This window comes from Vipera berus (assembly GCF_964194415.1).
Source record: "Vipera berus genome assembly, chromosome: 3".
NCBI classification, from domain to species: Eukaryota; Metazoa; Chordata; class Lepidosauria; order Squamata; family Viperidae; genus Vipera; species Vipera berus.
In genome coordinates, this window is record NC_138204.1 from 146,100,182 (window position 1) to 146,163,834 (window position 63,653).

Here is a 63,653-nt window from a genome sequence, read left to right on the forward strand (position 1 = left end):
ACTGTACATACATGCATGCCTAAGTTACTGCCCCAAGTATGAAAATGCCACCCAGACCTAGATTAAATAATGATCATCTTAGGGTGAATTGACTGATCATATTAATGGAAAACCAAATGAACCACAATTCAGCTTAGTGCGATGTGCATTCAATTAAATTTGAGTGGGATTTTCTAACTCAGTCTTGAAAAATTCTAGACTTGTACCTGTTGTTAATACTCTGGAAAAGTTCTCTACTAATAGATAAATAATTCTACATTTTAGGGTGGTTAATAACTATTTTTAATACAGAAAACTATCTTACAAAATCAGTTTTTTTTCACCAAAAAGAAACTTGAAAATATTTTGTCCTATTCCTTCATGAGTAATTATTTCAGAAATGGACAATGCATAGTTCCCAGTCACTTAAGCTCTCTCATTCTTGTATTTGCTTTACTAGTTATTTGCTGTCTTCTTACTATTAGCCCCAACCTCAGCAATAAAGAGGGATGGACACATCTCTCCACCTCTGTGAAAACGACTAATTGGTCAGAACTGTCATCTTTGTTCAATAATCCTTAGTAGCAGACTGCTCATCTCATTTATTATGCATGAACAGCTTTATTAATAATTATTCTCATAAAAAGAAGCATTTTAAAATATAATTAAAATGCAACTTTTGTGATCATAATCCATTCAGTAAATTTCTCTAAGCTATAGAGAAAATATATTCAAATGGAACACTGAGCAATACAAATTATTAGTTTTAAAACACCTCTTCAGAGAAGAAGGTTAAAATAGGGATACCAGTTTTTCAGCTGTTTCAAGTAAGTAATGAAATAACATACAGTCTTCCAAGACTTGGTTGAGTCCCTCAAGTATCTTCTGAGATAAGGAGGATGATACAAAAAAATTATGTCTCAGTTTCATATCCTGAATTCCTGCTTTATTTAATTATTTGCTCCATGGCCAAGGTTAAAAGAATCAAAGCTTGTAAGCCGCCCTGAGTCTTCGGAGAAGGGCGGGATATAAATGGAATTAAAATAAATAAATAAAAATAAATATAGTGGTACCTTAGTATTCAACTGCTTTGAAACTCATCAAATTCAGTACTCAACTCATTTTGACTTGAAAATTTTGTCCCGGAACTCATTTGTTTGGTACTCAATGCAGAAGCTAGAATTTGTTGGTTAGAAGTAGTAGTAGAAGTAGTAGTAGTAGACTTTATTGTCATTTCAACAATATACAGTACAGTACACAGTGAAACGAAACGATGTTTCCCCAGGACCAAGGTGCTACATCAGACGACACGAATCAAAAAAGAACAGAACACAACTACACATAACTCTAAACTAAAAACTTAAAAAACTACAAATACAAGTATTTATAGTTCGTTTCTTCGTATTGAAAATTCTAATGGCTTGTAGGAAGAAACTGTTACACAATCTGGATGTCCGGCAAAAGAGTAAAAAGTGTGTATGAGGGGTGTGTGCTATCAGCCACAATGTTTCTGGCTTTATGGATGCAACGTGTGATGTAAATATCCATGACAGAGGGAAGAGCAACCCCGATGATCTTTTCTGCCATCCTCACTATTCGCTGTAGGGTTTTACGATCTGAAATGGTGCAGTTTCCAAACCAGGCAGTAATGCAACTGCTCAGGGTGCTCTCAATAGTCCCTCTGTAGAAGATTGTGAGGATGTGTGGTGGAAGCTGTGACTTTCTCAGTTTCCTCAGAAAGTAAAGACGCTGGTGGGCCTTCCTTGTTATGGAACAGGTGTTGAGGGACCAAGTGAGATTCTCCAAGTGAACATCAAGAAATTTGGTGCTCCTTACAATCTCCACGAAGGAGCCATCGATGTTCAGCGGAGAGCGGTCATATTTTGTCCTCCTGAAGTCAACAACCATCTCTTTTGTTTTGTCTACATTCAGAGACCGGTTGTTGGCATTGCACCAGTCTATTAGCTTCTCCACCTCCTCTATATGCTGACTCATCGTTCTTGCTGATGAGACCCACCACGGTCATGTCATCAGCGAACTTAATGATGTGGTTCGAACTGTGCATTGCTACACAGTCGTGTGTCAGCAAGGTGAACAACGGAACTGAGCACACAGCCCTGAGGGGCCCCAGTGTTCAGTATGATGGTGTTAGAAATGTTATTCGCAATTCGGACTGACTGAGGTCTTCCAGTCAAAAAGTCCAGGTTCCAGTTACAGAGGGAGGTGTTCAGGCCCAACAGGGCCAGCTTCCCCATCAGGTGTTGGGGAATAATAGTGTTGAATGCTGAACTAAAGTCTATGAACAGCATACGTACGTATGAGTCCTTGTTTTCTAGATGAATGAGAGCTAGATGGAGTGTAGTAGAGATGGCATCATCGGTGGAACAATTTGAGCGGTATGCAAACTGCAGTGGATCCAATGTTACAGGCAGCAGGGTCTTTATGTGCCTCATGACGAGCCTCTTGAAGCACTTCATGATGATGGGAGTAAGTGCAACGGGACGGTAGTCATTGAGGCAAGACACAGATGGTTTCTTTGGCATGGGAACGATGATCGTTGTCTTGAAGCACTTTGGGACAACAGTGGTGCTCAGAGAAATGTTAAAGATGTCGGTGAAAACATCTGCCAGTTGGTCTGCACATCCTCTGAGCACTCTACCAGAAATATTGTCCGGTCCCGCAGTTTTCCGTGGGTCGACTCTACTTAGGGCTTTCCTCACGTCAGCAGTGGAGAGACAAAATATATGGTCGTTGGAAGGTGTGGTCTTCCTTGCTGTCACGTTGTTCTGTGCTTCAAAACGGGCGTAGAAACTGTTCAACGCATCTGGAAGTGAGCCATCGCTCTCACAGGCAGATGGTAATATTCTGTAATTAGTGATGGCTTGGATGCCCTGCCACATACGCCGTGTGTCGCCGCTGTCTGTGAAGTATTGGTGGATGCTCTGAGCATGTGCACGCTTTGCTCCTCTGATGGCCCGAGACAATTTGGCTCTTGCTATTCTTAGGGCTGCTTTATCGCCTGCCCTGAATGCAGTCTCGAGTTTTCAATAGATTACACACCTCTCCAGTTATCCACGGCTTCTGATTGGGGTGTAAAATAATTTTCCTGGAGACTGTAACATCATCAATGCACTTGTTGATATAGCTGGTCACTGACAATGTATACTCCTCCAAGTCAATAGAGTCGCCGTTGGTTGCAGCCTCCCTAAACATGTCCCAGTCAGTGCATTCAAAGCAGTCCTGAAGAGCAGAGATGACTCCTGCTGGCCAGGTCCTCACCTGCTTCCGTACTAGCCTGATGAGTGGTCTGTATGCTGGAATTAGCATAAGAGATGTGGTCTGAATAACCGAGGTGGGGGTGGGGCTTCGCCCAATATGTACCCGGGATGTTTGTATAAACAACATCCAGCATGTTTTCTCCTCTGGTTGCAAAGTCCACATTTTGATGAAATTTAGGGAGCACAGTTCTGAGATTTGCATGATTGAAATCTCCAGCAACAATAAATAATCCATCAGGGTGTGTTCTGCAGTTCCTTGATAGTCCGGTAAAGTACACAGAGCGCTTCCTTAGCATTAGCGCTAGGTGGAATATACACTCCGAGTATAAAAGCAGTGGTAAATTCCCTGGGTAAATAAAAGGTCTACATCTCACAACCATAAACTCCACAAGCGGTGAGCAGTAGGTGGAAACGAGGACAGAGTTTATACACCATTCTGTGTTGATGTAAACACACAGTCCACCGCCACGGGTCTTACCACACAGAGCTTCGTTCCTATCGGCACAAAATGCGTCTAACCCATCCAACTGAATAGTAGCATCCGGAACTTTGTCACTCAGCCATGTCTCCGTAAAAAAGACACAGCAATGTCTGTACTCACACCGTGTAGCTTGCTGGAGTCTGATGTAATCTAATTTATTGTCCAGGCAACAAACATTTGCTAGCAAGATAGATGGTAAAGCAGGCCGACTAAAGTTAGCCTTTAACCTAGCCTTTACCCGCTTGTTTTCTGCGCTTCTGCTTCCTCTTGCACTGCTTCCGATGCCCCCTCCTCCATCCGTCGGCTTCTGGTGACGCTGGGATCTGAAGGCCTGGGCTTTGGAGCAAGCCGAGGTTACGCAGCTTTCTCTGCAAATCTTCAGTAATAATGTTATTGAAGTTGTTGGGAGTTGTTTCTGAGTTTCCATAATGTCTGATAATGGTACACGTAAACACCAGTTGCTCCAATATCCATATGTTGTGTAAGACAGCTACCACATAAAAAAGATAGCACCACTTTGGATCTGCAGTGGCCGCTGCGAGCTACTGCCACGCCGCCAGATTTAAGGAAAACTGGTGACTGTCTTGCAACTCACTACATTATTCCTTATGCAAAAAAGTTTGGTACTCATCGTTTTTGGTACCAATCATGCCTCCCAGAACCTATTATTATTATTATTATTATTATTATTATTATTATTATTATTATTATTATTATTATTATTATTATTATTATTATTAACAACAACAATAATTAGTTGGAAGGGACCTTGGAGGTCATCTAGTCCAACCCCCTGCTCAGGCAGGAAACCCTATACCATTTCAGGCAAATGGCTGTCCAGTCTCTTCTTAAAAACCTCCACTGTTGGAGCATTCACCACCTCTGGAGGCAGGTTGTTCCACTGGTTAATTGTTCTAACTGTCAGAAAGTTTCTCCTTAGTTCTAGGTTGCTTCTCTCCTTGACTAGTTTCCATCCATTGCTTCTTTATGATGAGTACTGAGGTACCACTGTATTAGGAATTAACACACTGCTTTAATACTGCTTCTAATCTATTCTTCTATAGATAATGAATTTCATTGTATTGGTGTAACAGAATACTATATTTTAGCAATATTCACATTACAGACCAAGGATATCAAAATTAAACAATACAAATTATGGAATTAATGTAGCTTTGGTTCTCAAATACTCATGCTAACTGGAAATTAAGAGTTCAAAATAGAAAAAGCACCACAAAATGCAAAAATAAAATGTAAGTTACATTTTTACTGTCATTTCAAAACTTTTATCATATACGATCAAATATGGGAAACAGAAGAGCACAATTCTGCTGAATGGTTTACAAGTTGTTATCCAAAGAAACTTTCAGATATGTCAAACCTTATATCCAGCTTTATCCATGAAATTTGACAGATTTTGTTATCCATGATTGTGTTCCTGAATGATGGGAGAATCCCTGAATTTATACTGATGAGGCTCAATTTTAAACAATTTGAACTAGCATTCAAAACTCACCTGGTCAAACCACCAGAACACTTGACTGAAGTAAAATTACCAACAGTTACAAATGCAGTTATATTGCAATCAAGAGAAGACAGATGTCAAAAAAGAACACACAATCCAAATTTCAGAATTGCAGCTGCTACAGAGAATATTGGACATATATGCAAGAACATATGGGATCTCAGATTCTGTGCACTTTATAACATCAGCAGCCATTTTAAAAATACTGCTAAGTTACTCCTGCTTGTGCCTTTAGAATACAAAACTCCGATTCAGTGCTTTATGAGAGGTTCGACATGTGTACTAAAAATAGCTACGTACATGTAGCAAAGAGTGAGATCAATGACTCAAGTACTAAATAAGAAAATGCATAAAGACCTTGTGGAACAGGACACAATTAGAACAAGATGGGAAATGACATTTTCATTTGTGACAAAAGAATCAAACAAAAGCATGCAAATGACAAATCAGCATTATGAAGAGGCTCTGAAGGCACATTTCAGAAAGCACAATGATTTGCAATTAAAAGTTTCTTTAAAAGGAACTTGAAGTGCATTTTTAGCAATGTTCTCTGAACACAACTAAATGCTTAGTCCAAATATTTGATAGTATTCTCCTCAGTCAATATGGCTTTCAGCATATTTCAACTCCCAATTCAAGCCAAACAGTAAGGGAGGGTTTTGATGGCTGGGTTAGTAAAGGTTGACTGGGCTAACAAAATTTACTCGTCAGAGCCCACTGATCTTTTCTGTGTCCTCTTGCGTGGCAACCGTCTTGGAGAAGCTTTATCTGCAGTTTAAAAAAAAGAGAGAACATCCCTCACTTAACACTATGTGTTAAAAGAAATTCTTTGGCAGACAAAAGATACATTATTCATTTAAAAGATTATTATGCAAGCACCACACTCAAAAATATGGTATGCACTCGTTAGGAACATGCAACAGTTATCTCTTATGTACCCTAAAATAATGGGAAACCAGATATTCAGTGCTAGCTCTGGTCTGGAAATGGGGCAGCATTGAGTGAATGAAGTCCTTTTGCCCAATTCATTTCCTCTACTTTCAACAGCAGTAATGTATAGTCCATGGTAAGTGGTTATAAGGAAGAAGGATGCCCAATTTTCCTCTGTAGCTCAGGGCAGCCAGTTTGAAAAATAATCTTCACATCCACATGTTTGAGAATATCCTATCTATAAGGTAAAGGTAAAGGTTCCCCCGCACATGCGTGCTAGTCGTTTCCGACTCTAGGGGCCGGTGCTCATCTCCGTTTCAAAGCCGAAGAGCCAGCGCTTGTCAGAGGACGTCTCCGTGGTCATGTGGCCGGCATGACTAGATGCCAAAGGCACACGGAACGCTGTTACCTTCCCACCGTAGTGGTCCCTATTTTTCTACTTGCATTTTTACATGCTTTCGAACTGCTAGGTTGGCAGAAGCTGGGACGAGTAACAGGCGCTCACTCTGCTACGCGGCACTCGGGATTCGACCCGCCAAACTGCCGACCTTCCGATCGACAAGTTCAGCGTCCTAACCCACTGAGCCACCGCGTCCCTTTTATCCTATCTATACTTTGCACTAAAATAGAAAGGATGCTGTAAAATGGCAAAATGATATTACACTAGCCACGTGGAGCAAACATAAAGTTTACGTTAACTTATTACACTTTTTTAAAAAAGCCAAATCAATATTCAAGGAGCCACATATTACAGCATCCTTTGAACAAAAGTCTGAATGCAACCAATCATCTTATAATTTTGTATTTTAGTTTATCTAGCCACAATTATTTTGGGGGCTGGGTTTGCTTCTAAAAGTTGGCAATTCACAGTACCGCAATAACAGCAGAATCTGTAATTAGCAGAATAATCATGTTGACTAAATACAATAGCAGTCTTTTTCTGATAAGCTGGGGAAAGTTGATGCATACTGCATGACTAGCAATCTAATACTATCTGTTAACTCCCAGTAACAAATTGCTCCAAACCTACTTTGACTCTCCTTTTGCATTCTGCCAATTTTTATAACTCTACCATTTCTATTCAGTATTTTGCCTGGCCATATCCTCAACTTCATCACTGCTTGCTTCGGATGCTCTCACAGAATATGTCATGCTAATTAATTTAGCTCCTGGAGCAACCAATTATTTGATATGTTTGCACCAATTAATGCAGCATTAGAGACTTTTCTTGTGTTAATTGCCCACATACTAGCCATAACAAAAACATAAATACCAAGTTTAGTCAACCTAAGTCTTTTCTATAATCTCCTTTCAAAATTCATAATGAATTTCTACACACTAACCTCCTTAATTTCATAATATAGAATTAATATAAGACAATAATGTTAAATATGCCACAGAAATTTCTGAAAATTGTTAGCAATTTTATTTGGTTTTTTTTAAAAGAAAATCTCATATTTTCTTAGGAAATTATATATTAAGCACTGTAGCAAAGTGAACATTACAGAGGGGATTTCTAATTCTGAATTATGGTAGTGTGGTACATTAATGCATTTAAAAGTTAAATAAGGAAATCCTGCCTCTCTTATTTTGCCAGCAAGTCTCACTAAAGCCAGCCTTCCCTAAACTGGTGCCCTCCGACTCCAACATCCTGGCACTTCTGCCAGCACAAGAAATGTAATTAAACACATCTGAATATCATTGCTGATTAAACCTTCACTAAGCTATCATCCATTTAGTTAGCTTATACTTTAAGAAACAGTAAGTCTTGCAGCAATAGATGTTACTTTGTCTGCAGAAATAACAACTGTCATTTAAGTTCTAATACAGTATGTAGAGTTCAGAAATGAAAGACTACATTAAGAGATACTTTTATTACTGCAAACTATTTATAATAGTTTTGCGCTGAATGAAAGCAGATAACAGTCTACATTTCAAATATTTTATATTTTAAAACTATCTATTCAGGGAATACAATGTACGTATGTTTAAGTACCTTTACCTCCTCTAGAAAAGAGACCTGATATAACATTTTGCCTTGTATTTTGCCATTTTCTATTTTCCAATAAAAAATGCCCACTGGATTACCTGATTCAGACTATTACCATGTGATTCACTTAACAACCACAGGGCTTATTTAACAGACACGGTGACTTGTGTAATGACCATCATAAAAACAGTCATAAAATCAAGTCTGGTACATGGTGACTCCACTAATGACCACAATGTCACAACCATGTATTCCAGGCTCAATTGCGATTGTAAATACTTGTAAAGATAAAATTTGGAATGATACAATTTGAGAGTGTTTTTTTAAAATACAAATAAAAAAGGAACATGGCTGTTAGCCAGTGAAGTGTACATTTTTCCTACTGTGTAGTACAATTTCAGAGAAAAGCAAAATAAAATAATGGTTTAGTGACCATGTTGTAGACAACAGATTTCCTGATATCTCACCAGCAACATAAGCAAGGTGCCTCTGAAGATGCCAGTTGCAGTTGCTGATAAAATGTTAGAAATCTGTTATCTAGACTATGGCCACAAAACTCTTGAAATTAAAACTCTGCAGGTTTAATACAGCCCAGGAAAAAATTGTACTGGACTGCAACTTCAGCCTTATATTTTACATTGGGTATTAACTTATAAATTTCTTGGTCCTTTCCATCATATTCATTTTTGATGCAACTCTGGTCTGACAAATGTAACTCCACTTTAAATAAGCCTCTTAACTAATCAGAAATTAGTGAACTGGCAGATATCAAGCATGTAATACATGCTTAAAAATACAGAAGTATATCTCATAGCATTACAAACTGCTAGAATGAACAGAGTGGAAATAATTTTGAAAGAATGGGGTGGGTATTCCAAGCATGCTGAACATACTCCAATTTTAGACTGGAAATGGGCATGATCTCCTTTAAGGACAAAATATTTCAACTTCTAATTGGATAAGATTTATTTAATACTCCTACAAAATATGCAACAGCTATTTGCCAAGTTTGTATTAAAGCTGGTGACATCCTTCAAACTTTGGTATTATTTTATTACTACATGCAGTTATTATAAACCACCATGAATGAATTCTATGTAAAATTTTAAAAGCCTCAACCCAGTAAAGTATATCTCACCTCTTCTACTTTGCACTGAAGGCAGAGAAAAACAAAAACAAAACAAGATGTTAACAAAGATTATAAGCATTTTAAAAATGTAATGCATTTGAATTTATTTTGGAGTTAAATAGAAACAGCAAAATTTAACATCCCACAATGTCTTCCAATCTACAAAGGCTACTTATCATCAATAATCATAAATTACAGAGATAGATACAATGCCACTAATGATGCCTTTCTGACTAAATGGAATTTTAACGTTCTAAATCTGCTCGACAGAAGGGAAATCTCCAGAACACAAAGGAAAGGATACGGGAGGAAAACAGGAAATTCTGTTGCATTTTTTTTCCAACACCGCACATAGCCTAAAGCTCTGCCCAACTACACTTGCCATGAAATAAATCTACTGAAAAATAGCCTAATATATTTAAAAAGTCAATTTGGAAAGCAATTTTTCCACTGAGATATTGTATTCACTGTTTTACAATGCAAATACATTTACTATAGACAAACTGCTTTGACACTTACTGATCTGATTTAAAGTTTCTTGAGGAATCCAACTCATGTCGACATCATTTTGATTAGAAGTTCCCATCTCTACTTTTTGAGCTGGTCTTTTTCTCTGAGAGTATTAGAAACAAAAGTAATAAATAAAATATTATCATCTATAAAGTCAAAAAAGGAGACTTAATTTATTTGAGCATGATACCCAATAAATGAAATAAGCATTATCCAACCCTTAAAACAGCTACATTAATTAGAAATCCACTTTTATAATAGTTATTTCATTGTCTCCCTTTCATCATTTCTTTATCATTTCAAATACATTTCAAATATAAAAAGGCTCCTTTGAAATGCTGCAACTGTTAAATTATTGATGTCAGTGGAAGATATTCAACTTGTAATCTTTTTACAGTTCTAGTCAAAAGTTAATTTTCAGACACAAAGGTGTTGACTTGATTGGAATTTTTCACTATTTTCCGCACTGAGCAGCATTGATACAATTAGCTCTCTATTGGCCTGTCTTAATTTTCCTGTATGTACATTTTTTAAAGATTTAATAAGAAGAGCACTAGCAAGCCAGATGACATCATCTTTCTTCTATGAAATTTAGAGTAAGGCAAAGTTCCCCAAGTTTTCCATCTTTGCCGACTGGGACCGGGGTGTGAGGATGGTCTGCACAAGTGAGTGAGGATGTGCATGTGCTCGCCAGCCGTTTTCATGGCCTAGATGTAAACCCCTCATGGCCCATAGTTTGAGGACCCTGAAGTAAGGCATACAAATTTCACAGTCCTACATCAATCCACATATTCAGATGATGCTACAGACCATCTTCTCAGCTTAGAAGAAACAATGACAGTATTCTAAAGTCAGGGGGAAAAATAATTAAAAATAGCTACTTACCTTCCTAGATTCCAACAATTGATGTAGACCGACAATGACAAGTAGGCCAAGTCCCGCCAGGAAAATATACATAAAGATCCTTATTTAGAAAGATGAGAAAGTCTAGTAAGATTTCGATTCTTTTAAGGCAAAATTTTAAAAAAATCTCTGAACACTCAAAAACTATGCAGGACAGATGATATCCTAATATAAGGTTTTCCTAATAATCCAAGGATTTGTCCCCAAATATATTTATTTTATGTATTTATTAATCATATTTATATAGTTGCTCATCTCACAGAAAGTGATTCTGGCAGCAGATAACAATTCAATAAAACAGTAAATTAAAAGAATTATTACCAAAAATATTATATAATTATTAAAAGACCATTCAAAACTATAAACTCAGAACTAAAACAAGAAAGTAGAAAATTAGCCACGGGATATTAATAACAATGGAGCCTCCTCACAAATTCACCGGTCCTCTGGGTTCAAGCTTGCTGGCATAACCAGGTCTTGAAGAAGCTTTGAAAGCTCAGGGGTGACAAAGTTGACCTAATCATTTTGTAACCAATTCCACAATGCGGGTGCCATAGCAGAAAAGGCCCATCATCTACGGACTGCCAAATGGAGCTCCCTAGATGACAGAACCTGTAACATACCCATTCTGGTGGATTTGGTGGGACATGCAGATGAAATCAGAAAGAGGAAGTCCGTCAAATAACTTGGACCCATACAGCAATATGGGGCTTTAAAGATCCCACTGAGTTGGTTCTGGAAGCAAATTAGTAACCAAGCAGAAGTGTCATGTGTACTCTACCAGAAATACACACAAGTGGTCACTCTGCTGCATTTTACACCAGCTGAAGTTTACAGATACTCTTCAGGGGCAGCCCCATGTAGAGTGCATTGCAATAATCTAATCAGAAGGTGACGAGAGCATGAGTGATAAATAAAGCCCCTCGATCCAGGAATGGATATAACTGGCACACAATATGAACTTATGAATGGCTCTCCTAGCACGACTACCCGCTCTTCAAGCAAGATTCAGGAGGATTCCCATATTGCACACAGGGTTTATCTGGGGTAGTTCAATCCCATCAAGCATTAAAGATACTATAGGCCTAGAACCAGAAGGCCCCAAACCCAAAACTACTCAGTTGAAGCCTCCTGTTCCCCATCCAGACCCTCAGGTACCACACTGGGATAAGACATGTACAGCATCACTTAATGTGCCAAGAGCAAAGATGCACAGTTGGATAGCATCAGCATATTGATGACACCTCACCCCATGGTGATGGATGAACTCACCCAGCTATCTCATGTAGATGCTGAATAGGAGAGAAACAGCACCGACCCCTACGGCATCCCATACGGAAGGGGCTGAGGGCGAGATCCATCCTCCCCAATCAGCACTAACTAGAATCAACTAACCAGGAGAAAGGAGGTGACCAGTGTAACATTGTGCTGCCCAGCCCCAATCTTGAGTCAAACCAGAAGGATACCATGGTCAATGGTATCAAAAGCCGCCAGAGGTCAATTAAATTAAGGAAGGATGCACTATCATCATCCTATCTGTGCCAGAGATAATTCAAAAGTGCAACCATACCCAGGTCCGAAACTTTACTGAAAAGGATCAAGATAATCAATTTCATCCACAGCCCTCCAAAGTCTTTGCACAATCACCTTCCATCAAAAGGGAAAGTTGGATACTGAACAAAAGTTGCCCAGTATCGAAGGCTCCAGCAATGGCTTCTTGAGCAGAGGGCAACCTAAGATCTCCTTAAGAGGTAAACGAGCAACCTACTCACTCAAGAGAAAAATCAGCCATTGTTACGATCCACTCACACAATACCCTCTGGACTGCTTTCACAAAACATGGATTTTGTGCATGGGTTTTAAGAGCAAGTGGTTGAACTCAAAAGTCTTAAGGACCTTGTTCACTTCCTTAGCTCCAACAAGTTCAAATAGTAGTTGGAATGCCCAGATTATTCTATCATAAATTAATATATGATATCACTATCTAAATAACCTTGGTGAGACAGCCAGCTGCTAATCTCAATCAGTGTTCAATGATTTAATATATAAATAATGAAGGATGAACAATATGTTATAGTTCCTTAGTATTCATGATAGCAAACTGCTTTTTCTCTCTCTCTTAAGGTTTGGCGATTAAAAAACAAGTAAAATCTTAACCTTTTCAAAACCTGAAGGAATATGCATGTTCTTTTATAGTAGCATAAAAGTCTGGTTATCACCATCACAAAAATTAATTAGCAGAATAATCTTACGTTTCACCATCTAGTCCATCTTCTTTTTCAATAATTGTAACAGTTTGATTGAAGACAGCATCTTGAAAGAAATTCCCCTAGAATGAGACATATTAACAAAGCTATCAGATTCAGGCCATCAGATGGCACTATTGTTACAGAGGACTCCAGAAAAAAAGGTATATTCCTTGCACTTGCTTCTTCTAGTTTTTCTGCAAAATAAACTTTATATTTATATCTATATTTATTGTTATATTTGGATAGACAGACATAGATACAAAGTATGAATGGTATTTAACTGTTCAAGATTGCCTATCTTTTTGCAGCTGAACTTTTAAACTTATTTTTTCAGCTGCCAAATGTTTCAATAATGAAGGAATTACTCATTTCACTATGGAAGATGAGATTTTTCAGATAATTTTTCTATTTTCCCTAAATATTCAGATGCAAGTTATTTTTGGTGAATGGAATAGGTTTATAACTACATAAACATTAGTAGAAGTTTAGCATTCTTAATTTGGTGGAAGACTGAATGTTATTTAGCAGTTTACTATCTAATTCTAGTGATGTGTTTTTTAGCCTGAAGAGAGTTTGATGCTGAAAGAGGCTTATAGGTTGTACTGAATTGCCTTATAAATTATAATAGCAGCTCTTAATACCTCATTTTGACTTTTTAAAACAGTATTTCTCTTCAAGCCACAGCGGTTACTATGAAATTGTTTTGGATAAGATTAAAGAAACAATACGCTTTCTACTGGAATGCTGATCAGGTGAGCAAAATACTGTAACTAAGAAGTAATAGAATATTTAGTAATACTCTCAATAAAATATGCCTCCATAGTGATCCAAACAGGATATGAAATATGTTGTTGTTGTTGTTGTTAGTTGCGAAGTCGTGTCCGACCCATCGCGACCCTATGGACAATGTTCCTCCAGGCCTTCCTGTCCTCTACCATCTTCTGGAGTCCAGTTAAGCTCACGCCTACTGCTTCAGTGACTCCATCCAGCCACCTCATTCTCTGTCGTCCCCTTCTTCTATTGCCCTCAATCTTTCCCAGCATTAGGCTCTTCTCCAGTGAGTCCTTCCTCCTCATTAGGTGGCCAAAGTATTTGAGTTTTAGCTTCAGGATCTGGCCTTCTAAAGAGCAGTCAGGGTTGATCTCCTCTAGGACTGACCGGTTTGATCGCCTTGCAGTCCAAGGGACTCGCAGGAGTCTTCTCCAGCACCAGAGTTCAAAGGCCTCAATTCTTTTGCGCTCAGCCTTTCTTATGGTCCAACTTTCACTGCCATACATTGCAACTGGGAAGACCATAGCCTTGACTATACGCACTTTTGTTGACAGGGTGATGTCTCTGCTTTTTAGTGTGCTGTCTAGATTTGCCATGGCTTTCCTCCCTAGGAGCAAGCGTCTTTTAATTTCTTGACTACAGTCCCCATCTGCAGTGATCTTGGAGCCCAGGAAAATAAAATCTGTCACTACCTCCATTTCTTCCCCATCTATTTGCCAGGAATTAAGAGGGCCGGATGCCATGATCTTAGTTTTCTTAATGTTTAGTTTCAACCCAACTTTTGCACTCTCCTTCTTCACTCGCAACAAGAGACTCTTCAGTTCCTCTTCACTTTCTGCCATTAGAGTGGTATCATCTGCATATCTTAGGTTGTTGATATTTCTTCCAGCAATCTTAATTCCAACTTTTGATTCATCTAGCCCTGCCTTTCTCATGATGTGCTCTGCATATAAGTTAAATAGGCAAGGCGACAGTATACAGCCTTGCCGGACTCCTTTCCCAATTTTGAACCAATCAGTGGTTCCGTGTCCAGTTCTCACTGTTGCTTCTTGGCCCGCATATAGGTTTCTCAAGAGACAAATAAGATGTTCTGGTACTCCCATCTCTTTAAGAACTTGCCACAGTTTGTTATGATCCACACAATCAAAGGCTTTAGCATAGTCAATGAAGCAGAAGTAGATGTTTTTCTGGAACTCTCTAGCTTTTTCCATGATCCAGCGTATGTTGGCAATTTGATCTCTAGTTCCTCTGCCTCTTCGAAATCCTGCCTGTACTTCTGGTAGTTCTCGATCCACATACTGCTGGAGTCTAGCTTGTAGGATTTTAAGCATAACTTTACTAGCATGAGAAATGAGTGCAATGGTGCGATAGTTTGAACATTCTTTGGCACTGCCTTTCTTTGGAATTGGAATGTAAACTGATCTTTTCCAATCCTGTGGCCACTGTTGAGTTTTCCAAATTTGCTGGCAAATTGAGTGTAGCACTTTTACTGCATCGTCTTTTAAGATTTTGAATAGCTCAGCTGGAATACTGTCACCTCCACTAGCTTTGTTGTTGCTCAGCTTTTCTAAGGCCCACTTCACTTCACATTCTAGGATGTCTGGCTCGAGGTCAGTGACCACCTCATTGTGATTATCAGGGACGTTAAGCTCATTCTTGTATAGTTCTTCTGTGTAATTTTGCCATCTCTTCTTAATCTCTTCTGCCTCTGTTAGGTCCCTGCCATTTTGGTCCTTTATCATGCCCATTTTTGCATTGAACGTTCCCTTCATCTCTCCAATTTTCTTGAAAAGATCTCTGGTCCTCCCTATTCTATTGTTTTCTTCTATTTCTTTGCACTGTTCATTTAAGAAGTCATTCTTATCTCTTCTAGCTATTCTCTGGAATTCTGCATTCAATTGGGCGTATCTTTCTTTTTCTCCCTTGCCTTTTGCTTCCCTCCTTTCCTCAGCTATTTGCAAAGCTTCCTCAGACAGCCATTTTGCTTTCTTGCATTTCTTTTTCTTTGGGATGGTTTTGGTTGCTACCTCTTGTACAATGTTGCGAACCTCTGTCCATAGTTCTTCAGGCACCCTGTCTATCAGATCTAATTCCTTAAATCTATTTGTCACCTCTACTGTATATTCAACAGGGATATGATTTAATTCATACCTGACTGGCCTAGTGCTTTTCCCTACTTTCTTCAGTTTAAGCTTAAACTTTGCAACAAGAAGCTCATGGTCTGAGCCACAGTCAGCTCCTGGTCTTGTTTTTATTGACTGTATAGAGCTTCTCCATCTTTGGCTGCAGAGTACATAGTCAATCTGATTTCTGTGTTGACCGTCTGGTGATGTCCATGTGTAGAGCCGTCTCTTGGGTTGTTGGAAAAGGGTGTTTGCTATGACCATCGTATTCTCTTGACAAAATTCTATCAGCCTGTGCCCTGCTTCATTTTGTACTCCAAGGCCAAACTTGCCTGTTATTCCGGTTATCTTTTGGCTTCCTACTTTAGCATTCCAATCCCCCATGATGATAAGGACATCATTTTTTGGTGTTAGTTCTATAAGGTGCTGTAGGGCTTCATAGAACCGGTCAATTTCATCCTCTTCAGCACCGGTGGTTGGGGCATAGACTTGGACTACTGTGATATTGAATGGTTTGCCTTGGATTCGAACTGAGATCATTCTGTCATTTTGAGGATTGTATCCCAGTATTGCTTTTCCTACTCTTTTATTGACTATTAAGGCTACTCCATTTCTTCTGAGGGATTCTTGCCCGCAGTAGTATACCTGATGGTCATCTGAATTAAATTCACCCATTCCTGTCCATTTTAGTTCGCTGATACCTAAGATGTCAATGTTCAATCTTGTCATCTCTTGTTTGACCACGTCCAGCTTTCCTTGATTCATGGATCTTACATTCCAGGTTCCTATGGAGAAAAAATCTTTACAGCATCGGACTTTCCTTTCACTACCAGACATATCCACAGCTGAGCGTCCTTTCGGCTTTGGCCCAGTCGCTTCATTCTTTCTGGCGCTACTAGTACTAGCCCTCTGCTCTTCCCCAGTAGCATATTGGACGCCTTCCGACCTGAGGGGCTCATCTTCCAGCGTCATATCGTTTTGCCTTTTGGTACTGTCCATAGGGTTTTCATGGCAAAGATACTGGAGTGGGTTGCCATTTCCTTCTCCAGTGGATCACGTTTTGTCAGAACTCTCTGCTATGACCTGTCCGTCTTGGGTGGCCCTGCACGGCATAGCTCATAGCTTCATTGAATTACGCAAGCCCCTTCGCCACGACAAGGCAGTAATCCATGAAGGGGAATGAAATATGCAAGCATATAAACTGATATGGATGTTATTGGGCGAGGCAAACATGGAATTTTGAAATGCATTGTCCTATTAACTTTCTCAAAATGCATGATTTTGCATAGCCAATATCATTAAAAAAAAGTCATAACGTATAATATTCAAAAATCATCCTAATACATGATAGCAGAACTAGCAGCACAAATCTTTATACAAGATAGCAAAACTAGCAGCACTGCTCCCCAAGGATTAAGCGAGACTAACTGGCTAACCAATTTTTGCATTAACATCAAGTAACATTGCCACAAAAACACAAATTCCATATCCTCACTTACATTTTGATCTTTGTAATTCAAATTGATAACCAGTCCAAAGGGACGGCCACCCATCGGCTCTGCAGGAATGAAGGAATATTCAAATGTGGCCTGTCTCTGTGGTGGAACAACTGTGTTTAGAGGCAGAGCAGTGAAATTCTGAATAAAAAACTGATAATCTTGTGGGTACCGGAATGAAGCATCCAGTGATTCTACGATGAAGTCTTCTGTACCCTTATTAGTAAAGCCTACTAAAAATTTCACAATGTTGTTTGCTGGAAAATCTAGGTGGGGGGGAAAGAATGAATTATTTTAGTGTTTCATTTTTAAGTTTTATTTTTTAAAAACAAAATAGGTAAGATAAGCTAGCCTGATGTAGAATTCAAAGTATGACTCACACCTGGCCCATCACAAGACCCTCACTTGACACTCCCACACCTGAAGCCCTTATATAAGTAGAACACTGACAGACATCCACTAAATACCGATGAAGATGTTACCTAACCTGGTAAAACTTTTGGAAACCAACCTTCACCCTCATCCTACACCCGAGCTACAGATATATACCACTATTGCAATTCAAAGTATGTTTTACCTTCTCCTTTCACAAACAAAATTGTTGTATCAGCATTAGGTGATGCTTTAGGTTCTCCTGACAGATCATCTTCCTCTTTCTCCTCTGTCTAATATAAAATAATGTTTTGAAAAGCCTATGAGAAACAGTGAAGCAATGAATAGCCAGAATATATGTTTATTGTATACTCCCACATAAAAGTACTTCAATATACAAATACATTAATTCGCCCCAAACCTAGGATTTTTTAAAGATATAATTACAAAAATAAAGTTTAGGTCAGAGTGTTTCAAACTGTGTTCTGGAGAACACAAAATTTGCACAAGAACATGATGAGATTTGGTGAAACACAAAGGATCCCTCAAAAGAGGTTTACTCCAAAGTAGCCAATTTTCAATGAGGGATTATGAGGGATTCTGAGAAATTTAGTTTTTAATAGGTTCAATGGAAAATTTGAAAACCCTTGGCTTAGATAATGAACTAGGTGCAGATTTTGTAGCGAAACAGCATAGACTATAACAAAACCAAATATATTTACCAAATCGATCAGATAATCCTAAACCAGACGACAAGATTGTTAAAACTGAAAATTTGCTGCAGTCAGCTCAATAACATTGAATATACAGTTGCAAGAAAAAGTATGTGAACCCTTTGGGATTACGTGGAGTTTTGCATGAATTGGCCATAAAATGCGCTCTAAACGTCATGTAAGTCACAATAGAAAAACCCAGTCTGCTTAAAATAATACTACACAAACATTAGCTGTTGTCATGTTTTAATTGAACATAAGATGGAAACATTCACAGTGCAGGGTGGAAAAAGTATGTGAACCCCTAGCCTAATGACTTCTCCAAGAGTTAATTGGAGCCAGGAGTGAGCCAATCTTGACTCCAATCAGTGTGATGATATTGGATGTGTTGCTGACAGCTGTCCTGCCCTTTCAAAACACACACCTGTTTTGGGTTTACTGGTCTCAAGAAGCACTGTCTGATGTGAACCATGCCTTGCAGAAAAGAGCTCTCAGAAGACCTACAATCAAGAATTGTTGACTTGCATGAAGCTGGAAAGGGTTACAAAAGTATCTCCAAAAGCCTTGATGTTCATGTGTCCATGGTAAGACAGACTGTCTACAAATGGAGAAAGTTTAACACTGTTGCTACTCTCCCTAGGTGTGGTCGTCCTGTAAAAATGACTGCAAGAGCACAGCGCATAATGCTTAATGAGGTAAAGAAGAATCCTAGAGTGTCAGCTAAAGACCTACAGAAATCTCTGGCACATGCTAACATTTTTGTTGACACATCTACAATAAGGAAAACATTAAACAAGAATGGAGGACATGGGAGGACACCATGGAGGAAGCCATTGCTGTCCAAAAAAATATTGCAACACGTTTGAAGTCTGCAAAAGAGCACCTGGATGTTCCACAGCACTACTGGCAAAATATACTGTGGATAGATGAAACCAAACTTGAGTTGTTTGGGAAAAACACACAATACTATGTGTGGAGAAAAAAAGGCACAGCACACGAACATCAAAACTTCATCCCCACTGTAAAACATGGCGGAGGGAGCATCATGGTTTGGGGCTGCTTTGCTGCCTCAGGGCCTGGACGGATTGTTGTCATTGATAGGAAAATGAATTCCAGAGTTTATCAAGACATTTTGCAGAAAAACGTACAACCATCTGTCCACCAACTGAAGCTCCGCAGAGGATGGGTGATGCAACAGGACAATGACCCAAAGCATACAAGTAATTCAACAAAACAATGGCTTCAACAGAACAGAATACGCCTTCTGGAGTGGCCCAGTCAGAGTCCTGACCTCAACCCGATTGAAATGCTGTGGCATGACCTTAAGAGAGCGAGTCACACCAGACATCCCAAGAATATTGCTACACTGAAACAGTTTTGTGCAGAGGAGTGGTCCAAAATTACTCCAGATCGTTGTGCAGGTCTGATCTGCAACTACAGGAAACGTTTGGTTGAGGTTATTGCTGCCAAAGGAGGGTCAACCAGTTATTAAGTCCAAAGGTTCACATACTTTTTCCACCCTGCACTGTGAATGTTTCCATCTTATCTTCAATTAAAACATGACAACAGCTAATGTTTGTGTAGTATTATTTTAAGCAGACTGTGTTTTTCTATTGTTGTGACTTACATGACGTTTAGAGCGCATTTTATGGCCAATTCATGCAAAACTCCACGTAATCCCAAAGGGTTCACATACTTTTTCTTGCAACTGTATTAGCATTTAATCAAGTGCTTCCTTAAAGCTCAGTTGTAATCCAAATTGAGTAGCCAATGATCTACAAAATGTATTGATGTCCTAAACCATATGGAATCAAATTAATTATATTTTAACTATATTAAGAGATATTAATTTTATATGAGCACTGCCTACCTCTATCAGAAATCACTGTAAAGTAACTGAACCAAAATAGTTAAACTCGTAAAACATATTTATTTATTTATTATTGGGACTTATATGCCGCCCTATCTCCCGAAGGACTCAGGGCGGCTAACAACAATAACATACAATAAATACAGAAGTTAAGATAAAATTAAAATTAAAGGCCTCTGTACAATAAATTAAAATTAAAATTAAAATAAATTAAAAATTAAGAGTTAAAAATTAAAAACATAATTAAAATCCCTGTCAGTCCAGGTCAGCCAGGTGGAAAAGGAGTGTTTTGAGGCCGTGGCGAAAGGACTGGAGATCTGGGGCCATCCGAAGCTCATGGGGGAGCTGGTTCCACAGGGCTGGCGCTCCCACAGAGAAGGCCCTCCCCCTGGGGGTCGCCAGCTGACATTGTCTAGCCGACGGTACCCTGAGGAGGCCTTCTCTGTGTGAGCGTACTGGGCGATGGGAATTCGTTCCCGGCAGCAGATGGTCCTGCAAGTATCCTGGGCCTAAGCCATGTAGGGCTGCTTTAAAGGTAAGTACCAGCACCTTAAATCTTACCGGGAGGACAACCGGTAACCAATGCAGCTCACGCAGGAGGGGTGTAATATGGGAGTATCGGGTTGCTCCCATCACTACTCTGCACCAGCTGAAGCCTCCGGGTGGTCTTTAAGGGCAGCCCCATGTAGACAGCATTGCAGTAATCTACACGGGAGGTAACGAGTGCGTGGGTGACTGTGCGTAGGGCATTTCGGTCCAGAAAGGGGCACAACTGGCATACCAGGCGAATCTGGGCAAATGCCCCCCTAGCCACGACTCCAATATGATCTTCAAAACTGAGTCGTGAATCCAGGAGGACGCCTAGATTGCGTGCTCTATCAACGGGAGGTAACATCTCTCCTCCTATAATCAAAGATGGAACCTCTTGGACTAAACGAGATGTCGGTACGTAAAGCCACTCAGTCTTGGCCGGGTTGAGCCGGAGCCTGTTCTTTCCCATCCAAATCTGTACCGCTTCCAGGCAACGGGACATCACATCGAGGGCATCACTGGGTTGGTTCGGGGTGGAGATGAAAAGCTGGGTATCATCAGCATATTGATGATACCTCACCCTGAAGCCACGGATGATCTCTCCCAGCGGCTTCATATAGATGTTGAACAGGAGAGGCGAGAGTACCGACCCCTGAGGCACCCCACAACTAAGGGGCCTAGGGGTTGACCTCTGCCCCCATGCCAACACCGTCTGTGAACGGCCCGAGAGGTAGGAGGAGAACCACCGCAGAACGGTGCGTCCCACTCTCAACCCCTCAAGACGACGCAGCAAGATACCGTGGTCGATGGTATCAAAAGCCGCTGAGAGATCTAATAGGACCAGGACAGAGGAATAACCCCTATCTCGGGCCCGCCAGAGATCATTCACCAGCGCGACCAATGTCGTCTCCGTGCTATACCCGGGCCTCAAACCCGATTGGTACGGATCCAGATACTCAGTTTCCTTCAGAACCAAAGGGAGCTGCCGTGCCACCACGCTCTCAACGACCTTCGCAAGAAAGCGAAGGTTAGAGACAGGACGGAGGTTATTTAAAATAGCTGGGTCCAATGCAGGTTTCTTAAGGAGGGGCCTTACCACCGCCTCTTTCAAGGCGGCAGGGAAGTACCCTTCACTTAGTGAGGCATTGATAACTGCTAGGATCCAGCCTCGTGTAACCTCCCGAGAGGCATAGACCAGCCAAGAGGGACACGGGTCCAACAAACACGTGGCGGCACTTAATTTCACCATGATCCTGTCCACTTCATCCGGAGTAACAGGATAAAACTCTTCCCAAATGTTCTCGGCCAAACTCATCGTTTTCCTCTCGTCAGATACTGCCCAGTCAGAGTCCAGACCAGCCCGAATCTGAGCAATTTTGTCCACCAGATATTTACTAAATTCCTCAGCCCGTCCTCGTAAGGGGTCCTCTCCCGTCCCTTGATTTAAAAGGGAGTGGACCACCCTAAACAGGGCGGCCGGGCGGTTATCTGCGGACGCAATGAGGGTGGTGAAGTAAGCGCGCTTTGCCACCTCCATTGCCACAAGATAAGATCTAGAAAAGGATCTTAACTGTGTTCGGTCAGACTGCTATTTCATCAAATCAGACTTTTATTTAGATTTACTACATTATAACATTTGGCATTATATGTATAATTAATTTATCTCACTATACCTGCATAATGCCTCTTAATATTTATTAAGTTACATATTTCAGCTAGCACAACTACTTAGTACAGTGTATTCTATTTCAGCTGGGACCCACAAACATCACAACTGTGACATTGTTAACACTCTTGGTAACATATCTATTGTTCAAATAGTGCTGATAGGACACATCAGCATGAAATTTAAATTTTTTTGTAGCTGTACCAATTCTGTGGGTTCATCTTCTTCAACTTCAGCTTCATCATCTTCATCCTCAACTATTGTATCTTCTATTGCTTCTTCATCTTCAGTAGCATCTTGGGCAGCCACAAGCAAACTGGAACCTAGAGAAATGAAAATGAAAGTTTGCTCTTAGTGGAAAAAAGCACTAGAAAACAAAAAAAAAATCAAACTACTCAAAGGTATACAACAATTAATATATATTAATGTAGTAATTATTCTGCAAGCTACCACACGCGTTATTTCATTTACATTATTGTAGTTATATTGCAGTTTGAAATCACAGTACTCAAAATGACTTCACAGTACAGATATTCCTTGAGTTACGACCATTTGTTCGGTAACCATTCTAAGTTACAACGATGTTGAACAAAGGGGATTTATGACCGCTCCTCAAGAGTTCCTGGCAGCCAGCTCATGATTATACTGTCGCAGTCATCTATGGTCATGTGATCATGATTTCTGACACACTCTGCCAGCTTCCCACAAATGACCGCAACCAGGAATGCCGGAACTGGAACTGAATCCTTAAGCGGAGCATGGAGGTGCCTGAGGGTGTGAGGAAGACCCTGGGAAGCTACAGGCCCCACTGACATGCAGAAACCTGTCACAGCCCTGAGCCTGAGCCCTTACTCCCTGCCCCACCAGACTTGGGTTGATTTGGCCAGTTACAAGGCCCAGCAGTGCACATAAATTGTTCCACTTGCAGAAGCGCCTTCCTACAGAAGAATGGAGAATGATGCTGGTTTGTCAGTAGCAGGAGAAAAACAGTTGAAGATGAACAGAGCAAAACAAGCGCTGTAAAGTGCCGGGTGGTGGGGGCAATTGGGGGCTGGCAGGGCTGGTTGTGAGCCGCAGCAGCACTAGGGCTGAAGTTGAGGCATGAGGCAGTTGAGGCTGGCTGAAACTGCTGAAGGGCTGCGGTAAAGAGTGGTCAAAAGGGTATAGACGGGGAGGAGATAAGTGAGTGGCAGGAGGTGCAATAGCCCTGCTCTCCTAAGTGCTGATGGTGGGTGGCCGAGGTTTCCCAGACCATGGCAGCTTTGTGTCACCCTGCAAGGCCAGGCCCGGGTGGATGAGACTTCCAGGGCCAGCTGCAGCTTTGTGCCACACTGCAGTGCTGCCCCAGCTCATGTCTGGCCTGCCTTGTGATTGTTGAGCAAGGGTTACATGATGTCTTAACAACTGTTTCGCCCAACAACCAAGATTCCAGTCCTAATTGTGGTTGTTAAGTCAAGGACTATATGTATTTAGCTTATTTCCTCTGTAGAAATATTTTACCTAAGTTGGATCTGAATAATTTAGTAGGAGGCACTCGCGTTCAAAATGAATCCAGGCTCCCCTTTCCAACTCTAACATTACAAAAAACAATTTAACAATTCTGTTAAATTTCTTAATATTATTTGCTTTATATTTTGTTTTAAATATTTTCTATTACAAATGATCTTGAGACAGTTTTGTCTACCTACCTCATCACTACCAATTTCTAAAAAAACAAACAAACCCTGAATTACCGGTAAATTACTTTACCTGAATCTTCTTCTAGTTTGGGAGAATTGTTTCATAACCTGTGGCATTAACATTAATTTTAATAATACTTATACTTTTACTTGGAAGCACTGTTATGATTCAGCAAACAACCTAATGTGGGTTGATGTCATTGGTTACCCAATCACAACACACTGCAAAGCCTGGTGGTATAAAGTGTTCTCTAAAATGTTCTTTGGTGTTCTCTGTTATTATTTTTACTACTATTAATGGAAAACTTATATGGGCTACCCATTTTACATACACAAAATTACCCCATAAAAACCTCCAGCAACAAACAAAAAGAATACAGTAATGATACAGTAACTGAGGTACCATATCCAAACGGTATCCATAACACAACCAAACCTATATAGGCCTTCTCTGATATCCAAGCTCAATACTTGGAGGAACAGCCAGGTGTTCAAAGCCTTCTGGAAGGTCTGGATCACAAGAAGGTGGCTTTTCCAGAGAGCAGGCATGTCTCCCAGGTCCCGCCGGATGACATTGTTTAATAGAAGGGAGCTAGAGTATACCTAGCCTGTCAGATCTGGTGAAACAGACTGAAATCACAGAAATAGGCAGTCCCACAAGTCATCTAGTCCTTTGTCAGCTAGGGCTTTAAATGTGACAATCAGGATCTTGAACTCCACCTAGACACATACTGGGATTCAATGCGGTTTGTGCAATAGCCATGCAGCATGGATTAACACTGCCCAGAATGGCTGCATTCTGGACAATTGAAACTTCAGAGTGTTTTTCAAGGTAAGTTCTATGTATTCTCACTGTAATAATCCAATCCAGAAGTGACTAAAGCATGAGGGATAGCAAACAGAGTCTTCTGGCCCAAGAATGGACACAACAAAGCTGATTTGTGCTAAAGCTTCGCCTCCACCAAGACTGCCAGGTGCCCTTTGAGCAGGAGCCATGAATTCAAGAGGACCTAAGTCAGTGATGGCAAACCTTTTACAGACCGAGCCCCCAAGCTGCAGCCCAAAACCCACTTATGTATCGTCGGCTGCTGGGAGCATGGCCCATTGGGTGGGTGTGGCCAATTGGGTGGGCGTGGCTGCGGTGGTAACGGCAGACTGGGTGGGACTAAAAAGTTCAAATAATCAATTCCAATTCTTCCCCCCCCCAAGAAGTTGAAAGTGATTGATTGATTGAACCTTTTTTTTTCTCCACACGGCGGCAGAGGCCTAAAGTGAAGAAGCTTTATAAAACCCAGCTGAAGGCCTAGGCAAAGGCGCCCGTGCCCACAGAGAGGGCTCTGCGTGCCAGCTGTGGCACACATGCCGTAGGTTTGCCACCAGGGACCTAAGTTGTAATTCTAACCAACTATTCAGGGAGGGTGCTATCCATTGAGAGCTAAAGCTGAACAAACCCCAACCAAATCCAGGGGCTGACCTTGCCCAGAAGTTTCATTAAGTATTAAACAGGAGTGGGGAGAAAACAAAGCCTGAGGCACTCATGTAAGAAATCTCTGATTTCAACTCTCTCCAACACTGACTGGAACTGGCCCTGAAGGACACTCACAGCAACACACTATTCTGCATCCCTCTACTCCTAACCTTCTAAGCCAGTCCAGAAGAACATACTAAATGATGGTAATAAAAGCTGCTGAAAGATCCAGGAGAACAAAGATGACTACATCATCAAAGCTCATCCACAAGTGCAACCTAAGCTACCTTGGCATCATAGTCCACTGTGAATCCTGACTAAAAAGGCTCCAAATAATCTCCTTCTCCCTTAAATTGTGCACCTAATACCTTCCCAACAACTTTCCCTAAAAAGGGAAGACTGGAGAAAAAAGTGGTACAGTACTGTACTATTAGATCCAAGGATAATTTTTTTTAGGGGATGGACCATCATCTTGTCGTATCAGCCTCAAGCACAGCTCAAATGACCAATAGTTACTCTAAGCGCCATATAATCCGGAGGTTTTCTTAGAAAATAAAAATTATTTAACATAAAAATTGTAGCTCAATGGTTTTTAAAACTTTCTATTATATACATATTTTGTAATTAGATATTAGCTACCAATGATAACTATCTTATGAGGGTACCCTTTTCATGATCTCAAAATGTATAGAAAAATATGGTTCCTACAAACTTGTTCCTACAAACTAGCATTAAATAAAAAAAATGCAATAAAGGATTTCAGGACATCTTCAAATAAGAGGGGCCAAAGCAAACTTTCTATAGGGAGAAGAAACAATCAAATTTCCCTTAATATTATGACATTAATTAGAAAAAAAAATCTAGTCCAAGCAAGCACTGCTGAAAAATTTTAGTACGTTTCAATTTGACCAATGAAATCTGAAGATCGATAATTTGATTTTCAATGTATTGAGCAGATTTATTTATTTAAATATATATTTGCTGCCCATCTCATTTCAAAGGTACTATGGGTGGCTTACAGCACATAACATATATGAGCAGTAGCTTCAAAATGCTGAAGTTACATAAAACCCACAATAAAGAATTAGTATATCAAAATATGTAAAGTATTTTATTTCCCAGATTAAACTATTTCATTTATTTATTTCTAGCTATTGTTTGAACCAAATATTCTTTAATGTTTTCTCTAAAAAGAAGCACAACAGGCATCTAAAACTTCAGCTCATTTCAGGGGTTTTTTAAAAGCCTCTAGTATGTATTTTAGAAAGAATGATGATGTGGCATCACAGTGGAGGATACTGAACATCTATTAAGGCAGCCAGACAAATTTTAAAAAAATTAGGGTTCTGGTAACTTCCACTCTTCTGGTATAAATATAGTAGTAACTGTCAAGGGGAAAATAGCTTGAATAATGTTTGATAGCTAAAAGAAAATGAAATCCTCTAGCATTCATTTGTGTAATTAAGTTAATTCTCAGTCAGATCTTGCTTGGGGAAATAACTAAAAGACATATAATACAGGCATTCTACTATAACTACAGTCATTCACACATAATTATTAAAAATGAAATTATTGTATACAACCGTTCCAATGAATAATGCATATTCAATAGAATTTACATCATCATTTGATCAGAAGTATTGACTTTATTCTCTCTCAGGTTGTTCAGGTAACTAAAATATTATGGCATGCATAACATGGTGCCAGCATGCTCAGCAACACATAGTAACTTACACTGCAGCCATATGCAAAAAGGGCTTAACTCTCACAACAGGCCAGAAACACATGTTTTTGTCCTCCAACCTTGTTTTCCTTCAGATGTATTATCCTATGGATTCACAGCCATGCTAGCCCAGTACAATGAAAATACAGTCCAAGAGATCTGGAGAACGACTACGTTGCCAAAGAGTGAATATGAGCTAGTACTAGTACCAATTCACATAATTTCAGCAACTTTTTCTGAATTTTTAAACCTTTGTCTAAGATACACCAGAGCATGCCTAGGACATTAGCTACAAACAAGTGCAGCCATACTGATTTTCAGGTGACAGTGAATAGAAATTTTAAGATTTCCATTATTTTGTAATATAGTAATTGGTGCCAGTTATTAAAATTATTTCAATAAAACTTGATTTAATGGGGCAAATGCCACAAAAAGCACAAGTTAACATAAACCTTTTAATTCCATTAAGATTGAAAATAACTTAACTGCAATTACGCTCACCCTAACCCAGGGGTCTTCAAACTTGGCCCTTTTATGAGTTGTGGACTTCAACTCTCAGAATTCCTCAGTCAGCCTGCCTGGCTGAGGAATTCTGGGAGTTGAAGTCCACAAGTCATAAAAGGGCCAAGTTTGAAGACCCCTACCCTAACCTATCCAACGAGAATTGTCAGCTGAGGTCCCGACAACTGGAAGCACATTGCATTACTTCTATTCGCTGTTAGCATTTCAACAACTCTCACAATCTCTACCTTTTCCTCGTCTTTCTAAAATAAAAAGCGACAAGAAAGAAACGATTGGATCGTTGCTCAATGGCTAGAAGGAGTACCTTACTTGTATTACTTAAAAGGTTTTCTGCTGCGGTCCTTAAAGGCCAAAGATGAGCACAATGACTGAAGAGAAAACTGTATGTGGTTTCAGAGAGGGAAGGAAAAAGCAATCACAGCAACATCGGGGCCTTAAGCAACACACTACGCCTGTCAACATTTAAAGCAGTGTGTGAGACTGAGTGTGAGTGTAAGAGTCTGTGTGTGTGAGTGTGTGAGAGAGAGACAGACAGACAGAGACTTCGGTTTTAGCACGTGTCACTTTTGTCAGAAGCTGCACCAGACGTTAAACCAGGGGTAGGCAACCTGGAGGTAGTGACAGATTTTATTTTCCTGGGCTCCAAGATCACTGCAGATGGGGACTGTAGCCAAGAAATTAAAAGACGCTTGCTCCTGGGGAGGAAAGCCATGGCAAATCTAGACAGCACACTAAAAAGCAGAGACATCACCCTGTCAACAAAAGTGCGTATAGTCAAGGCTATGGTTTTCCCAGTTGCAATGTATGGCAGTGAAAGCTGGACCATAAGAAAGGCTGAGCGCCAAAGAATTGAGGCCTTTGAACTATGGTGCTGGAGAAGACTCCTGCGAGTCCCTTGGACTGCAAGGCGATCAAACCGGTCAGTCCTCGAGGAGATCAACCCTGACTGCTCTTTAGAAGGCCAGACCCTGAAGCTGAAACTCAAAATACTTTGGCCACCTAATGAGAAGGAAGGACTCACTGGAGAAGAGCCTAATGCTGGGAAAGATTGAGGGCAAGAGAAGAAGGGGACGACAGAGAATGAGGTGGATGGATGGAGTCACTGAAGCAGTAGGCGTGAGCTTAAATAGACTCCAGAAGATGGTAGAGGACAGGAAGGCCTGGAGGAACATTGTCCATAGGGTCGCGATGGGTCGGACACGACTTCGCAACTAAAAACAACAAGGCAACCTTGGCTCTTTCATGACTCGTGGACTTCAACTCCCAGAATTCCTGAGCCAGCACAGCTGGCTCAGGAATTCTGGGACTTGAAGTCCCCGAGTCATAAAAGAGCCAAGGTTGCCTACTCCTGCGTTAAACTGAGCACCAAGTCATTCATGAAAATCAGGGGTGTCGGCGGAGGGATCTGACACGTCAGCCCCGAGCGGGGTTTGTGTGTGTGTGTGTGTGTGTGTGTGTGTGTGTGTGTGTGTGTGTGTGTGTGTGTGCAATGCAGACCACCACAGCAGTCCCCGGACAGAGAGGTACGCTTTCCGACGACCCACCGACTACTCCAAAGAATCTCCTCACGCGCTGTTCCTATTCCAATACTAACGACCTCCCTCTCCTCTCCTCCCTACCTCCCCCCCCCCCGCGCATCGCCTCGCCTGCCCTCCGGCCCGCGCGTCACGGCAGCCTGCAACGGTCGCCCTCCGACCGACCGTCGTCTTGGTTTTCAGCCCTCGTTCTCTCCCTCTCTCTCTCTCTCTCCTACCTGGGCCAGATCGGGCGCCGCCGAGGAGGAGGACGGCGGGGAAGGCCAGCAGCACGAGCACCAGCAGTTGGGGCAGGGACCGCCTCATGGTCGCGAACCGACTAGCGCCTTCGGTGGCAGCTTCTACTTTTTTTTATTTTTTTTTCCTCCCCTGCCACTAAGCAATGGCGCTAAGCTTCCATCCGGCCGACGCCCCGCCTTCCTGACTCCGCGACGCCCTGACGTCACCCGAGCAGGCACGCAAACCCCGCCTTCTTCTTCCAATGGAACGGTACAGCAGACGTGTCTTCCCCTGGAAGGAGGAGGCAGAGGCACGTCACTCCTCTGTTGGGAGGGCTTGCCTCAAGAACGCGTGGCTGTCCGCAGGCACTCATGCGCAGTGGGGCTCTCGCAAGCTTTCTCCTGAAACACCGCGTTTCACGACCTCCGGGGTGGGGTGGGGGGGGAGGGAAAATCTTGGCACGGCGCAGGCGCGTTACCTTCGCCACGTGCTGTACCGTAAAGGTCGGGGTTGCGTTTAAACTTTTCAGGGCTTTGAAGAAGATGGAGAAAAGGGGGAAAAAAACACCTCGCTGGCCGATTTGTTCCGCGAAAAATATATTTCCGCAAAAATATATATATATTTATTTTTGTATGCGCGTATGGTATTTAAGCTTTTTCTTCCTTTCAACGGCGGCTTAGATGAAATTCAGTGGTATCTGAATTTCAGATACTCAATAGAGCGAATTTGATTGAAACATCGAGCTTCCAACCGCAACCAGTTGGCCTTGGGGGCAGAACAGCCTTTCTGAATACAGGCTACAGTTGTAGGTTTGGGTTTTTTTTTCCCTTAAATCCTATTTTTAATTTTATTTTTAATTTGGTTTATTATGAATCCCTGTGAAGTCTTAACATTTCCATTCCTAACCGTTATTTATCTGAAAATTTAATAATGGTGTGTGTACTTTTTAACTATGCTCTGCGTTGCCCTGGGGCAGGGGTAGGCAACCTTGGCTCTTTTATGACTCGTGGACTTCAACTCCCAGAATTCCTGAGCCAGCATGGCTGCCTCAGGAATTCTGGGAGTTGAAGTCCACGAGTCATAAAAGAGCCAAGGTTGCCTAGCCCTGCCCTGGGGCATGGATATGAAAATACCCCAAGAGTTTACTGAAATTGTTACCCCACGGACACTCTTCCACAGCCTGGTCATTCCCCAGATCCCCCATTGGGCTTATTTTCATTAAACCTCAGTGGCATGGCTGTGAAACTTGATAGACTGATTATGTGCCATCAAGTCATTTTTGAATGCTAGCAACCACATAGATGTTCTTCATGACAATCTATCCCAATCATCAACCATTGCTTCTCTTTGTCTTCTTAAAGGAGAAAGAGTGTCTTCTCTTCTACACTTCTGCATTTCCTGTCCTAACTTTCAATCCATAGTGTTTATTCTATTACAGCAGACATGTCAAACACAAGGCCCGGGGGCCGTATCCGGCCCGCGAAGTGGTTTCATGTGGCCCGCGAAGCTATCCTTGAAACAGTGAGGGAACGGCCCCCGCTGCCTTGGCCCTGGCCCAGAGACCCTCCTTCTGCTAGAGATCCTCAGATCTGTCCCACTTCTGCCCAGGCCCCCATAGGCACCCTTGATGCGAACGATGTAGAGCTGGCCACGCCCACCCAGTAGGCCATACACGCTCTAGCCACGCCCACCCAGTAGGCCACGCCCACCCAGTAGGCCACGCCCACCCGGCCCCCTGAGGGCAACCGCAATGCTGATGCAGCCCTCAATGAAATTGAGTTTGACACCCCTGTATTACAGAAAGCTGACACCTCTTCTAACTTCCAGTGGTACATAATATATTATTTGTGACCAACTCCTGTTTATTACTGTCAATCAACTACACTTTTTTACCTTTGTCAACTTTCCTTTTGGAGACTTGAAAACTATTCTAGTGCTTCATTTCTTTGATGGAAATCTTTGTATTTTTGAAGTGTGAAGACAATTGCTTCAGCCTGGTGTCTTTTTTTAAAAAAAAAAGTGTCAGCAGCCACAAATATATGCCAGGGTGGTTTCAGGGAGAAAAAAAAAACATGCCACAAGCATTGCTGGTCAATAGCTATAGCTCTATTGATTCATCTTTAATACATCTTCTTGGATCATCACTAGTATAAAATCTTATCTTTCCTCATGTTTACTTTTCAATCTCTTCAGTTACCCAAGTATAAGCAATTAGTTTAGAACATTTTATCAGGACTGCCAGTTTTTTACCAAGCTCTAGAAGTAGACACCAGGTAAATTTCCATATTTGCTTGTTTTGTTAAGGTTCTTTTTTCTGTTGATACCAATCTATCTTGTATTCCTCTTACCATCTTTTTTATTCAACAGGAAGCAATCATTGAGTCATTTACAATGAGCAATCCATAGTTCACAGGCAGTCAGAAGCGATTCTGATATGAAATTTTCATCATAATCGAACATCCAGTTCCTTAGGACACACTTTTAATATATCCACAGTGATATCTCAATATATTTTTTGGCACTGAAGATTTAAATATGGAAGGCTATTCTAGATATTCTTCAGAATATCAATAAATTTAAATCCATTCATTATGGCAAAATGAACCCAAACAAAGGGAAATAGCTAACAGAGAAAATTCCCAGTTACTATTGGAGAGATATATGTTCATTATTCTAAGCACAGCATGTTTTAAACTAACTTAATCCTTCAGAGAAACTACAAGCAAATATATGAATGGGATAAAAAGTATAAACAAATGAGTTGTGAGACAGGAGCTGTTAGATTCAAGAAAGGGTATTAGAATGTGATAAACCTCAAAATTTACATACTGGATTCATGTATTTAAAACAGAATGTTTCACACCCAGCTAGACTTTTACCTATAAACACTACACGTCATATTTGCATCACTCCTGGATTAGCTTTTTATCCATGTGAACCAATATTCTGTTCTTTGACAGCTGAGTTAATTCACTTTTGACCCAGTTGCAATGTAGAGAAATTACTCTTGAGCCAGTTTTCTCCTAGAAATGCTTGACTCTGAGGGATTTTATTTCTCCATTGAAGATAACTATTTCTTCCAGGCTTTTAAACCAAGCTACCTAGCAGGTTCTGTTAGAAAAGATGAATTTTCTTGGTGTTCTCCTGTGGTGACAAAAGTTCCTTATGATGTCACAAAGACGGCTTTTGAAAAGAATCAGTTAGTGACTTCTTCTGAAGAAAAGTACATACACACAGCTGAAGAGGAAGCAGAGCAATAGTTAGCAGATTCCTCTGAAAAGCCTGGGACAGTCTCAATGGATCCAGAAAACGGTCTACATTTTGATATTAGAAATAATGACAATAAAAAAGAAAGCTATGGAAGGGCATGAATCATTCCCTTCCCCGTTTATGTATTATCAACTATAATTGGAACTTGGAACATGTGAAGACAAAATTATTAGGAAAAAGTAAAGACTACATTTGAGCTTAGTGCTTTATGCGCTTAAGTGGCAGTAAATCACACTAAGCTCAATCAGTTAAGATCAGTTAAGTGATAGCTGCACTTAAAAGCACACTAGGTTGATGTAATTTTTTGGGGGGGGATTATGGTTTGACTTATTTCGTAGATCCAGAAAACCTGTTAATTCAATCATCAAGTTAAGCATGGAGGCAGCCTTACATAATTCTGACCACTCTCTTCAGAAATGCTTATGATGCCAAAGTAATTGGGTTAGTTAGGGTTAGAAAATTACCTACTGGTTGAACCCGACAGGACCCTAATTCCAAATCTCATCTGCATATCGTTCACAAATGTTTGAAAAGTAGAAATACAAATTTTAATCATTTTTAAACCTTCAACTATCATATGAAGACTGACACAACATCTTCCTCAGTTATTAATTGTTGCTTAGGGAGAAAAGACGGTGGTTGAACTTTCTTTTTGTCTGACTTACCCAACTCCTGAAATATTGAATAAATCTCATAGATATAACCACATTTAAAAAGCCCTTTGTGTAATTACTGTTTAAAAGATCAAAAACTGCTGTAAAGGATGTTGGGTTATGGTAACACTTGTAGACACCATCTTGGAAGTGGAATCTAGTGACCAGAGGGTATATTGCTATATTTTGTCCACACAGAAAATATATGTGTATTGTAGTTCTGTTTTTCACATACTGTTGTTCCGACTCTGAAGCATGCATTCCTGTGATGTTGTGTGGGTTTTAATCTTTTTGAAATATCATACTTGTAAGTAATTTGGGAATAAATCTCAAATTTGATCCCTCAAGATCTTAAGCATAAGCAAATAGCAACATAAGATGATATCCATGTTGTATAAGAAAGAATTTGAATATTTTGCCCTTCCCTGAGCTCTTGACCTGTATACTAGCAACTTGCAACATCCTCTCACAGTAAAGCATTTAGAGATTTTTGTCTACTTTAAATTGCAGGCGTGGAGGCAACTCTTGTCCTCTTGGAAAGTCTTGATTTGGATCCAGTCTTTAGTCCCTGGACTTTAATGCCTTGTATGCTGGGTGGGCAAAAAGAAAAGCTACTCCTTCATCACTTGAAAATCATGACATAAATAATTAGTACATTAATACTGTGAATATACTACACTAGCTGAGCCATAGCTGGAGGTTCCCTAATGCTGAGGAAATGAATGTTAGCTCTTTTCAACTCAACATGGCAGTTAATGTAGTGCTATACTAATTTCTGATTTCTTTATTCATGGATAAGTTTCTTAGTATTCCTTTTGGCCAGGGTTCTTCAAACTTGGCCCTTTTATGACTTGTGGACTTCAATTCCCAGAATTCCTCAGCCAGCGTGCCTGGCTGAGGAATTCTGGGAGTTGAAGTCCACAAGTCATAAAAGGGCCAAGTTTGAAGACCCCTGCTTTTGACAATGCTCCACTACAATGGTGAAATGTACCTTAAAGAGGACGTAAAAGGTTTTGATTAAAGTGCATTTTTTTGGGGGGGGGGAAATCTCTATCTAAAAAGATAAAGCCAATAATGTACTACAATATTTTGTTTGTATGGTAAATGATGGATCAGGACAATTTTATTCTCACTAAGAGAGAAGTCAATAACATAATTAGAAGGAAATTTCTAATGAAAGAGATTGTGGCCTTGTGGCCCTGAAAGGACTTTAGAGACCAACATTATAGGCTGGGAGTATTGCAACTGCGCTATTCAAATGCCAGAGTAAATAACTAAGGTTGAAGTAACCCTTGTATACTGGGGCTCAGTTTTTCCCCAAGAGAGCCCTGCCAGAATTTTGGAAGAACGAAACTATTGAAACTTTCTATAGATTGGGTAAAAATGCATTGATTATCAAAGATCTTATTTAACATTATTTCCGCTCGTGTGCAGAAATGCAAGATACACCTAACATTTTGAAGGAATCATTATTGGAGTCCATTGTAAAGGAGTCACCAATGATAGCAAGTTTTCTTACTACAGGATCTGGTGATGGTGAAAGCAATATGGTACGTTTTCCAGTCGCTGTCTGCTTAAAAATGAAAGTAATGAATAGCACTGTTAGAAATAGATGGATTACACAGATTACTTGATCCTCAGTTAACTGATTCTTCCAGATGAGTATAGATATAGTAAGGGACTAAGATGACTCCCTTACTGACAGGATAACCCTATGACCAGGCACTTATTATTCCAATATTTTATAGCATGTATAGCATCTATATTGGTTGAAATTTATTTAAGGATATCCTGTTTCCTCCAGTGAATGTTGAAGTATCAAAAACCTTGAATTACTGCTTTGGTTTCCAATGCAGATCCATGCTGGAAGAAATACTATATTCTGTCTCCCAATATCCAGTTCCTAATATCTGGCTATATCTATGCATTGAATAGGATAAGAAACTTCTAAGACAGTGGATACACTAGCAGGTCATTTTTTTATTCCTATAAACATTTTCAATACTGTAATGAGAAAGACAAACTGACAAGAGGTAGGACAAAGTCAGCAAGTAAAGTTGGTGGCCTTTTCCAGAGCAGCATACATAAAAATAATGCATTTCTAGAATCCTGAAACGCACCTATCATCAATACCCTTTTTTCCCCCTGGAGTATTAGGACTTCTCATTGGTCCACAGGCATTCTTAGGAAATTAAATTTCTGAATGACTACATAGCCCAATACTTTAAACAAAAAGTATCCAGAAAAGAAGTCAGAGGTAAACTGAAGACCATGGTAAGAAATATCCTAACTAGTTTATATTCCACAAATGAACTTTCTGACAGCTAATTTGTGAATAGGCAAAGGCAGCTCAGCTTGGGAATGCCTATCAGACACCAAACATACAGCAATAGATTTCCTAGCAACTCCATTTCTGAATGTTTAAATTAATTATCTGCTCTCAGAACTGATACCTTCTTGTGTTTCAACATGAGTTATTGATTGTTTTTCACAGGAAAGATGCCAGGGGAGAACTATACCTTGTGTAGAGAAGATGATGACTATCTCTCTGGAAACTGAATTAAAAGAAAAAATGAAGAGACTGATATTTAAAAAAAAAAAATTGGCAAAAGAGGTAGGGTTAGTTGTTACTTATGAGGGTAAGTGGTCTAGGTCCATACAGGTAGTCCTTGGCTTAGTGACTGTTTGAAGTTACAATATCACTGAAAAAAGTAACTCATGAGCATTTTTCACACTTACAACCTTTGCAGCATCCTCATGGTTATATGACCAAAATTCAGATGACGGTTGCTGTGTCCCCGGGGTCATGTGATCCCCTTTTGCGACCTTCTGACAAGCAAAGTCAGTGGGGAAGCCAGATTTCCTTAACAATTGGAGTATCAACCTAACAAGTGCAATGATTCACTTAACAACTGTGGCAAGAAAAGTCATGAAATGAGGCAAAACTCACTTAACTGTCTCACTTAACAACATAAATTGTTGCCTCAGTTATGATCGTTGAGGACTACTTGTAACTGATGCCTTACGAACACAGGTGTCTTCTAACACTTTGGTTGTAGCCTCGATAACCCTTCCCGAACTCAATACCAAATTCTAATTTGCAATGTAACTAAAGTCAAAAATGTATTTAATACATGACAGTTAATATTGTTTGTAATTAGATTAATTTATATCATAATTCAGATTAAATCAACGTTTGGTGGCCTGAGACCATTTCTGTGCTCTGGCTTTGCCTGTTTATTAGAAAGTACCGCAGCATGCCCCTTCTGTCTTTCCAAGCATTATATCCTTCTCCAGACAACTAGCTTGGCCTAGTGTGTCCAAAGTAGGATAATTTGAGCCTGGTTATTTGTGCCTTGAGTGACAACTTGTGATTTATATGATGGTCCATTTGTTTGCTTCCTATCTTGCTTCACCAACTTTTCTTGGTGAAAAGGAAAACCAATGGTTGCACCATTCTGATCATTTTCCTATGTATAACATTATTAATTTCTAGTTAAAAGACAATAAAAAAGAGATAGCAGCTCTAAGAGAGATGATTATTAATATGAAATCATCTGAAGATCATGATTTTGAGGTGAGTTCATAATGGGTATTTAATGAAAAAATTGAGATGTGATTTCTGTTTAACAATAAGCAAATTTAACATGATAGATAGAAGAGAGAGAGATGACTATTTTTGTAAAAAACAACACACTGCAGCCTCTGTGTTTTCAAAATCTTTTTTTTAATAAGGGGCAAAAAAATAAGAGTAAACAGCAGAGAAGCTGTAGCAAATCAATTCTATTCTGTTAAAGTTTGTGCAATCTTCTCAGAGGATTCAGCTAGCCATGATGATATTCTATACTGAGTATTGAAAAACAATGTTTATGTTAGTGAATAAAGTGTTCTGTGTTAACAGCAGCTTGACCCATTCTCTGAATTCAGATGATATTGTAAACCAACTATAAAGGTGGTTTACAATGTTATCAAATACAGTAATTGGGTTGAAAAAAGTGATGAAATGTGCATTTAGACATAAGGAATTGTGCAAATTGATAGAAGAGAAAGTATGCTGGGAAAATAAAGAGACGAAGAAGAATTTGTCCTTTATTACAATTGGTAATTTTAAAAACCAATGTTCTCAAGTTAATACATAAGTATTAATCATAAAATTTATATGCCACCTGATTTTCTACAACTATATTTTTATTTTGAACTGTTCCAAAAATATATAATAATTTAATAGTAATCTTTGTGTACATACAAATGATTAGTCTGAGTACTTGTTTTTATTTATTAACATAGTTCAGCACTGTTTAGCAGAAGTTATAATAATGTTACATATAATGAACCATAAGCTTGTTGATGGTAAAGATTATGCTTTAACATTCTGCTTCAGGTACATAAAGAAAGAATTAAGTTCATGCATTCTACTAAGTAGTAATGTGATCTCTCTAGTTTTGGCTTATGCATTATGTAAATCTGGACACTTTGGTTTATAAACCATGAGCAATAACTAGGTAAAGGTAAAGGTTCCCCCGCACATGCGTGCTAGTCGTTTCCGACTCTAGGGGCCGGTGCTCATCTCCGTTTCATAGCCTAAGAGCCAGCGCTTGTCCGAGGACGTCTCCGTGGTCATGTGGCCGGCATGACTAGACGCCAAAGGCGCACGGAACGCTGTTACCTTCCCACCGTAGTGGTCCCTATTTTTCTACTTGCACTTTTACGTGCTTTCGAACTGCTAGGTGGGCAGAAGCTGGGACGAGTAACAGGCGCTCACTCTGCTACGCGGCACTCGGGATTCGACCCGCCAAACTGCCGACCTTCCGATCGACAAGTTCAGCGTCCTAACCCACCGCGTCCCTTCATGAGCAATAACTAGCCTGGTTTATATGTGAACTCAATCATTGGGGATTACGTAGCAAGTTTTAGTTAAAATAAGCCATGATTTAGGACAAATGTATGAACTCAGTTATTGTTTCCTTCAATAGCTGTGTAAATGAATGAAACTGGGTAAAAGCATCTTACTCAAAACTGGATAAAAATATGTTACTCAGGATTGCTTAGTTTCCATAGTAGATCTAAGTGTGAATAGAGGGATTCCCATTATTTCAGAATATTTATTTACCTATTAATTTATTGATTTGATTTGATTTGATTTGTACAGTATGGTTGCCACGCATGCAAAATATAACTCTGGGTGTCTAAGTTATGATTAAAAGCAAAAAATGGTAAACAGTAAACATAAAAGAACCATAATACAGCATGAAAACAGGGCCCAAAAGGCCCTAAAGCATTTTAACAATCCTAAAGTAATTTTCCAGTTTGCTGTCATCTATGATCCTAACCCGGGTGGGGGGTGGGGGGTGGGACAAGCGTTTAAAGGCAGCAAGGACACACCATGCAAATCTTAGGAGCTATTCCAAAGGCAAGCACCATGAGAGTGAAGGCACACTTCCTGGGTCCCATTAGACGGCACTGTTTCCTGGAGTGGCCTAAAGCCTACTGAGTTTGTCAGATCTCGTGGGATGGGAGACGTAGAAACTGCAGCACATGTACCGTGAAGGGCTTAATAGATAATAATCAGCATCTGGAATTGCACCTGGAAGCCTATAGAAAAACAGTGCATCTCACAAAGTAATGGTACTACTCCCACCTCTGCATTCTGAACCAATTATAACTGCCATATTGTCTTAAAAAATAACCCCCCTATAGTGTGATGCAAGCTCTCTCTTTGGAGGTGACCTTAAGCAGAGACTCCCAGTCTAGGAATGGGCATAACAAGATGAGGCTGTGTGAGAGGTCTCTTGGCTTCAGTTGCCACCAGTTCTTCAAGCAAATGGAGTAAGATTCCTAATTGTATACCAGGTCTGTCTGGGAGAGGGAGAGTGCTACTCTATTCAGAAGTAAAGTAGCCAGTCTGGCTTGCTTGGATTGAATCAAAATCTATTCTTTCCATATTGTTTTCTTTTGTTTATTTCAGTGTTACAGTTGGCCTTGACACCATGAAAATTCTCTTCTTTAATCCTTTACTTTCTTTCCGTTCTTGTAAACTCTGTAGAATGGTTCAGCAGGACATCTTATATTATTGTTATTAGTGATTTGCTTAGGATTGCTGGTGGATGAATTTGGTAACAGTTACTTAACTCTCCTCACCCACTACGTTTTGTCCAGTTCTTCTCTGATGGAATATGTAGGATATACAATGATTTCAAATTCATTTCATGCTAGGTAAGAGGGGTTGGTTTTTTTAGAATGCAAAGAGTTTCTAGAATGTAATGTAAAAAAAGTGTAGAGGAAAATAATTTTAGTTAACTGATGTTAAGTAATTGCTGTTGTTTTTCATAGACAAAGAAGAGATCAGTAGGATCAGATGAGTAAATACTACAAGAAATATCAGCTTTTACAAACTTGAGTTATTTCATTTTTTCTCTTATTTTTGCTTGAATTGAGAGCTGCGCTGAGAAGCAAATTGACTGAGAGGACTATGATGTACTTAGTGCTAAGCTAAGCGGGTTATGAGAACATTGCTAAACTGCACTCCCTTTTGAATAAAATTCCCTTTAAAGTACAAAGCATTATACTTTTTCGAAAGTACTTCCATATGCTTTTCATGATGTCCATTACATTTGTTTTTTACATTTGGTTACATATGAATATGAATTTTATTTATCCTGATTAGAATTTCTCATAAGGTCCACACAATCTTCTGTGTAATATTGAGAATATTAATCTCATTCTTTGCTACATATATGTGGCTTTGTTTAGGAGACATATTGATTGGTTTATAAAGCCCTGGGTCACCTAATTTGTTTAACTAGGGCTCAAGACACAAGATGCTGATGTCAACGTTGCAAACAGTTTTTGCTTCGACAGCTACTGCTCCAGATAAAATGCAGCAGCAATTGATCAAAGGAAAATGTAGATGTCCTCATATTATAGCAGAAGTAGCCAACTCCTTGTTCAGCAATCTGGTTTTTCTTAGTGTGTTTGAATATATCAAAGAAAGCTCTACAAAAATTAAATATTGATTTGCCAGGAAAGGTTTTATTCTTTTCTTTTCTTTTAGATCTGTGCTATTACAGCTTCAAAGGCTGTAAAGCCTGCAATGCTTTGTCATCTATTATTTCAGTCTGATTATTTCCCCCCCCCATCAACTGGAAGTGGAAGTGAGGCAACAAAACTAGGCGAAATCTTTTTCCTTGTACACTAATAAACAAGAGACTACCAGTTGAGGGTGTGATGCCTTGGCAGCATAGGAAACAACAACGAGGCAGCAAATATTATGACAATATTTTAATATTGCACCGCCATAAAGATGAGTCAGTTGCCAAGCATTTTAATTTTGATCAAGTGGCCGTAGAGATGCTGCAATGGTCTTAAGTATGAAAAGCAGTCACGAGTCACTTTTTTCAGTGACTACTCTCCTGGAAAATTAAGGGTCTGATCACCATCAGAATAACCTCTTGGAAATAAAGACCAACATTTCAGCCCCAGTATTTCACAAGAGAGTGAAAACCGGGGCGGGGGAGTTTCCTTGGGCACCTTGCAGTATTTCTTTGCACAGCACAGCACAAGGCCACAAACACCCAGGGATTCACCTCCAGAGGCTTCCTGATGGAGGCTAAGGGGGCAATTGGAGGAGGGAGCAATAGTTTGAAGACAATAGTCCACTACAATGGTGAATTATACCTTAAAGAGGATGTAAAAGTTTTTGATTACAGTGCATTTTTTTGAGAAAAAATCTCGATCTAAAAAGATAAAGCCAATAATGTACTACAATATTTCGTTTGTATGGTAAATGATGGAACAGGACAATTTTATTCTCACCAAGAGAGAAGTCAATAATATAATTAGAAGGAAATTTCTAATGAAAGAGATTGTGGTCTTGTGGCCCTGAAAGGACTTTAAAGACCAACATTATAGGCTAGGAGTATTGCAACTGCACTATTCAAATTCCAGAGTAAATAACTAAAGTTGAAGTAACCCTTCTCTACTGGGGCTCAGTTTGTCCCAAGACAGCCCTGACAGAATTTTGGAAGAACGAAACTATTGAAACTTTGTATAGATTGATTATCAAAGATCTTATTTAACATTATTTTCGATCATGTGCAGAAATGCAAGATACACATAACATTTTGAAGGAATCATTATTGGGGTCCATTGTAAAGGAGTCACCAATGATAGCAAGTTTTTTTACTATAGGATCTGGTGGTGGTGAAAGCAATATGGTACGTTTTCCTTTCACTGTGTGCTTAAAAATGAAATGAAAGTAATGAATAGCATTGTTAGAAATGGATGGATTACACAGATTACTTGATCCTCAGTTAACTGATTCTTCCAGATGAGTACAGATATAATAAGGGACTGAGATGACTCCCTTACTGACAGGATAACCCTATGACCAAGCACTTATTATTCCAATATTTTATATCATGTATAGCATCTATATTGGTTGAAATTTATTTAAGGACATCCTGTATCCTATAGTGAATATTGAAGTATCAAAAACCTTGAATTACTGCTTTGCTTTCCAATGCAGATCCATGATGGAAGAAAGCAGGTCATTTTTTTATTACTATAAAAATTTTCAATACTATACATATGCTGGCTCAGGAATTCTGGGAGTTGAAGTCCACGAGTCATAAAAGAGCCAAGCTTGCCTACCCCTGGCCTAGCACAAAGACCAAGTTCTCACATCTTGTTCCACCGTTAGACCTTTTAATTCAGAATCTTTGGAAGTATTTCAGCCAAGGAGTCTCAGTAGAAAAAAGGGACAGTGACATTTCAAGGTAATGTAACTTTTCTCCCAGCTTGGTGGTAGATTGATAAATCCTTGGTTGCACAAAATTGCTCTCATTTTATCCCCAACCTATAAGTTGGACAATCTTAACTCATCAGCTTACCAGTATAACAGTGGAATTTCCTTTCTTATTTCATTACTGTCCTATTATAGTTTCAAGTGAATAAAACCTACAATATCTTAAAATGCATAGAAAGGGAGTCCGGTTTTTATGGATGAGTATGTTTGAATATATCAAAGAAAGCTCTACAAAAATTAAATATTGATTTGCCATAAAATCAATCTGAGAGGAGCCACCTGGCAGAGGAAAGGTTTTATTCTTTTCTTTTCTTTTAGATCTGTGCTATTACAGCTTCAAAGGCTGTAAAGCCTGCAATGCTTTGTCATCTATTATTTCAGTCTGATGATTCCCCCCCCCCATCAACTGGAAGTGGAAGTGAGGCAACAAAGCTAGGCGGAAATCTTTTTCCTTGTACACTAATAAACAAGAGACTACCAGTTGAGGGTGTGATTCCTATGGCAGCATAGTGATCAACAACGAGGCAGCAAATATTACGACAATATTTTAATATTGCACCGCCATAAAGATGAGTCAGTTGCCAAGCATTTTAATTTTGATCAAGTGACCGTAGAGATGCTGCAATGGTCTTAAGTATGAAAAGCAGTCATGAGTCACTAACGGTCACGAAATGAACTGTTGTAAGTCGAGGACTATCTGTCCTCTCCTGGAAAATTAAGGGCCTGATCGCCATCAGAATAACCTCTTGGAAATAAAGACCAACATTACATCCCCAGTATTTCACAGGAGAGTGAAAACCGGGGCGGGGGAGTTTTCTTGGGCACCTTGCAGTATTCCTTTGCACAGCACAGCACAGCACAATGCCACAAACACACAAGGATTCACCTCCAGAGGCTTCCTGATGGAGGCTAAGGGGGCAATTGGAGGAGGGGGTAATAGTTTGAAGACAATAGTCCACTACAATGGTGAATTATACCTTAAAGAGGACGTAAAAGTTTTTGATTAGAGTGCAATCTCTATCTAAAAAGATAAAGCCAATAATGTACTACCATATTTCGTTTGTATGGTAAATGATGGAACAGGACAATTATATTCTCACCAAGAGAGAAGTCAATAATTTAATTAGAAGGAAATTTCTAATGAAAGGTATTGTGGTCTTGTGGCCCTGAAAGGACTTTAAAGACCAACATTATAGGCTGGGAGTATTGCAACTGCACTATTCAAATTCCAGAGTGAATAACTAAGGTTGAAATAACCCTTCTATACTGGGGCTCAGTTTGTCCCAAGACAGCCCTGACAGAATTTTGGAAGAACGAAACTATTGAAACTTTGTATAGATTGATTGTCAAAGATCTTATTTAACATTATTCCTGACCGAGGCTAAGGGCGGAATTGGAGGAGGGAGCAAGACGCAAAGATCCAGAGGTCCCTGGCCGGCTAGCTTCTTTCCTTTCCAGGCTCCGCGGGAGAGAGCGCTATGGCTTCGGGCCAGAGACAGAGAGGGCGGCGCTCTCCACTCGTTCTCGGCTCCAAAGGTGCCCGGGGCAGTTAAGAGCAACAGCCGTCCGCCTGGAGCCGCTCAGAAAGACGCCGCAACTTCTTCACCCGAGAGCTTTCCTGGGACGGGAGAGCGCCTCGGCAGCCCGCGCCAGATCCGCTTCCCTCCCGCTGCGGTGCTCTCTGGTCTCCTTCCCCGCTCGCTTCTTCTCGGGCGCTCCGCGGCTCCCCCGTCCCGCCGAGACCTCGCCTGGCTTCTCTCGCTTGGCCCCAGACGCCAAGCTTCTGCCTCGTCCTCTTCGCAGGAGTTTGGCCCCGGCATTTGGGCAACCCTGTCCACCAACCACAATGACCGCAACCACCGCAAGATAATTTCTCTTTGGGGAACTTCATCTGCTTCGTTGCGGAAGTGAGGAACGAGGTGTATCTCTGAGGCAGGGGTGGGCAACCTTGGCTCTTTTCTGTCTCGTGGCACTTAACAACCGTGGCAAGAAAAGTCATGAAGTGGGGCAAAACTCACTTAACAACTGTCTCACTTAACGACATAAATTGTTGCCTCAGTTATGATCCTTGAGGACTACCTGTAACTGATGCCTTACGAACACAGGTGTCTTCTAACACTTCGGCTGTAGCCTCGATAACCCCTCCCAAACTCACTAGCAAATTCTAATTTGCAATGTAACTAAAGTCAAAAATGTATTTAATACATGACGGATAATATTGTTTGTAATTAGATTAATTTATATCATAATTCAGATTAAATCAACGTTTGGTGGCCTGAGACCATTTCTGTGCTCTGGCTTTGCCTGTTTATTAGAAAGTACCGCAGCATGCCCCCTCTGTCTTTCCAAGCATTATATCCTTCTCCAGACAACTAGCTTGGCCTAGTGTGTCCAAAGTAGGATAATTTGAGCCTGGTTATTTGTCCCTTGAGTGACAACTCTGATTTATATGATGGTCTATTTGTCTGATTACTTTGCTGTTCACAGTATTCTCAGGAATGTTCTCCAACACCAAAGCAAGATTCTTCCTATCTTGCTTCACCAACCTTTCTTCCATGGAATATCCAAGGAAAACCAATGGTTGCACCATTCTGATCATTTTCCTATGTATAACATTATTAATTTCTAGTTAAAGGTAAAGGTAAAGGTTTCCCCGCACATGCGTGCTAGTCATTTCCAACTCTAGGGGGCGGTGCTCATCTCCGTTTCAAAGCCGAAGAGCCAGCGCTTGTCCGAGGACGTCTCTGTGGTCATGTGGCCGGCATGACTAGATGCCAAAGGCACAGGGAGCGCTGTTACCTTCCCACCATAGTGGTCCCTATTTTTCTACTTGCATTTTTACATGCTTTTAAACTGCTAGGTTGGCAGAAGCTGGGACGAGTAACAGGCGCTCACTTCTGATCGACAAGCTCAGCGTCCTAACCCACTAAGCCACTGCGTCCCCTTTTAATTTCTAGTTACAAGACCATAAAAAAGAGATAGCAGCTCTAAGAGAGATGATTATTAATATGAAATCATCTGAAGATCATGATTTTGAGGTGAGTTCATAATGGGTATTTAATGAAAAAATACTGCTAAGTAGTAATGTGATCTGTCTAGTTTTGGCTTATGGATTATGTAAATCTGGACACTTTGGTTTATAAACCATGAGCTATAACTAGCATGGGTTATATGTGAACTCAGTCATTGGGGATTACTTAGCAAGCTTTAGTTAAAATAAGCCATGATTTAGCACAAATGTGTGAACTCAGTTATGGTTTACTTCAAAAGCTGTGTAAATGAATGAAGTTGGGTAAAAGCGTCTTACTCAAAATTGGATAAAAATATGTTACTCAAGATTAGTTAGATCTAAGTGTGAATATGAGGGATTCCCATTATTTCAGAATATTTATTTATTTAAATGATTTGCACAGTATGGTTGCCCCGCTAGCAAAATATGACTCTGGGTGTCTAAGTTATGATTAAAAGCAAAAAAAGGTAAACAGTAAACATAAAAGAACCATAATACAGCATGAAAACAGGGCCCAAAAGGGGCTAAAGCATTTTAACAATCCTAAAGTAATTTTCCAGTTTGCGGTCATCTATGATCCTAACCCGGGGATGGGTGGGGGGTGGGACAAGCGTTTAAAGGCAGCAAGGACACACCATGCAAATCTTAGGAGCTATTCCAAAGGCAAGCACCATGAGAGTGAAGGCACACTTCCTGGGTCCCATTAGACGGCACTGTTTCCTGGAGGGGCCTAAAGCCTACTGAGTTTGTCAGATCTCGTGGGATGAGAGACATAGAAACTACAGCACATGTACCGTGAAGGGCTTAATAGATAATAATCAGCATCTGGAATTGCACCTGGAAGCCTATAGAAAAACAGTGCATCTCACAAAGTAATGGTACTACTTCTATCTCTGCATTCTGAACCAATTATATAACTGCCATATTGTCTTAAAAAAGAACCCCCCTATAGTGTGATGCAAGCTCTCTCTTTGGAGGTGACCTTAAGCAGAGACTCCCAGTCTAGGAATGGGCATAACAAGATGAGGCTGTGTGAGAGGTCTCTTGACTTCAGTTGCCACCAGTTCTTCAAGCAAATGGAGTAAGATTCCTAATTGTATACCAGGTCTGACTGGGAGAGGGAGAGTGCTACTCTATTCAGACATAAAGTAGCAAAGTCTGGCTTGCTTGGATTGAATCAAAATCTATTCCTCCCCATTCAGCCTTAGAAAAATGAAGGGAGCCACTCTAGCATTATGCTCTCTATTCCCAATTCTAGAAACTAATTCAGAAAAATACCATAATTAATGATACTAAATCTGCTGAGAGATTAAGGAAGGATCAGATGGATCAAGTGACCATAGAGATGCTGCAATGGTCTTAAGTATGAAAAGCAGTCACAAGTCACTTTTTTCAGTGCCGTTGTAACTTTGAACGGTCAGTAAATGAACTGTTGTAAGGCGAGGACTACCTGTCCTCTCCTGGAAAATTAAGGGCCTGATCGTCATCAGAATAACCTCTTGGAAATAAAGACCAACATTACATCCCCAGTATTTCACAGGAGAGTGAAATGGGGGGGGGAGTTTCCTTGGGCACTTGCAGTATTCCTTTGCACAGCACAGCACAGCACAAGGCCACAAACACACAGGGATTCACCTCCAGAGGCTTCCTGACCGAGGCTAAGGGCGGAATTGGAGGAGGGAGCAAGACGCAAAGATCCGAGGGCTGCCCTGCAGGGCTTGCCCGTCTTCTCCTTTCACCCAATAGCCAGAGGTCCCTGCCCGGCCAGCTTCTTAGGATCTTGCAGAAGAACAGGGTAGAACAACGGCTAATGACCCTCTTTTACCGGTCTACCATAGAGAGCGTCCTCTGGTATGGTATTGTGGTTTGGTATGCTGGTCTGACAGCCGCGGACAGGAAAGTATTACAGAGTGTAGTGAGCACAGCACAAGACATTGTGGGCTGTTCCCTGACACCACTGGATGACATCGCCAGGGCTCGTTGCCTTGGAAGAGTGAGGAAGATTCTCAGGTATCTCTTTACTCTCCTACCATCCGGTAGGAGATACAGGAATATAGCCAGCCGTACCAACAGGCTGAAAAATAGCTTTTATCCGTGGGCTGTTAGGCTTTTAAATGGGACATAATCTTACGCAGAATTGACTTGGGAGACCGGTGTGTGGTGTAGTTGGTTCACATGGTGTGTTAAGATGGAGGGTTTGTTGTCACTGTGTGTTGGGGGGAGAGAGCACAGGGGGAGGCTCAGCTAATCTCAATGTACACATGTTGTACTTTGACAATAAAGGTTTATTTTATTCTTTCTTTCTTTCTTTCTTTCTTTCTTTCTTTCTTTCTTTCTTTCTTTCTTTCTTTCTTTCTTTCTTTCTTTCTTTCTTTCTTTCTTTCTTTCTTTCTTTCTTTCTTTCTTTCTTTCTTTCTTTCCTTTGCAGGCTCCGCGGGAGAGAGCGCTATGGCTTCGGGCCAGAGACAGAGAGGGCGGCGCTCTCCACTCGTTCTCGGCTCCAAAGGTGCCCGGGGCAGTTAAGAGCAACAGCCGTCCGCCTGGAGCCGCTCAGAAAGACGCCGCAACTTCTTCACCCGAGAGCTTTCCTGGGACGTGAGAGCGCCTCGGCAGCCCGCGCCAGACCCGCGCCAGACCCGCTTCCCTCCCGCTGCGGTGCTCTCTGGTTCCCTTCCCCGCTCGCTTCTTCTCGGGCGCTCCGCGGCTCCCCCGTCCCGCCGAGACCTCGCCTGGCTTCTCTCGCTTGGCCCCAGACGCCAAGCTTCTGCCTCGTCCTCTTCGCAGGAGTTTGGCCCCGGCATTTGGGCAAGCCTGTCCACCAACAACAATGACCGCAACCACCGCAAGTTATTTCTCTTTGGGGAACTTCATCTGCTTCGTTGCGGAAGTGAGGAACGAGGCGTATCTCTGAGGCAGGGGGTGGGCAACCTTGGCTCTTTTCTGTCTCGTGGACTTCAACTTCTGCTGGCTCGGGAATTCTGGGAGATGAAGTCCACGAGTCAGAAAAGAGCCAAGGTTGCCCACCCCTGCAAGTCTAAGGCTAAGTGGCGAAAGACCACGGCAGGAGAAAAGTCCCGGAAATGCAGCATCCCGGCATCAGGAGAACCTGGCCTCCGATCCATTTATCCTGTGGGCTGACGGACCCCCGAAATCCTATTTTGCTTCTTTTCTATAGCCTACACTTTACAGTATAGCAAAATTGACTGTGCAGAGAGGGGGTGGGTCATCGCCATCTGCTTAAGCTCTAAGTTGTGGAAATTGTCAATCGCAATTAGCTTTATCGAATGAATGTCAAAAATATTAGTTCGGTTTCTAATTCTTTCAGTGAACGAATTCTAGAATTTGTTTAATTCTTTAATTGGCTCCTATGTCAATAAACTGCCTTTCACTTATTTAGAATATAAAAATTCCCTTTCTGTCTAAAAAACATTAATTGAAAACCGACTCCCGCTCTCTAAGCAGTTTAGTCAGCATATTGCCTCCAACTATCTGGGTCATCAGAAATGAAGGAAGGCTGAGTCAACCTTCAGCCAATCAGGATCGAACTCCTGGCAAAGGACAGAGTTCCTCGGCAATACTTACAATGTCTAGATATTGCTAGCAGTCCAGTTTTTCCCCCCCACCTTGTAGTCTATCCCATTCTAGAGTGCACCAAGGCTCATATTAGGCTCTCCCAGCTGATCCACAAAAGTCTTTATACTACAACATCTTCATTCTAAGTGTGCTGTTACAAAATGGACATAAACTGCCACATCTTTTCTTATTCAAAATTTCTTTTTTGAACATCTACTTTGGAACACGAGCTTCATGTTCCAAATAATTAGCATTCACCAATGTAGGAACATTCTCCCTCCTGAGAGAAGGTCTTCTAGAATAAGCCCTGCTCATATGGATGCCTGTTATTGAAAGTCCAACTGCAAAAAGTGACAGTTAAAAGTCCCTATAGTCCAGGGGTGTCAAACTCAATTTCATTGAGGGCCGCATCAGCATTGCAGTTGCCCTCAAGGGGCCGGGTGGGTATGGTCTGGGTGGGCATGGCCTACTGGGTGGGCGTGGCTAGAGTGCGTATGGCCTACCGGGTGGGCATGGCCAGCTCTACATCATTCACATCAAGGGTGCCTATGGGGGCCTGGGCAGGAGTGGGACAGATCTGAGGGTCTCTGGCAGAAGGTCGGTCTCTGGGCCAGGGCCAAGGCAGTGGGGGCCGTTCCCTCACTGTTTCCAGGATGGCTTCACGGGCCGCATGAAACCACTTCGCGGGCCGGATCCGGCCCCTGGGCCTTGTGTTTGACATGTCTGCTATAGTCCTTTGCTTAAATATGTTCGCCTGGACATCCCAGAAAATGCTGTTATAAGTAATGAGACTGGTGTGTTGGACTAGCTAGGCTGATCAAAAAACTACATTTTGATAATTTGTTATTATCAACAATAAGTTGATGGGAAGTTTTACAGGAACTCAGTCATCATCTTTCCATGTTGTGTGAACCAGGCCGTTATGTTTAGCCATGATGTTTTATTTGAGTATTGCTGTTATTTGACCCCAACTATTTACTTCGATGAACCTGAGTGTAAGTTTTACAATGTTATGCAAATCCAAGTATTGCTTTTGGCTTGATTTGCTTAAGCTTTCCCCCAAATTCTCTAAGAAGTTGCCATGCACATTTCCAAACAAAGTCCACACATTTGAGTCATTCCATTCATACTTGACACATTTTTCCTGCAATTGGTGCCCCAAAAACAACAATGACCCCTTTCCTACAATCTGCCCACCCATTTCAAGAAGACAAAGGTTTTCTGCCCGATTCAGAAGCACATGCAGTACTAACAACGCAGAAGAATGACTTGGAACATTAGACAGACACTGAAAAACGCTATTGCACCTCTTTTCCTGTGCTTTTATTGTTTGTTGCAATAATGAAGATTCAACAAGGGAGAGAAAGCAATGGAATCGATAATTGGCACAACAGTGGAAGTAGAACCAGCTCAGAAATTAATGGCGGTGGATGACATTAGAGTGGTTGAAAATTATCCACACACATTTAGGAGCCCCCACCAAAGATCTTCAGTTGCTCAGTCCCACTGCAGAGAGCTCGGACCTGGGCTTGGTCAATTTAGCTACAGGGCAACTAGCAATTCAGGCTCCAGGAGACACCCAAAGTAGAGTTCCACAAGTGAACCCCACAGAGCAGAAGATGTGCAGGCAAGAGATGTTGACAAGGTGATCCAGGAAGTAGGAGAGAGACCGGAGGGGAAGAGGGTCATTATTTCCGTGCACAGGCATGGTGTGCGCTTTCTTTCTAGCGGTATCTGGAAGCCAGCAGCTTGGCGACTAGGCACAGGAACTTGTCAAGGGCCAAAATCACTTCGGGTTTGAGGGGCCCTCCGTTGTGAGCGGCGATGGTTACCTCGAGGCAGTGGGCCAGCAGCTGCAGACAGGAAAGGGGTGCCCGTTAAGAGAGGCAAAGCCACCCCAAGCCATCGACGGCTACAGGGATTCCCATGCGCCCTCCTTCGCCTCCATTCTGCTGGAAGAAGGCGACTCACCTTAAAGTTGGCGGGATCCACGCGAAGTTTATGGGCGTGCAAGTCGCTGAGCTTGGAAAGGGCTCCCGCCACGTCGTCCAGGTTGTTGACAGCTTCGGTGAGCGCGTCGATCACCTTCTTGCCGTGAGCCTTGAGATCGCTGGAGCCCGGGCTCAGGTCGAAGTGGGGGAAGTAGGTCTTGGTGGTTGGGTGCGCTGCGAACATCCTGCGGGGAAAGCGAGAGTGAAGGGAAGCCCGGAGGCGGCAGCATCGCCGGGGCGAGCTTCTCGCAAGCCGCAAGTGGGGAAAAAGGGGAGGCTTACCTGGTAAGGGTCTCAGACCCGTACATTTCGGGATTCTTGCACACAGGGCCCCAGGAGGTCCGCACTCTGTTCTTGTCGTCCTCGCTGAGCACCATCTTGGCAGGTTCGTGCCCTCGACAGCCGGGCTGCCCTTTTATCAGGCCGGGGGAGGCCGAGCGGAGCACGCCTTCGCCCTCCCGCCCAAAACACCACACCCCCTCTTCGCGGGGTGGGGAGTAAAGGCGCTGGCGAGCCTTCTCCGGAGGGGATCCCAGCCTCTCGCTTTGTCTTCCTCCCCCGTCTGTCCTCAGCCACCATCCCTCAGCCACCATCCACTCGTCGAAATGGGACGGTGTTCCTTCAACCGGGAAGCCCCCCCCCCGCCCCCGCGGTGTCTACCCTGAAGTCTCCTCCGTCAGAAGAGATCTGGAAGCCCCGGGAGACGGTGATGAGGAGTTCCTGAAGGAGGGCGTTTGGGAAAATTGAGAAGGTGTAGGGCGAAGAGAGGAGGTCAGCTTTGACCTCCTCTCTTTGTCTTTGTCTTTTTTTTTTCTCAAAGAGAAGGGCGGCTGAAGCCAGTTCAGATCATGACGGCAAATCCAGTTTGGGGGTATGGAAGAAAGTTTAGTTTGGAGACAAGTCCTCCTATTCCACCACCATCCCTCCGTCACCAAGTATTCTCCAAGAGATGGAATTATCGGCACATTTCCCATTGAGTGCATCTCCTTGTCCTATTGATGAGAGGAGGGGGTGAAAAATCCCCTCCTGGAGCTCTTTTTCAAAGTTGGGAATCCCAAACTCACCTACCCAATTGCTGGGGGGGGGGGCTTTGCTCATAGGGGGTGATGAAGATGCCCAATTCGAGCAGCAGCCAGGAGGTGGAGAGAGGTTCTTCCCCTTATCTACACAAAGCAGCTGCAGGGACATAGCTGCTCCTAGGGTGGGGCAGGTGAGGCTGATTAGCAGCCGGGCTGTCTTGAAGCCTCTTTCTAAATCCCAAGCCCAGAATGAATGGATGCCACTGGCTGGATTCACTTACAGCATGGAAACCAGCATCATCGGTTGCCTGTACCAAATAAGTCACCAGAAGGAGAAAGGGGCACTACGGTATATTTCACTGAATATAGTGTCCCTATTCAGTAAGTTACAAACACCACAACATTGAGTGCAAAAACCAAACAGCTGCATTATGGTTCAGCATTTTGCATGAGTGAAGCCACCATGGTGAGTGTGTTTGGCGGGGGGGGGGGGGGCATATTGAAAGAGGTTTCTTCATCATTAGGTCAGTGATGTCCCACAGTGGAAAAGTCAAATCCTTTCTTTGCAAGGGGCTACCCTATCCGATGGGGTGAACCTAGGAGGGAAAATAAAAAAGATCACTTGTAGTGGAAGCAGAAACTCGAGCTACCAGATTTGGACTGGCAACCGTCAAATGACAGTAAAGAGTTACAAGAAATCCTATTTCTCTGTTGCCATCTAGCAGTCATTTGGATTTTTGTAGCCCACGTATGGAAGCCCTACTTTTGCAAAAGCAGACATGCCCCATCACTTCCAAGTACAGTAATCTGCCTTGAATTTGTAGTGGGCTTCCATGCTTAACATGGTTTGGGAACTTTACTCTACAGAGCTCCCAGAGCCTTGCTTAGAGGGACTAAAGGAGAATTGTCTCTCTTCACCTCCTACTCTGTAGCAAGCTATGAAAATGAAGGGCACAGCATCCCAGAGATGCTTTTTCAAGAGGCAATCCATCCCCTGCCATCCAGTCAGAGCTGAAGAAGTTTCTTGGATGAGAGAAGTGAAATGTCTTCAGAGAAAAACAAGAAAGTCCAGTTGCCTCGTACAAAAGTATCTTTGGGTCCAAACTATGACCTGGATGACTGAGAATCACCATAGACATGAAGTGTGCAACAGTTTCTTTTTATCACTCTTGCTGGTATAACTTCAAATGGCCCACACATTCATCTTATCCTCTTTGGGTTGAGTCCTTTAGAACCTAGGTATTCTTTGCATCCAGTTTTGGTCACCACAATATAAAAAAGATGTTGAGACTCTAGAAAGAGCGCAGAGAAGAACAATGAAGATGATTAGGGGACTGGAGGATAAAACATGAGAAGAATTGGGTATGTTTAATTTAATGAAACGAAGGACTAGGTTTGACATGATACCAGTGTTACAATATCTCAGGGGCTGCCACAAACAAGAGGGGGTCAACCTATTCTCCAAAGCACCTGAAAGCAGGAAAGAACAATGGATGGAAACTAATCAAGGAGGGGACCAAGCTAGAACTAAGGAGAAATTTCCTGACAGAACAATTAATCAGTGGACCGACTTGTCTCCAGAAGTTGTGAGTGCTGCAACCCTGGAGGCTTTAAAGAAAAGATTGGACAATCATTTGTCTGAAATGGTATAGGGTTTTATGCTTGAGCAAGGGGTTGGACTAGAGGACCTCTAAGTTCCCTTCCAATTCTGTTATTATTTTTGTCCTGTCTAAATGTCAATATCCTCCTCTTTTTATCAAATGCCCCTCACTGCCTTACCTGATCTGGAGGGGATGCTCTGACCAGTCACTAATTGCAAACAATCTACATAGCAGCTGGAGATCTGTTCACGGGATCATTCATAACGCTATGAAGATTTCCAGCTACACTAACTAGTATATTACCTTTCTGGAAACTGAAGTTTAAAGCAAAACCTGTAATGTGATGCCCACTTGAAGATGAGGAACAGGTGACAGGCTTGCAACTTGAGCCAGTCCAGAACTGCTCTTTCTTGATAAGCATTTTTTTAAAGGGAAAATATAGATAGTGGAGTTGAAGTTAGTTGAAATACAGTACAATTTATTAGGGACCAAAGGGGACTCTGGTATATGGCTGTCTGCTGTTAAGCAGAGGAGTACAAGTTCTTTCTGGGGTAGATTGCTCCCTCTCTCTTACAGCAGCTTTCATGCTATCTCTGTAGAGCATGCAGCTACACAGAAGTTAGTGAAAGCTATTATGTGTACAAAGTAGTTGTTGAACTGGCACTCGTGGCAATAAAATCCCTTTATTTGTCTTTGATTAGCTAGTCAAAGTCTGACTAATGAGAAGTCCAAGAAATGGAAAACAAGTGTTTAGTTTAGCTTATGAAAAGAGCGGCAGTCTTATAATAATATACAGGTAGTCCTCAGCTTACAACTGTTCATTTAGTGGCTGTTCAAAGTTACAACATCACTGAAAAAGGGACTTATGACCATTTTTCACACTTACGACTGTTGCAGCCTCCCCATGGTCAGATGACCAAACTTCAGATGCTTGGCAACTGACTCATATTTATGACGGTTGCAGTGTCCTGGGATCAGGTGATCCCTCTTTTGTGACCTTCTGACAAGCAAAGTCAATGGGGAAACCAGACGCGCTTAACAACCATGTTACTAACTTAACAGTTGCAATGATTCACTTAACAACTGTGGCAAGAAAGGTCGTAAAATGGGGGCAACTATGGCTATTACAACTAGGTCCTTCATTTCATGGAAAATTTTAATGGACCATTCAGGGCCTCCTTGGCTTGCATTCAAGTCCGCCATCCAACCTGTGGCTTAAAAAAGTTGCATCCTAGCTGAAGTTACCTGCATTTACCTTCAGTGCTCTGCAGGCTGCTCTCAGAAATCAACAAAACCAACAAAAAGGATAAATTCACCAAAGCACCAGATGAAAGGACAAGAAACAATGGTTGGAAACTGATCAAGTAGAGAAGCAACCTGGAATTAAGGAGAAACTTCCTGACAGTGAGGACAATCAACCAGTGGAACAGCTTGCCTCCAGAAAGCATGGGTGCTCCATCACTGGAGATTTTTCACCTGTCTGAGACTGTGTAGGTTCTCCTGCTTGAGCAAGGGGTTGGACTAGAAGACCTTCAAGGTCCCTTCCAGCTTCTATTCTATTCTAATGCCCTATGCACAGTTACCCATGCCCTCATCACTTCTCGCCTGGATTACTGCAATGCTCTTTACATGGGGCTGCCCTTGAAGAGCACCCAGAGGCTTCAACTGGTGCAAAATGCGGCTGCGCGGGTGCTTATGGGAGTATTTCAGTACTCCCATGTTACACCACTCCTGCGCGAGCTGCATTGGCTTCCGGTTACCCTCTGAGTGCGATTCAAGGTGCTGGTAATAACCTTTAAAGCCCTGCATGGCTTAGGCCCAGGGTACTTGCGAGACCACCTGCTGCCATTGTCAACCTCCCATCGCCCGGTTTGCTCCCAGAGTCGGACTCCTCAGGCAATGCCGGCTGGCGACCCCCAGGGGGAGAGCCTTCTCTGTGGGCGCGCTGACCCTCTGGAATGAGTTGCCTCTGGAGCTGCGGACGGCCCCTGACCTTCGGTCCTTCCGCCGTGACCTGAAAACGTGGTTGTTCCAACAAGCGGGCCTGAACTGACTATGATTTTTAATTAGGCTTTTACTGGGTTAAATTGTTTTGTAATTTTATATTTATTGTTTAATTCTCTTTTAAAAATTTTTACTCTATGTTTTTTAATTTTTATTGTTGTGAGCCACCCTGAGTCCTCAGGGAGAAGGGCGGCATATAAATTTAATAAAATGAAAAAAATGAGGTTCTTCTGAGCCATTATTATTAGTCCTTCTCCTCAAGATTAATGCATGTGACATTTATTTATTTCATTTTATTTTTATCCTGCCTTTCTTACATTATAAGTAAGGTAGCAAACTGCACAATATTCCTTCCTCTCCTATTTTCCCCACAACAAGCCAATAAGGTGAGTTATGTGGAGGGAGGGAGGATTAAACCCAAAGTCACCCAGCCAGTTTTTCATGCCTAAGACAGGACTAGAACTCACAGTCTCCTAGCAGCACCTTAATCAGTAGCAACTTCTCTTTTGCTATCGTGAAAGGCTTCCTTATCCCCACAATCACTTTTGTATAATGGGGAGGATTGTCAGGATGATTGACACCAGACATGTGATTCCTAGGAAGAAGCGCGCCATACCTAAGCATGACTGGAAGATGGTGACACTACAGAAGAAAGTGAGGGCAGACACAAGTTTTGAAAAAACCGTTCCTTGGTCTGGCTCCTTCAAAACATTACAAGCAATCCTCACTTAACAACTCACTGCTTAGTGACCATTGGAGGTTACCATGGATCTCCCCAGAGCTACTTAAGACCCATTTTCAAAGTTCTGATGGCTGCACCCTCCATGGTTCCATGATTGCATTTTGGCACAGGTAGGGTAACCATCTCGGGTTGATGGCCATCTGCCGCATCCTGCAGTCATGTGATCATGACTTTGGGTGGCTTTCGCTGTTTCCAGCATTTACTTCCAGTTTCTGGCAAAAAATGCAACTGGGGAAAACAGACTATTTAATGCAGAGGTCCTCAACATCCCGGTCCATGGCCCAGTGCCAGGCGCAGCCCGTTCAGAACCGGGCCACAGAAATGGTGGGCCAGTGCATGTATGCATGTGTGCGCACGCAAAGCTGCATTTGTGAAAGCGGTGTATGTGCACAAAACCATCCACCCCCCACCCCCCGCCGCCGCCACCGATTCGCCAAGCCAGAAAGGTTGGAGACTGTTGATTTAGTAAATATGCCTACCACAAAAAAGTTCATAAAATCGGATGAAGTCACATGGTGACCCTTTAAGGCAGAGATCTTCAAACTCGGCCCTTTTATGACTCGTGGACTACAACTCCCAGAATTCCTCAGCCAGGCATGCCTGGCTGAGGAATTCTGGGAGTTGAAGTCCACGAGTCATAAAAGGGCCGAGTTTGAAGACCCCTGCTTTAAGGACTGCCACAAGGGTCCAAAGAGCAGTAATGCAAGAGATTCCAGAGGTGAAAGACAGTCTATGGGATGCAGATGTGACTGAGACTGGAAGAGTTAAGCTCGTCTTGCCCATCTGACTCTTCTCCCAGGATCCCCTTTGGGGACTTTTATCCATTACTGAGGAATAAAGGGGCTCTTGTTAAGGCTGGGAGGAGAGCCCTTGGCTTGCTGGGTGGGGGCTAGACTATCACTACCACAGCCCTCTTTTTCCTCTCTGTTTCTGCACTAATTCCAATTCAATTATCTAGGATAGTGAGAGGGCACAGTATGTGGTAGAAGAAAGAGAATCTCACTTGGGGACTCTTTGCTATACGGAGGAAGAAGAAGTAAAGGCTTTAGGCTGTGCACAAGCATCATTGCCCAGAGTCCTTCCTTGAGGGAGATGGATGGCTTAGAAACCTGAAATATAAATATAGTAAATAAATACGCCAAGGAGATTATTTCTGGGGGACATAGTTCTTTACCTGCCTACATATCCCTGGTACCTGTCTTCATTCATCAACAGAATCCCTGGAACTTCATGGCAATGTTAGTATTACCTTTTCCCCCTGCCTTATTCATAACACTTTAAAAGTTGCCCTCAGGGCCACGAATACCACAAATGGCTCCCCCATCACTATTTTTCTGGATATGCATGTGCTTGATTTGCAGGGCATCAGCTGTAAAGAACACATCATGATGATGAGGGTCAGGATAGGCTAACAAGGCTGAATAGAAGCAGAGTTCTCCTAAGAATTTGTAGCAAGGCGAGGCTTGGCTCAGTGTCTGGGCAGTGGCTCTGGACTGTGCGGCTAGGTCCCTGATAAGCAAGCAGAAGTCTATTTCCCAGGCGTGAAAGGGAATGGCTGCCACTGACTGATTTCACGCATCATACTAAACCATCATTAGCTTAACCTTGTTTTATGAAATAAACTACAGCTAGCTGGGGTCATTCTACCCAGTAAACCTGAACTATATTTATATCAGATCAGGGCTGTCTGACCTTGGCAATTTTAAGAACTGTGGACGTCAACTCCCAGAATTTCCCAGTCAGCATGTCTGGGTCTTAAAGTTGTCAATATTGGTCACCCCTGTATTAAGTTAAGCCAAAAATACAAGCATATTATGGTATATCATAGTATAAAGGTCAAGGTAAAGTTTCCCCCGCACATGTGTGCTAGTCGTTTCCGACTCTAGGGGCTGGTGCTCATCTCCATTTCAAAGCTGAAGAGCCAGCGCTTGTCCGAGGATGTCTCTGTGGTCATGTGGCCGGCATGACTAGACGCCAAAGGCACACAGAACGCTGTTACCTTCCCACCGTAGTGGTCCCTATTTTTCTGCTTGCATTTTTATGTGCTTTCGAACTGCTGGGTTGGCAGAAGCTGGGACGAGTAACAGGCGCTCACTCTGTTACGCGGCACTCGGGATTCGACCCGCCAAACTGCTGATCTTCTGATCGACAAGCTCAGCGTCCTAACCCACTGAGCCACCGCGTCCCTTATATCATAGTATACTGAGTGAATATATTTGGGGGGGGGGGCAGGGAGACGGACTGTGAGGAAAAAAAATCCCTACATTGTGGAATGGAAGTTGCAATCCTAGCTTAAACTGTCTTTCTGAAAATATCCTAGACATTTTATTAACATTCCTAGCATTTGTTGAAGTACCCTCATTCGGTCCCATGGAAACTAGTGGACAAGAAGTATTCTTTAAGGACTGGATTACCCTCTGTGGATAGGTAGAGTTTCTGTTTCATTTGCTGACCATACCCAAAATAAAATAAAATAAAAATTAAAAAGAACCCTATTTGCTTCTAAAGCTACATCTTTTTGTCCAATCAGCCCATCTGATGTTTCTCAGTTTGCTTTCTATGAGGCACCACCAGTGTCAAAGCTGTCTAGCAAAAGATGGCTTTCTTCTTTGGTTTTCTAGCTTTGCAGTTGCTCTGGGATTTCTCTTATGGTGAGAGTCAAACAATGGGAAGTGGTAGCTATGCTGGGTCCATCTCCTCTGTATTCTTGATATTAACAATTGTCCGTAGGCCTAGTGACAATATTGCTCATATTTTCATGAACTCCTGAACTCTCAAAGGTTTGAAGGTTCCTGATACTTACAGAAAGGCAGGCTAAATTAGATTTTCTCATTACAGCTGTATTAGGTGACTACTCCAATACAGAAAGGAATATTTTATATTACATACTTCTGACATCTTGTATGGTTAGCTAGTGTCAGTATAGCAAATGACCTAAGGACTGTAAATTAATTCTCAGTCAGTGTTTTCATCTACTTGACTAAAGAAGATCCATCTAGCTTTCGCCTGCAAAAATCCAAAACCATTAAATGGTGAACACAGAAGTACTGGAAATTTTGCTATCATCCAGTCCAGTGATTCTTAAACCGGGAATAATTTGGGCCTTTCCTGGAGGTAATGACATAATCGTAATCATGCTTGTTTCTGATTTAAGGATCCAGCTGGAGTGCTGCTGCTAAGCAATTTGTATAAAATAACGGAGCCTGTGATCTTTTGTGTGTGTATGTGTGGGAGAGTAATAATGTTGCCTACCAAACAGGAAAAGGGAAAGCAACATTGCTCATCAGGAACAGGATTAAAGTGATTTGTCCACCTTCAGCAGGCTGGAGTTGGTCAATCCAGCCAGTTGTGATGTAATCAATTAAACCATAGTTAGTCATAAGCTATTTAGCATGTTTCCATGGCTTAACATTTTATTTGACTTAGAAGTATGGGTTAAGATTATTGTGCTGAGTGAAACCAATCACTTGTGCCTTTTATTCGGTTAGGCAACTAAGTCTAAACTTGGCTGGTGACATCCATTGCTTCTTGGGCCTCCGGGCAGCATGAAAGATACTTCCAGGCCCCACCTGCTTATCAATGGCACAGTTGCCCCACCCAGAGCCACTGCCTGGGAGTAGCTGTGTTCCAGGCTCCTGTTGTGAGCAGATAAGAGAAGGAGGCTCTCCCCAGTTTTTTGGCAATGGCATCAGTGGGGCACCTCTACCATGAAGCAGAGCCCCTAATAAGCCCACCACTTGTACTTTGAGAGGGCCTCAGAATGAGATTCAAAATTGTTAAGGCTTAGGCTTCGTGTTCAGTCTAGACACAACCCCAGCTCTGCATACTCCATCTTGGAGAAGGGAGGGCAGATCCCATCCTGAAGCAGAAAATAGAACATATTCTAAATTGTTTTCATTTAAAATTAAGCATTTAAAATTAAGCATAGAATATAACTATTTCTCTGATCAGAACACTTTGCTGTCCAAAAGAAACAATAATGAAAGAAAACAAAAATGAGTCGTCTCTACAGGAAAATCTCATTTCAGTTAATCCATAGATCAATTAAGCTTTACCACCCAAGGTGTTTGCTTTACAATACTTAACTTCACGGCCACCCCAAATCATATACACACAAGCTCCATAGAGTCTCCTGAATGTGTCTGAGCTGCATCTCAGCATAAATTATACTCCTGACATACTACATTATGGAGCACTTAGTTAATTTTTCTCAAAAGGCATTGAAATAAGTACAGAGGCTTTCTGGCTAAACAATATTTTTGGCTACTCAGATCATCTGCTCATATTTATTTATTTCATTTTTATATTTGTATTCTGTATTATTTATACAAATAACTGAAAGCGGTGAACATAACCAACACACCTTTCTCGTCCTATTTTCCTCACAACAACACTGTGAGGTGAGTTGGGCTGTGAGAGAGTGACTGGCCCAAATTCACCCAGCTGGCAATCCAGCTGACCATCCTGAGTGTATCCTGTCTTTCATCCAGGCCAAACTTTTGCAAACTACTGTGATGATACCTGCCCTTTTAAATCTCCATATTAATAAACACTAAAGATTCCATCCAGTCAAATCTGGTCCCTTATGACTTTAAAGACATTGGACCCTTGTAATGTTTTTGGCAGAAATATTTCCTAATACTGCTTCTGGATTTTTTTTCCCTGATTTCCCACTCTTGGTCTTCTATTCATAAAACCCTGAGGTCTGACTTTGCTGAGCTTTTTAAAATCAGCCAAGGTCAGCTTGGTGTAATCAAGAAATGGGCTAATAGACCTTAAAGATCTTTATAGTGCAGCTTGGATTATGTAAACATTTCAATGATATTCCTTTATTGACCAAACTAAGTCTGAATTTTTTTGTGACTAAAGGGGCTGAGAGCCTTGGCTGAAGCAGTGGGTGCATGGAAGCTATAAAATTTGTAAGAACAGATGATAAGCAGTGCTGGAGAGGTGCCTATCTAGTCCAGAGGTCTGTCTCACAGAAGCCAACCAACTGCATAGGGAAGCCTACTAGTGTTCAAGCAGAGGGCCTTCAGAGGGAGTTACACTACCTCTGTGAATTGTTCCAACCTTGATGCCAGCCAAAGTGATAGCTAGCACTACATTTCATGATAGGAAATGGTGAATTGTTTTATTAATTTTTAAAGTGCTTTTATAAGGCTATCAAAACTGAACCACCCCTAGATGAAAGTTTAGAGGCTTCAGTATTCTCTATCATTTTTTCTGCCAACTAATATTTTGAATTTCTGCAGCCCAGAATTGCTTATGTTTAGGCCACAGCTGTGAAATCTTTCCCTTAACCTTGATATTTATACTGACTGTCTCAGTTAAGGAACTTCTCTGGAATCAAAATGGGGAAAATAATTGTTAAAAAAGCCAGCCTTAAAGAAGTAGCATTTCGTAGTTGGATGGTCACAAGCCTTCATATCTACCCATATTTGCCACTCTAGTTTGGCCTCCTTACTAGGTAGCAGACACAGGTTTTTAAAACTTTTTTTTAAAAAAAATGAGTTTTGATGCTGGGCAGTTTTCCATACTATACAATGCTGTATATTCAACTCTACTGGGGCTTGCAAATAACTTGGGGGAGGGGGGAATGAAGGTTTTCTAGAAGAAGGGATGCATGGAATTCTTAAAATATATTCCAAATTGTAAACTTTCCAAATTGGAAATGCTCAGAGACATCTGCATTTGTTTTTCCAAGAGTTAGTATGGCTAAGCAATGGTTGACTGCTCCGTTGCCTAAAACAGAAATGCCAACATGTGTTCAGCTTTGGCTGAACAATATAGCCAAGTGCATGTTTGTCTTGTGAATCCAGTCCATCATTGTTGTCAATTATGATTCAGGGTGTTATGCAAACCCCCAAATAGGGTTGAGTACATTGTGGTTCAGTTCAATATCAGTAAGGATGCTAACATTGCAGATGACATTTAACGTGACAGCCAATCTGTTGTCAACAAGAAAAAAAGAAAGCAAGGAAAGGTGTGGTGGAATAGTTTTTGTGAAATAAGTATATTTATTATCACACTGTATATTATATTGTGTACTATCCACACTATATTTTATAGTGTATATTTATATTTATAGTGTATATTTATTTATATTTATTATATTACACTATACTATACTAATATATTAATATACAATTTTTTATATTTTATCACACCTATATTTATTTCAAACTGCACTTATACCCAAAGCAATGTAATCCTATATCTACTTGAACATATGTTCCATTTGAGTATACAAAAAAAATAAAGCACTCAAAGTTTCATTAAAATATTTTTCCATTTTTTTATTTTATTGAAGTGTCATTATGGTAGTAAGGTTTTACACTTGGCCTCACAATTGCTCCAGTGTTACTCAGGAATTTAAAGGAGCCAAAGAAACTCTGAGCCAAGGTTTCAACAAGGAAATAACTTTTATTTTGATCAAAATAAGTGTTGGGTGGCCACATCTCTCTTCCTGGCTGGTAGAGAGATGAAGGCAACAACCAGGAAAGATGTCTTCCACCTTTCATACCTTTCCAGAACAAAGAGATCCAGTCTTGGTACTAGGAACCAAAAGTTACAGAAAAATAATTCCTAGATGATGACTCATACACAGCAACCCAGGCTCCATCTGCAACTCCCCTTACCTTGATCTTTACATGTAAGCAATCACCTGTACCTAAAGGATGAAACATTTGCTTTTATATAACTAATTGCCCAACATAAGGCACCTACAAAGCTGCTTGCATGCACACACACACACACACACACACACACACACACACACACACACACACGGTGGCTCAGTGGGTTAGGATGCTGAGCTTGTGGATCAGAAGATCGGCAGTTTGGCAGGTCGAATCCCGAGTGCCGCGTAACAGAGTGAGCGCCTGTTACTCGTCCCAGCTTCTGCCAACCTAGCAGTTCGAAACCACGTAAAAATGCAAGTAGAAAAATAGGGACCATTACAGTGGGAAGGTAACAGTGTTCCGTGCGCCTTTGACGTCTAGTCATGCCAGCCACATGACCACGGAGACGTCCTTGGACAAGTGCTGACTCTTCGACTTTGAAACGGAGATGAGCACCGGCCCCTAGGGTTGCGACTAGCATGCATGTGCGGGGGAACCTTTACACACACACACACACACACACACACACGTAGATCTTTGGTCATTTGGGTTTTTCCCCACGTAAAATTGGAGGTATCAGGGCAACGTTTCGACGAAATCTCATCCGTCATCCTCAGGCTGGTGACGCTGACGGATGAGATTTTGTCAAAACGTTGCCCTGATACCTCCAATTTTACGTGGGGAAAAACCCGAATGACCAAAGAT

General features: G+C 41.5%; 2 protein-coding genes across 2 annotated transcripts; both read right to left on the minus strand.

The window, feature by feature from the left end:
• Positions 1-1,188: 1,188 nt before the first annotated feature.
• SSR1 (signal sequence receptor subunit 1) lies at positions 1,189-29,884 on the minus strand. The gene is made up of 8 exons (XM_081324034.1): positions 29,662-29,884; positions 22,721-22,839; positions 17,942-18,029; positions 17,368-17,630; positions 12,978-13,054; positions 10,708-10,786; positions 9,832-9,925; positions 1,189-6,031 (listed from the first exon to the last, which is right to left on the minus strand). Exons 1-8 carry the CDS (start codon positions 29,747-29,749, stop codon positions 5,964-5,966), a joined length of 876 nt encoding a protein of 291 aa, XP_081180160.1. The 5' UTR covers positions 29,750-29,884; the 3' UTR covers positions 1,189-5,963.
• A 20,395-nt stretch (positions 29,885-50,279) lies between these two features.
• LOC308664946 (hemoglobin subunit alpha-A-like) lies at positions 50,280-51,570 on the minus strand. Its single transcript, XM_081322497.1, has 3 exons — positions 51,245-51,570; positions 50,943-51,147; positions 50,280-50,824 (listed from the first exon to the last, which is right to left on the minus strand). Exons 1-3 carry the CDS (start codon positions 51,553-51,555, stop codon positions 50,696-50,698), a joined length of 645 nt encoding a protein of 214 aa, XP_081178623.1. The 5' UTR covers positions 51,556-51,570; the 3' UTR covers positions 50,280-50,695.
• Positions 51,571-63,653: the final 12,083 nt, after the last annotated feature.

Bases quoted from the DNA above. Each gene is read 5' to 3' on its own strand.
- SSR1 (XM_081324034.1), bottom strand. From the start codon at position 29,749: ATGAGGCGGTCCCTGCCCCAACTGCTGGTGCTCGTGCTGCTGGCCTTC. The intron at 18,030-22,720 runs GTACAGCTACAA...ATTTTATATTAG, and splicing joins AAGATGAACCCACAGAATTG to ACAGAGGAGAAAGAGGAAGA. The intron at 17,631-17,941 runs GTAAAACATACT...CCCCCCACCTAG, and splicing joins TTTGTTTGTGAAAGGAGAAG to ATTTTCCAGCAAACAACATT.
- LOC308664946 (XM_081322497.1), bottom strand. From the start codon at position 51,555: ATGGTGGCTGAGGGATGGTGGCTGAGGACAGACGGGGGAGGAAGACAA. The intron at 51,148-51,244 runs GTAAGCCTCCCC...CTTTCCCCGCAG, and splicing joins GGGTCTGAGACCCTTACCAG to GATGTTCGCAGCGCACCCAA. The intron at 50,825-50,942 runs GTGAGTCGCCTT...TCCTGTCTGCAG, and splicing joins TGGATCCCGCCAACTTTAAG to CTGCTGGCCCACTGCCTCGA.